Source organism: Brassica napus, chromosome C8 (genome assembly GCF_020379485.1).
Source record: "Brassica napus cultivar Da-Ae chromosome C8, Da-Ae, whole genome shotgun sequence".
Classification (NCBI taxonomy): domain Eukaryota; kingdom Viridiplantae; phylum Streptophyta; class Magnoliopsida; order Brassicales; family Brassicaceae; genus Brassica; species Brassica napus.
In genome coordinates this window covers 6,259,324-6,331,412 of record NC_063451.1, presented here as the reverse complement: position 1 = coordinate 6,331,412, position 72,089 = coordinate 6,259,324, and the positions used below count along the sequence as shown (strand labels likewise).

The following is a 72,089-nucleotide window of genomic DNA, read 5'->3' as shown; positions in this document are numbered from 1 at the left end:
ACGTCTCGAGTCGGTAGACTCCTGGTTTAACGACTTGAGCAATTTTATAAGGCCCTTCCCAGTTAGTTCCGAGCTTGCCTGCATTCAACTCCCAAGTGTTTTCGAACACTTTGCGGAGCACTATATCGCCCAGTTCGAGAGGTCGAGACTTGACCTTCTTTTTGTAGTAGCTTTCGATCTGATGCTGATAATTCTGGATGCGGAGCAGGGCTTGGTCGCGGCGCTCTTCTATAGCGTCCAGAGCGTCGAAGAGCATGTCGCTGTTGAGTTCAATGTTCTGCGGCATTCTTGACCGTCGTAGACTGGTTACGTTCACTTTGGCGGGGGCCATAGCTTCGACTCCGTGTGCCATTGAGAAAGAAGTTGATTTCGGTACTCCTCGAGGAGTTGTTCTATGTGACCAGAGAACACCGTCGAGTTCATCGGCCCAACATCTTTTTTCAAGTCGAGGCGTTTCTTCAAACCGTCGATTATGATCTTGTTGGATGCCTCGGCTTGACCGTTGCTCTGCGGGTATCGCGGACTCGCTGTGTTGAGTCGGATTCTCCATCTCTCGCAGAATTCTTGGAACTTGTTCGATATGAACTGGGAACCGTTGTCAGTAACTATTTCGTAAGGTAGGTCGTGGCGACAGATGATGTTCTTCCACACGAACCGTTGAACTTCTTTTTCTGTTATGCTAGCGAAGGCTTCCGCCTCGATCCACTTTGAGAAGTAATATGTCAAAACTAGGACGAAACGTTTCTGTCGAGAGCTCGGCATAGGGCCGATTATGTCCATTCTCCATCGCATAAAAGGGTATGGAGCAGTTATCGTTCGCAGCAACTGCGTCGGGGAGTGGATTGTCGAGGCATGTCGCTGGCATTGGTCGCATCGCTGGGCGTAAGCTTCGCAGTCTGCATTCATTGTTGGCCAGTAAAAGCCAAGGCTTTTTTACTTTTAACGCGAGTGCTCGACCTCCGGAGTGGTTTCCCGCGGCGCCTTCATGCGTTTCGACCATGACAAGGTGCGTCTCCTCGCCGTTGATGCACTTCAGAAGCACTTTGGTTGCGGTCCATCGATGGAGTTCTCCATCCAAAATGACGTAGTGGGCACTCCTTGTCTTGAGCCGTCTTGCAATCCATTTCCCGGGGGGTAAACTTCCGTCGACCAGATAGTTGATGAATTTTGTCCTCCAGTCGGTAGCTTCAATTTGTTCTGTTGTGGGGTCTTCGTCCATGGGGATGGCTTCGGTTATAGGCGCTACGATGGTCACATTGCTAGGCGGGCGCTCGATGCCTGGCTTGTCGATTTTGTGGATGGGAATGGTCAGTTCCACCTGATCGCGCAGCCTGCTGCCCAAGGCAGCGAGGGCGTCGGCGCAGACGTTCTCTACTCTGGGGACTTTGGTGAGTTCGAATAATTCGAAGTCCCTAGAGAGTGTTTGAACGACTTTAAGGTACACATCCATTCGTTCGTTACGAGCATCGTAGTCGCCGCTAAACTGACTGGTAACTAGTTGTGAGTCGCAGTATGCACTGAGGCATTTTGCTTTGACTGCCTTAGCGAGTCGTAGTCCTGCGATCAATGACTCGTATTCCGCTTCGTTGTTTGAAGCGGTGAAGCCGAAACTGAATGACTGTCTGATTAGCTCGCCTGTTGGAGACTGCAGTTGGACTCCTGCTCCTGATCCTTTGTTTGTGGACGATCCGTCGACGTGAAGTATCCAATTTTGACTTGGGAGAACTAGGTCTTGCTCTAGCTCTGGTGCGAGCTCGATCAGGAATTCAGCGAGGACTTGGGATTATGCTGCTGTTCGTTTTTGAACACAATGTCATGCTCGCTGAGCTCGATAGCCCACTTCGATAATCGTCTGGATTGGTTGGTGTTCTGCATTACTGTGCGTAGCGGTTGATTCGTCAGTACTTCGATCGTGTGCGATTGGAAGTAAGGACGCAGCTTCCTTGCTGACGTAATAACTGCAAGAGCCATTTTCTCGAGGGTGGGGTATCGCGTTTCCGGATTGGTCATCCGCTAACTCGTGTAGAAGATGGGCTTCTGCACTCCTCGATCCTCTCGGATAAGGAAACTGCTGACCGCGGTGGAGGATACTGCGATATAAAGAGAGAGTGTATCACCGGCTCCTGGTTTCGATAACACGGGAGGAGTCGTAAGATATTGTTTGAGTTGTTCGAATGCCTCCTCGCACTTCTCGTCCCAGACGAAACGTTTGTTTCCGTGCAGTAGCTCGTAGAAAGGGAGGCATTTATCTGTGGACCTGGAGATGAAGCGGTTCAGCGCCGCGATCCTCCCCATTAGTCGTTGGACCTCTCTGATATTATTTGTACTAGGGAGGTCTAGTATGGCGGTGATCTGCTTAGGATTTGCCTTGATTCCTCGCTGGGTGACGATGTATCCCAAAAATTCGCCTGAAGTGACACCGAAGGTGCATTTGGCCGGATTGAGCTTCATTCTGTATTCGTTCAGCGTTTTAAAGCACTCTTTTAGATGGTTCAAATGGTCCGTCGCGCGGAGTGATTTTACTAGCATGTCGTCGATGTAGACCTCCATCGTGTTCCCCATTTTGTCGGCGAACATTCGATTGACGAGTCTTTGGTAAGTCGCGCCGGCGTTCTTAAGACCAAACGGCATCACTTTGTAGCAGTATGTCCCTCTATCAGTGATGAACGCTGTCTTCTCCCGATCATCCGGATGCATCGTAATCTGATTGTAGCCTGAGAATGCGTCCATGAAGGTCAGGAGCTCATTTCCAGCAGTCGACTCGACTAGTCTGTTGATATGCGGAAGCGGGTAACTGTCTTTGGGGCAAGCCTTGTTTAGATCGGTAAAGTCGACGCAGACGCGCCACTTCCCATTCTTCTTCTTGACGACGACCGGGTAAGCTAACCATTCGGGGTATCGCACTTCAGTGATTGAACCAGCTGTGAGGAGTCGCTCGACTTCTTCGTTGACAGCTTTGCTTCGGTCGTGGCCGAGCTTGCGTCTCTTCTGGCGGACAGGCTTGATGGTTGGATCGTCATTCAACTCGTGGGACGTGATGGCGGGATTATTCCTTTCATATTTGATGTCGTCCAAGCGAATGTTGACGCGTTCTTCCTCAGGAAATCGATGATTGCCTGTTGCATCTCTTCGGAGAGGAAGGCGCCGACTCTGACTACTTTGCTTTCGTCGGAGTCGACTATCGCGACTTCTAGGACCTCATATTTTTGAGGTTGGATTTGCTTCGCTACTGCATTGATGCGGGGAGTCGATTGTTGCATCTTCACCGTTGCAATTAGTAGATCACGAGCAGCCTGCTGGTCTCCGTGAAGTGTCTGCACCTGGCCGTTCAGTCCTGGAAACTTCACGCACTGATGGTACGTCGAGGATACTGCCTTGACCGAATGTAACCAGGGGTCCTGAGGATCGCGTTATAAGGAGCCTTTGTTCGGATGACGGAGAACTTGACTGTGTCTGTCACACCGCATGCATAGACTGGGAGTTTGATTGTCCCGATCATCGTCTCGGAAGCTCCGTTGAATCCCGTGAGGGAGCGGGATGACGGTTTCATGTCGCGCAAGTCGAAGTAGGTGAGAAAGTGATCGAGGAATCATTCTCAGGTTTCGATGGCCATTTCTTCGAGGTTATTGCCTGCCGTCGATGGTCCTTTACTGACCGGACCGAATCGCCGCAAGAAGGTGAGCCACCCATAATTACGTTTAGGAAATTCGGCTCGACGATCTGTTTGTTTCTTAGTTGAGTCCTCAAGTCGCTAGGCGAGTCCTCGACAATGGGTTCGTGTTTGTCGTCATTTTTGGACTTCGCTTCCTCGAGCTTTCGTCCTAAGTCTGAACGTTTAGGTCGACTGAGCTTGATCCTGAGATCTTCTGATTTTGAGTTGAGCTGATCGCGAAGATCGATGACTCGGGGCCTGAGATGGGATCGAGCACTGGAGTCCTCGGCCTTTTTGGCCTTGGACTTATCAATGATTGAGCGGAGATCGTCGTTAAAGTCGTGGATGCGATCAGTTGTCTGCGACTTTCGCCTGAGCTTGTTCCTCAAGTCGTTTGATACTTCTGGTCTGACGTCCTCATTTGGTCGCTTGCTGGAGTACTCGTGCGAATCGTGGACCTGTTTGTTCTCTTCTTCATCTGAGGATGGACTTGGTCGTGCGAGCATGACTTGGACACGTCGACGATTACGAGGTTGCTCTTCTTCGACTTGTGCTTCGCCCTCGTCTTCGTCTCGCTCTTCTGGCTTGTCATCCTCTGTGCGCTTTGGCCGAGTTCCAGACTTATCTTGATTCTTCTGAGCTTTCTTTTCTTTGTTCTTTCTCCAGCTCTTGGTGTTGTTTGGCCTGGGCTTAGGAAGCTCGACGTTGGATGTTCCGTTTTCGTAGGATGAGAAGAGGGCATCGACCAGATGCCTGCAGTTCCTCGTGTTGTGCGCCTTGGACTTATGGAAGCTACACCATAGGTTTGGCTCGACCGATCCAGGACTCGAAGTCGAAGGTGCCGAAGAGAATTGCGGCCTCTCGTCGTTCTCCCAGACATTCCAACCTTTCTCGCGTACGACGACAGTCGATCCCGGGGACGGATTTTTGTCTTCGACCACATAGACGAAGCTCTTTGGCTGGTTAGGCTTGTTATTTGAGGCGTGCTGTCGAGGTTCTTGGCGTGCCTCAGGAGCTTTTGGAGCCGTCGCCGGTTTAGCGGCCGTGTTCAGTTTCTTGAGTATCGCTGCTGTGTCTTTTTCTATTCGGATGAAGTTGTTCGACCTCGCGATAGCGTCCTGGAGCGAAGTGGTGGGGTTTCTGTAGAGATCTTCGCGAAACAGGGACTTGAAGTATAGGGTATTCATCAGCGCGTCGACGGCGACGCTGTCTGGAATTTGCACCTTCGAGGCGACCGTTTTGAACTTTTCCATGAAGTCACAGAGGCTTTGGTTTGATCCTTGAGATAGATTCCAAAGGTCAGATAAGGTCGCTCCTTGTCTCGTAAACATAATGTACTGCTTGAGGAATGCAGTCGTCAGGTCATGAAAGTCGTGGATGGAGTCTCGCTCCAATCCAGTGAACCACCCGAGGGCTGGTCCTTGAAGACTTTCGACGAAAAGGCGACAATAGCCAGCGTCTCTTTCCTCTTCGGAGAAGTTAGTTCGACCCATCGCGATGTTGAAAGCAGTGATGTGGTCGGTTGGGTCTGCCTTTCCGGCGTATGTCGGAAGGCGGATTTTCTCGGCTGGTCGGTACCGAACGCCGGTGACTCGCCGGGAAAAAAGGGTTTTTAGGTTTTCGGCCAGGACGCGTTCGATCAGCGGTGCTGCCGTAGGCCCTTCGAGCATTCGGTCTTTCATGTCCAGGAACGACTGCTTAAGCTCAGCGAGTTCCCGGATGGTGACGAGGTCTACGCCACCGGGTGTTTGAACCTGGGCGGCGTTTGTGTTCGTCGTGTTTTCTACGCCGGATGTTCGGCAAGTGTCGAACAGCTGTTTTTGGACCGTCGAGGCTGGATCTCCTGAGTTTCCCGCGAAAGGAGCCAAGATGGCGGCGATGGCGGCGAGTTGTTCGTTTGTCGCCTTCTGGACGGCGTCTTGCTGTGCCATCCTCTCGAGTATGGTATCTGCGAAGGCCGCTGCAGTCGGAGCGCCTCCAGTCCTAGGTGACTCGTCATCGGACGGCGAGTCAGGTCGAGCCATGATCTTTGCTGACGCTGCTTTGTCTATCCCACGGTGGGTGCCAACTGTTTGAACCGAGACTGTCGATAAACTAGTAAAGAGAAAGGACGAGTTCTCGTCGGTGGGTCAAGACAAAGACGTTTTTTATTAGATCAATGAGTCGAAACAGTGTTACAAAAGGGGGAGAGAACAAAGGAATTAGTCCGGCGAAAGCTGGTTCGTCGGACCGTACAAGTCGGCAAAAAGTAAGATATTAAACCCTAGATCTAGCCGAAAGTGAGTGTAGTGATTTGCGGATCCCCTCCTTGTTGCCTTTTCTCTTCCTTTTATAGACACATGCTCGTTAACCTAACGTGCTCTGTCCTGACGGGTCTTCTCGAGCGGTTGGACCGAGGTGTCGGGCCGCTGACTCGAGTCATCGAGCCGACGACTTTCAGTTGGTCGCCTCTCTGATCAAAAGCAGTCTAAAGCCGAGCCGATCACCGGCTCGCAAGTCGACGAGCCGACTTTTTTCATTGTGATCATGTGTCTGGATAATTGTCTTGTGGGCCTTTTGGGAGGGCCAAGCCCATACCCAAAAATGTTGTTGGTGCAGGAGAAGAATCGTCTCTTAAGGGAATCTGTTTCTTCTCTGACAGAGCAATGTCTCATTTCTTATTAGTAAGGATTCTTTAGAGAATAGTTGTGTTTGGGGGTCTGTTTGATATCCCATGTTTATTTGATAACTCAATATAAAAAAACGCTTCTTTATTATCTTAAAAAATTTCCTCAAAACTTAAGTGCTCAATCACAATCTCTAAAACTCTTATGTTATGCAACACTCTTGCATATACTTTATATACAGATTAATGTTTCCATATTTCTTTAGGAACTAACTTTCCTAAACACATTAGGATTAGTGTAACTTCTTCTCTAAGTTAACTTCATGTAACTTCTTCTCTGTAGTAAATAAGTGAATTTCTTTATCTAAGGTTTGGCCACGAACAATGGTTTGAACAAACCACTACTTGATTGGAACCTAGTTTCCAAGAAAACTAACTTAAGAGGGTTCACTGCTAAAAAGGAGAAATGCTTGCAGAAAGCAGTAAACCAAAACCTTACCACCCTTGAACAAAAGACTTCATTTGGTCAACTGAGGCTTTTTCAACTGAGCCTTGAGGATCAACGATCACGTAGCCTTATAACACCATGCTTCAATATCTCTCACTCACTAAGCGGTTTTCTTCTAAATTCTCTAAGAAGAAAACTAAACCAACAGAAGAGAGAAAAGGTTTGTGAATGAATGACTCTCATCTTCACTACATAAGGATCCAATATATAGCCATATTACCCAGGACCTCGTAGTCTAGTGGTACTAACTCCTTGGGGAGGAGAGGTCGGATGTTCGACTCGCAGGGAGGGGGAGGCGTGTCCAGGGCCCGTAAAAAGGTACAGACAAAGGCTAGCGCCGGACCTAGGTGGTGGGCCGCAAGGTCAACACCTGGTTAAACAAAAAAAAAAAATATATATATATATATATAGCCATATTACATGAAACTTCTTTAACATGTGGCCGGCAAGGTGTCTTTACTCGATTTTCCAAAAACCATCCACCAATGGAATGAGAGGAAAACATCATCATTTCAGATATTCTTCTGACCTCAAACACATGTAGTCTAATAGATTCACTGCACCAAAAATTGTTGAATTCCTTGCTTTGCAATGTAACCTTGTCACCTTACCCGCCTTTAGGATTTTAAACCCTTCATACCAAAGACAAGCGTTGAAGTAGGCTATAGCATTTTTTTCCGTAGCTCAGTGTAGACTCCCACAAGTATAGAATGCTACTGTCTGTGGTTGCCACCTGGGAAATATTCCTAACATGTTTCTTTCTTAGGCGGCAATATCTTCCTAGGCATGTAAGTCAGTAAGTGCATGGACTCCTTACATGCACTTTGTTCTTCACTATAGCTTCAGGCTGTCAAAATAGATTCTAGAATACCTCTTGTAGCCACATAAATCGGATGTTACTTGTTGCTTCATTTCCTTTGGTCATTACTGCTCAAGTCACATTCTCTCCCCCCATTTAATTGACAGATGTATTGTTGATGTCTATAAGCTATCCTTAGAACTTTTATTTATCACTCCATCATTTTCCTAATCATTATGGTATTGTGGAAAATTGTTTTCCATGTCCCTTGATCTGAACCGTTGGATCTAGGGCGGCACGATCTTGGCCATTACCTTTTGTTAACTTTTCTTAAAATGAATTGAATTTATTTCTTAACTGAAATCATGTTCAAAACAAACCATTGTTCCTAATAAATGCTTGCACTTCTTCGTTTACTCATAGTGTCCCCAATAAGCCGGTTTGGGCCATATCAACTATAATGGAGTTCCTCAAAAAAATTCTGATTTTCACTCAACCAAACACCATCGTTTTCTTCAAATACCTTATAAAATGCTCACAGGTTGAACTATATACTGATTGGTTCAGTCTGTTCCATCTCGTCCATCGACTTGACCATCACGATTAATCTCCATTGACCATCTTTTGCTTTGCTCTACCATGCTTGATTATGCTTTTATGTATACAATTGTAAGGAAGTACCGAAAACCACAAAGAGCTGTAGTTCGATATGGTCCCCAAATATCACAGTGTACTAATTCAAAAATCTCTTTTGCATTATGAAAACTATCTGGACAACTTTGCTGAGTTTGTTTGGCTCGAAAAAAAATATCACAAGACTTAATAAAATCTTCATTGTTTCTGGACGAAGGGTGTCTGCTGCAGAGATTATGCCAGTGATCCGAGATGACAGATGTCCAAAACGACGATGCCATAAAACTGAATCTTCTAGTACAGTTGTATAAGGTGACGTTATTGACTCGATCCCTCGAAACCGGTACAATCCCTCTCCCTCTCTTTCACCTGCTCCAATCAGCATCCTCGAGGTACTGTCCTGTAAGATCATAAGTTTATCAGTAACTTGGACAACCAAATAATTATCTGTAACAAGCTGGCCAAAGGATATGAGATTAATATGGAAGCCCTCCACATAGTACACATTCTGAATGTGTAGCGTCGAAGTGAGCTTGACGGTTCCTTGTTTGGAAGCTACTACTTCTGAACCTGCAGGTAATAAGACAGAAATAGGTGCAATATTGCGAATATTCTCCATTGTCTCGAGTTGTCCTGTCATATGGTGAGTGGCTCTGGTATCTAAGATCCATATGCCCTTGTTTTCCTTAACCTTTAGATGATCATTGGTTGCTCCTTTATTGATTAGTTTCCGAACAATGCTCCATTGTTCATCAGTGATGCCGCTGAGTCCTTGGCGATCTACATCGGAGATAGTTATGTTTGCTTGAACTTTTGTTTTATTTTTAGCAACACTGGCTGAATTTGCTTTTGGTGTCACACCTTTTGCATCAGCAGATTTAGTTGATGATGGTCGATTGTTGAATCTGTTCTTTTGACCTTCCCACCACTTGGGATATCCTATGATGGTGAAGCATCCTGAAGCCTCATGTCCTGTTCGACCACAAACAGTACATTGACGGGTATGATCTTTATTGATGGGTGTTGTTGATGTAGTTGGTTTAGAAGTATTAGCTGGGTTGCGGTTTTGAGAAGCGAATCCCATTATTGGTTGTTACAGAGTTATGTTGGAGCGGATAATCTCATTCTGTGAGACGGTCTGATAAATGCTATCAAGATCAGGAAGCGGTGAGATTGAAAAAATCAGAGATCTTATGACGCCATGAGTAGTATCGTCCAAAACCCGCCAAGAAATCATGAACACAGAGAGTTTCTGTTTCTCGATCTCTCGCTGAGTTTAGATCACATTCACACTTTTCACAGCTACATTGTTTAGAAGTCATGCAATCAGCAATTCCGTCCCATATTTTTGTTAGACGACCAAAGTAGTCATCAATAGTGGAACCATCCTGTTTGCAATTTGCCAAAGCTTTCCATAGTTGTTGAAGTCGTGCCCCGCTCTTGATTGAGTAGCGCTTTTTGATTATATCCCATAGGTCCTTTGAGATTTCCCGATTCGAGATAGAGGATCTGATTTTCTGTTCGATTGTTTGTTTTATCCATCCTACGATGAAATGATTGTTTGCTGTCCAATCTTCAAGGTGGGGTGAATCGGCTGCCGGTTTAGGAAGACTGCCGTCAAGAAAGCCAAACTTCTTTCGCGAGCTTATTGCCATACGAACGTTGATGGCCCATTCATCGTAATTGGATCCGTTGAGAAGAGGTTGAGAGATGATGGCGCCTGGATTATCATTGGATGATAAATCGTAAGGCGAGATCGTTTTGTATTTGAGCTCGCTTGGAATAATCGCCATGTTTGAAGATGTATATTATGAAAGATCTCTGTTTTTGATTTGAAAAAAAAACAGAGGTTTTGAATGAATAAGTTGGTCTCCAGTTTCCGTAAGAACAACAAGGATGTTTGAAGGTTTTGAGAAGAAATCGATTTTGGATGTTTTTAGTTTTGGTTATGCTCTGATACCATGACAACTTTTAGTTTGGGATCAAAGTTAACTTGAATATTATTGAGAATGAAGCTTGGTATTTGTACCAAGAGAAGTAATTTGAAAACAGGAAAATAATAGAAACCTTATCTAAATCATATTCATATGATTCCTAATTCATATAGAAATCCTACTCAAATATTTTACCATTCGTGTTGATTTGATCCATAATGATGATCCATAGTGATGATCCTTGATGATTTCCTCTTGTTTTAAAGTATTTGTTTCACAACAAAAATAATGCCTAAAGAAAATAACTTAGAACATAATTAATAAAAATATGAAGTACTATATGATTTTCACAAGTATAAAAACTGTCTTTTCCTTTTCATTTTAAATCATTTTTATTTTACTACTTCAAATTAACAAATTTTGTATTAAACAATGCAAAATACATTAATTCCATTAGCAACTAATTGATAAAATAGTATTTTTAAAATATATATATTAATGAAGAAAAATGGTGTAAAACAATTTACAGTATAGAAATCCATATTTTAAACATAGTTTTAATATTTTGTGTAAAATTAACATAATCTTTAATATAAGCTAAAATTTTAACAGGTTAATAAAGTCTTTATCTTGGCCCCACAACCCAATTCTCTCGAGCCATTTGGTTGCTGACTCGACTAAAGACTTCTTTTGGTCAACTGAGGTTATTAAAATTGAGCCTTGCCTGATTTGGTGACTTTGAAATCTCTTCATGCTCTTCCTCGATCATTATGCGCCCTCAGGTCTGCACATGGGCTAGGTATGTTTCTAACTGACCCATTTTCAATATTCTTCGATCGCCCTCCTTATGTTTCCTCTGTTCGCAGTTTTCCCTTAGTGTTAATCCTTTTTGAAATTTTGACTTTCAGTTGAATTCTTACTCATTATCCCGAGTATTACAATATCTGAGTGTAATTTGTATATGATTCTTTTGTAGTTACTGAGTCTAACTCCCCTGTAAAATCAGATATTCATGCAGTTGCTTATGATATACACACAATACATCCATTGATGACCTGCAGAATCATGTTGGAACCTTCGAACATCATGTGGAGAAAAGTATTTTATATGGGTTATGAACTTGACATAACCAATTCCTTTCATTTAAGTAAATGTGTTGTTTACCATCTTGATCCGCCACCTTGTAGTATATTTCAGGTTTAAGACCAACTCCTTCCTTGGCAACTTAAAAATTGAGCAACGGGTGTCGAGTATCCACTCATATCTATCAGCCTCTCATACATTCACTTCATGTACCAGGAAATCAACCAAATCCCTTGAACCATCTTTGACCGAAGCTGAGAGTTACCTTTATATTGACCATTTCTTTGAGCCTTGTTTCTTTCTAACCATTTGAGAGTTATTGTATTACAATTATTCAGACTTGGAGGTTTTATAGCTTATGGGAGATACAAATCATAACTCAGTAGAGAAAAGATTTTGAACTCTCTTATTTACTCTTTTGATCTCTTAATGTAGTTATTCAAATTATAATTTATGTTTCATTGATCATGTCTGGCTAATCTGTTTGTTAGATGTCGGGTTCTTCAATAGCTAACGATGAGTTGTTAGATTGGTAGAATTGTTAGGGTAATCTTTATCCATCTAGATTGAACTTAATGCTAGTTCTAGAAACTCAAATTGTTAACTAATTTGTTATCAGGGATCATAGAAGAAACAATGACTTCTGAAAATCATTTAATAGTAGATCAGTTAAATAAGAATAAAATCATTTAACAGTAGATAAGTTAAATAAAAAACGTCTTTATCCCATTACTATAGTACATCCTAACAGAAAGTGGGAAGCACGAAATTTTAAAAATAAAAAGTAAATTATAAAAGTAAATTTTCTCTTATTTGATGAGAAGGTAAATATTTTAGTCTTTTAAAAATTCTTATATTTTTATTATTAAAATTAATTTGTTTATAATATAAGAAAATGCAATTCAAAGTTGTGTACATCATTCTCTTCTTGAACAGTTTGGAGATTGATTACGTAAAGAAAATCTTAATGAAATTTTCAATTTTAATGGTGCATTAAAAACTACAAAGTCTCCAATTATAAATTTCAGATAATACTCGGTGAAAGACAACAACAGCATTAATATTTATTTTCTAATAGGGATGCATAGATATAAGTCTATTTAAATGAATCTTCAAAATTTCTTAAAAAATTGTATATAAAATAGTGTTGTGATTTTGTTTTTTTTAGTTTTATTTTCTTGAAATAATTATCAAAATATCTCCTAGTTATTATTTATGCAACAATGTTTTTTTTTTGAAATGAATAAAAGACAATCCATGAAATGGGAGAATGATGCTCCATGCTCAATGCTCCATGCTAAGATTATTTTTGACTTCTCAATCTATCTCCCTCAAACGATCAGATCATAACTCTAAAGCAGTAAAATTTATCTCATAATCTTGGTCAACCAATTTGCGATGGCTTGGGACCCATAAGATGAGAAGACACTTATGGAGTTTGGATCTTTGTTTTCCCCAAATTAGATGGAACTGGAGAGAGCAATTGGGCATAGGCACACTTCGGGAGAATGCATACAAAGGTACAACAATTAACATGGAAAACTCTGTACACCAATTCAGCAAAGTATGGTCTCATCATAAAGAATTGTTAGGATCTTCAGCTCCGATCAACGAACAGCGACTTGATTATTCTACTCGATCTACTCTCTACTCACGCGAAAAGAAAGAGCGAAGAACACAATAGAAAAGTACACAGGAGATTAACGAGTTCAGGCCCTCCGAAGAGTAACAACCTCTACGTCTTGAGCTGATCGGATCAGCTAATTCACTATCTCTCGAATAATCCCTCTCTTGCTCACACTGAATGTATCTCACAAGAGAGAGGAGATTAACCACATAAGCCCTTTAAATATCAGGGACTAATTACACATATTAAGTTGACTAAACACGTCATAAACCATGAGCCTTAACCGCCTTAATTGAACCGGACTTCTTCCTCTTCAATCCAGCAGCTCAATTGACTACACCAGTCTCGGTTTAAGCCTAACCAGATTGATTCTCATCACCAAAGCTCTACAAAACCCCACCTTGATGATATCAATCTGAACAGACTCCTTAATATGGCAAACTTATGCACTCCCAATACCATAGCTAACACCTTAGTGCTTCGCTACTCCAATGCAACATAATGCCTTCTCAAATTTCTCAACAGGTAGAACCTTTGTCAACATATCAGCAGGGTTCTTCTCCGTTGCTATCTTAAGCACCTTCACATCACCTTGTGCTATGATATCTCGAATGAAATGCATCTTCCGGCTAATGTGTTTCGTCCTCTCATGATGAACGTTTTTCTTTGCGATATAGAGCGCACTTTGCGAATCACACCACACATCAACACTCTTCTGCTCATAACCAAACTCTTCAAGCAAACCATTTAGCCAAATGCCTTCCTTCACGGCTTCTACCAAAGCCAAATACTCAGCTTCAGTTGTGGATAACGCTACCACATCCTGCAAACCAGACTTCCAACTGATAGCACTTCTTATGTCAAGCTCAAGCAAACCTTTTAGCCAAATTCCTTCCTTCATGTGATTGATCTTCTTATGTCAAGCTCAGACGAGAAATCTGAGTCACAAAACCCTTCGACTTTAAACTCTTCTTGCTTCTTGAACACAAGCTTCAAGTCCTCTGTTTTCTTCAAGTATCTGAACACCCATTTTACTGCTAAGCAATGCTCAGAAATCGGATTGCTCATAAACCGACTGATCAAACCCACGGCATAAGCTAAGTCACATCTCGTTCCCAACATCGCATACATCACACTTCCTATCGCATTTGCATATGGCACATCTTCACCAATGGGCTCTTGCTCATCACCATCCTTGATCCCTGACAGCTTGAACTCTATTCCAATAGGAGTAGTAACCGTCTTAGCTTCACTCATGTTGAATGCTTGAAGAACTTTTCTGACATAAACTGACTGAGATAATGTAAGTACCCCACCTTCACGATCTCTCATTATATCCATACCAAGAATTCTTCTAGTAGGACCCAGATCTTTCATCTCGAATCTGCTTTCCAACAGCTTCTTAACCACCTTTATCTCTTCCATATCCTTTGAAGCTCGCAACATATCGTCAACATATAAAGCAAGTACACCTTGTACCCTACTTTTGACTTCTTGATGTATACGCAATGATCAAATTCACTCCTTATGAATCCTTGATCAACTACAAATTGATCAAAGCACTTATTCCACTTTCTTGGTGCTTGTTTAAGCCCGTACAGAGCTTTTTCGAGCTTGCACACATAGTCTTCCTTTCCCTTTTCAACATATCCCTCTGGTTGATCCATGAATATCTCTTCTTCAATAACTCCGTGCAAAAACGTAGTTTTAACATCTAACTGCTCTAACTCAAGATCTTCATGTACTGTTATCGCAAGCAACAGCCTAATCGAGACGTGCTTAACAACCGGAGAGAATACATCTTGGTAGTCAATACCTTCTCTTTGTGAATAACCTTTGGCTACCAACCTTGACTTGTCTCGTGGTTTCTCTACTCCAGGGATTTCAGGTTTCAACCTATATACCCATTTGCAACCAATCTCCATGTTTTATTGGTTTTAAGGGAAACAATTTCTTCATCCATTGCTCCGTTCCAGAGTTCTCTGTCTCTACTTCTCATTGCCTCTTGATAATCTCTCGGCTCATCCTGACTAACTTCAATAGCCGCAATCAAAGCAAAAACAGCCAAGTCATAATCACTGTTGGGGTCAAAAACGGTCACGACGGAATTAACGTTTGAATGTCGTCGAAAAATCAGCATGAACGTTTTTACGAAAAGAAATCTTCGTAAAGAAATATTTACGAAGAACCTTGCGGTAAAATCTTGTTCTAATCTCAATCGAACCGCTAAATACCGATTGTCCGGAAGCAATGGACACGTATCCAAATCGGCCACGAACAAGCTCAAGTATGGCCATTAGACCATACACAAGCCAAGCTCGGTAGCTACGTAGTGACCGAGCACGCATACGGCTTGGTCGTTACGTAGCGACCGAGCTTAAGCCAAGCTCGGTCCTACGTAGCGACCGAGCTCCAGCCAAGCTTGGTCGCTATGTAGCAACCGAGCACGTACACGGCTCGGTCGCTACGTAGCGACCGAGCTCCAGCCAAGCTTGGTCGCTACGTAGCGACCGAGCACGCACACGGTTTGGTCGCTATGTAACGACTGAGTACGCACACGGCTCGGTCACTATGAAGCGACTGAACTTTCCCAAAACGTCGATACGACACGAATACATACATTCTTGTCTACTCTTTAATGCTATCTCCCGTAGGCCATGGCTAAGCCATTCTTTGTTTCTCATCACTCGAAGTCATCAGTCAAACTTTATGATAAAAACCGCGGGAAGTTTGTTTTTATCGAAGAAACCGTAATAAACGTTTCGAGTCAAAGACGACCCAAAGAGACCTAAAACGCAACTCGAAGCCCACTTACGATTTCTTAACCGAAAACCCATAAGCCTTATGACGGGTTATGCTCGGTTCGTAAGGCAAGATAAATGTCAAGTTTCCGCGGATAAATGTGAAGTTTTCGAAGATAATCACGAAGATCGGGAAAATTGGAATATCTCCATTTTTTAGCTATGACGGCTTAAGGGCAGAAGGGAAAAGGCGCAAACCTACCTAGGAGCGAGTATATAAGGAGTCCTAGGTGAGAAGCACAAAGGACAATTCTTTCAGACTTAGAACTCTCGGCACTTAGAAACTTTGAGGCATTATTCTCGACATGCTCTGTTTCTATGACTGACACCCGATTACCATACGAACGCGCACAAGCAGTTCGATCTCTTGGTTCACTCTTGAACTACGTTCGGCTTGATCCTCGAAAGGGGTATGTAGGCAGCCTTTCATAAGGTTCAGTCCGAAATCAAAAAAAACCATTTTCGTATCTTTTCTGTCTTTTGTTATCGAGTTGCGACTCAACTAGGTTTAAGGTTTTAGGTTGCTAGAAGTAGGTAATTCGCTGACAGCTCTTGCGGCCGAAGCTTTTATAATCTTGTGTAATGATCGCAACGCTCTTACGCGGATTCGAAATAAGATCAACTCTTTCTAAACTCGCTTTATTGTGTTTACATATTTTCCGCATTTATTTGGTTAATTGTTGTTTGCTCTCGCAGAGAATCCGGGACCTCTGGGAAAGTTAGGGTTTCTTGACTTTCCTAATTTTAACAGAAATCGACAGTGCGAATTTCGGTTCCAACAGTTTGGCGCTAGGAGGAGGGGGGTACAGATTACTCTAACTCATAGCCGCAAAACACTTGATCAAAAAAATGTCTGGAAATACGAAAGAAAAAATCGCAGTTTGCAACAACGGTGGTAAGACAACTCCAGCCGCCACTGCGCATATGGCCAACGCTTACGCAAATGCCATAGTTCTTGAGAAAATCGAAAACCTTGCCGCGACTTTTCGCCACAGGAAGTGCAATGAAACGTGCTCGCGATTTCTCTTTCTAAACATAGAGGGAAACGATAAATCTTATTAAACCCCGTAAGTTTGGCTCATTACCGAACTAAAGAAATCTCAATGTGTAAGGGTTTTACCAAAACACGTTTTCCGAAAACTTTTCGGAAAAGTAAAACATCCTCTCCCCAAAACCGCAGAAAAACCCTAGGTTAATCGCGGAAAAAGGAAGCACAGCAAATCGGGTACATAACGCACCGTTGTACTTCTTCCGACTATCTTGCGGAAAAACACTAGGTTAGTCACGGAAAAAAGGAAGAACAGCAATTCGGGTACATAACTCACCGCTATACTTCTTCCGACTATCTTGGGGAAAAACCCTAGGTTCGTCTCGGAAAAAAGGAAGCACAACAAATCGGGAACATAACTCGCCGCTGTACTTCTTCTGAATATCTTTCGGAAAAACAATAGATTTATCGTAGAAAAAGGAAGCACAGTAAATCGGTTATGAAACCCCCACGGCTGTACTTCTTCCAAATAACTTTCAGAGAAACAAAGTTAATTTCTATAGAATCACTCGAAACCTAAAACGGCTGACGAATACTAAATAAAGCAAAACGGGAGATCGTATCCCCACCGCTAAAACGTTTTCTGAAGCCTAAGGTTTCGTAAGATTTCAAGTATCACTTCCATAGTAACAAATTCCGCGAGTTGTCGATGTTTGTCACATAAATATTACTTCGGAAAAAACTACTCGAAACTTCCACGGATCAATCCCACGGATATGAGAAAAACTTCTGATTAAGTTTGGTTGCAATAATTAACCTCGTCACGGCTCTCGTACAACCAAAACTTGAAAAATTCTTTACGAAACAAATCTCGTAAAATTATGCTCGACAACATCTTGCGAAATAACCTTTGCAAAAATTAAGCTCGACAACCTTTTACGAAACAACTTTCGTAAAATTAAAATCGATAACATTTTGCGGAGTACCTTTCGTAAAATTAAACTAGATATTATTTTTCGAAAAAACTTTCGTAAAACTAAAGTTGGCAACATTTGACAACCTTCGAAAATCTAACAACAATCGTAGAAATAGAATCTCGGATAAGGAAATAGATGGAGCCAAATCCGAGAAACAAAATTCGCCCATCCGCCTCTCTCCAAGGTCTCACCATCCTTCCTCTCGCGCCTCGATCTGTCGCCAAAATCTCATCACCTGGCAAGTCTTCCTGATCATCCTTGGCACTTCTTGATCATCCCTGGCTATTCTTAAAAGCTAAAAAAGTTTTCGACGAGATGCTCATTCATTTTCGTAAATCCAATGATACTAAGATCGAAACATGGATCACGAAAACCGCAAATATTGGCAGCAGCCTAAACGCGGCGAGGAAAGCAGAGAAATCCAGGAAGAATCAATATTCTTGCTATTCGAAATGGGCAGACAGACACGAAAAGAGTAAGGGCAAATGAGCAAGCAAAGCGGAGAAGAGGCTAACCCGAATCTTCGAGAGAACTAAGGTATTTCTGACTTGAAATCAGGCTTGTAATTTTCGTAGGAAATTACTAAGAAACAGAAATGCCTTTGCGACTGCCGTAGAACTTTAGGGAACTTAAAACCTAGGTGGATAGTCTAGCGAAATAAGTCTTGGGCGATTTTTCATGTCTCGGTATATTGTTCCATGAGTGTTTAAGCAGATCTTGCAAACTGATCTAAACTCTTTGAAAATCGAGAAACGATCGCCACGCATATTCAGATCACTTCCTAAAGAAAGAAAGAACTTGAGACACGAAAGTCGTCTAAAAACCGAATCGTTTCTAGCGATTTACCAAGCAGACATTTCCCAAGCCGACACTTCCCAAGCCGACCTCCAAATCACAGTCCTAGCGTCGTATTTAAATCGACCAAGACTGTCGATCATTACAATCCTCGGAAGAAGAAACGTACACAACCCTTCAAGGTATCGGTTCAACCGTTTTCTTTCGTAAAAAAAAGGGGGGGGGGAGGGAGTAGGTACATATACTATACTCGTATACTCTCAAAATTACTTCCAAACTTCAAAAACTTTTGCCTTGTCATCAAGAAAATGCTTTCTTCAAAGCAAACTCTCGCAACAATAGGCAGAAAAACATTTAGGCAATACGATGCCTCCATAAATCATTCCAAAAAAAGCAAACGACAATCTAAAATTCGTCTAAACGCTAGCAACATATCCAGACGATCACGAACATAATCTCAAAGACTATACAACATTTCTTGTCGCAATCATGCGTATAGAAAACTTGTACCAATATCAAACTGAAACTCGACGATTAGCCAAAGTCTTGAATCCCTTTCCGGCTTTATAAAGCCATTTTCGTACAAAAATTTCTACGAGAAATCTTCAAGCATCATAGCATTTCTTTCAGTTTCCGTTGAACCAAGTGAGTCACGGAAAAGCATCAAAAACATTTGTGACGAAGAAAACTCGAGAATAAATGTAGCATCGAGCACATTAGAGGGAACACTTTCTTCCCGATCGTTGGCTAACTCTACCTCTGGTTGACCAATTCGTTCCAGACATGAATGTGTCATGAGAATCCTCTCAAAAAAAAAAAAAAACTATGAAAAACGTTCTGTGACTAGATCGTAGTGAAATAAACTTCGGTAACACTCCATGAGTAACTCCAAGCAACTTTCACATAAGATCGAAATCACAGCAAAAAAGTTTCTTGTAAAACCCGCAGAAACAACGCTACTTTGACATGTGTATACATATCACCGATTTACAATCTTCGTAAAACCGGTCACCATTACTTACCCAAAAAATCCTTCGTACAATCAGATCAAGTCTTACGAAGAAACTTTCGAAAGTAAACATAACTGGTTTTACGAAGAAGTATATTTTGTTTAGCAAACACAAAGCTGTAAGATCTGACTTTGGATGATCAGTCTAAACTTTATCTCTTCGTATTACGATCTAATAGATCTCATTTTTTAGCCCTGCGACTCGCTGACTTCTGCCTTTCTTTTCCCTCAGCCACATCCGAGAAGGCAATCCCACAGCTGACTCCACACTGGTTCTGTATTAAACCTCTTAGACTTCGTCTTCCTCAGACCAAAAAAAATCAATTTTCACAAGACTCTAGGTAACATTATACAAAACATTTGTCGTCTAACTGAAACCTAGAGCGGAGAAGCATTTTCTACGACTATCGGCCATCTTAAGACGGATAACCCTGGAAAACTTGGCTCATCAATCTGGACAAGTGCTCTTTGGCCCTCGGTCAATTACACCTTCCAGTAAAAGTCTGAACCAGAACTCGGAATCCCCTTTAAGGACAATCGTAAACTAACATGATCTTCATGTTAACACGAAAGTACCATGGTCTAATCTTTGACCTACAACGTCCTTGGCTATCTGAGTGAACACATCCTTCACGCCAAGCCTTTGAGCAATCATGGCTCCATCACTTAACGCATAAACGACAATCTGCGATTTGTCTAAAAATGTCATGTGACTATTAAGAGAACAATTATCGTATAACCCATAGTCGGAAATCATATGATAAATTCTTCGTAACAAAACTCAGTCCTAACAACCAAACAGTTAACGGAAAATCTAAACTTGTCGGCAATTGACCAGGTTCAATACGCTCCACCATTAACTTTAAAGCCCATTATGTTTTACCCATAATACACGGCATGTAAGGAAAAATTCGCAACAAAGCTCCTAGAGCTATACGAAACATCCTCAAAAATGCACGAAATAGATCTCGGAAGGCCAACACTTCACAAAGCACTATGAAGAAAAACGCTTCTTCTCATGGACATATTTACGCGACCCCTCGGTCCTAATTCCTCGATCACAAATCAAACTGCTGAACATCAAAAATGGAACAACAATTTTGGCTGCGAACATCCGTAGATAAACCAAGGCGTTTCTCCAACGCAGGGTTAAGACTAAACCCTTGCAACACCGGAACACCTTCAAGCCCGCGAACATTTCAAGCACGAAACGCGGCATACGAAAGAATAACAAATCTTCAGCATCGCAAGACGTCGCAGACACCCGAAGATTCGTTCTAACAACGAAATTTTCTTCCTCGATAAAAACACCTTCTTGGAAAACCAGACAGTCATACGCACTAACATCTTCTCAAAACATATCCTTCGCGAAGACTAAAAACGGTAATTTTTACCATTAAATTTGTTGCTGATCACAACAAACTCTTAAACGTCCTAAACATACTTAGCCATCTCGTGGAGATGACTCTCGTACATCCGACACATGGATAATAGCGCTATACAAGAAATTTAAAATTTTTGGTCAGCACTTCCAGGAGGCTTAAAAATTGTCCTTGGAGAGATGCTCGGTTCCAACCATACAAGTCATATAAGCCGAAAACCTATCGCGGACTTTAAATCGGTCTGGAATCAGGATGAAACTGAAACAGGATACGTAAGTCGAATTAGTCATTACACCCTCTAAAACCAGGAGTAAACCTCGGTCTTGCCCTAAACCCAGCACACTGGTCTCTAACATCTCCAGGCATGATATCCAAAAGTGATAACGAGATCTTAAATCATGTCCCTTCGTCAATATTCTAGCTCTCTCGAATTTTTTTGAAAAATCAAATTCTTCGAACAATGCCATCTAGAACGAGCAGCGAATACGATGATCCAACAAAAGAGTTAGATACGAGATGACAACTCGTATTCTTCCCTCTACATTCGCAAGAATACAAACTTGCTCTTCGAAAAAAATAGTCTTCAATTCATTTAAAGTCCGCAAAGCGGCAGAGATTCGAAGCCACATGGCTCAGTCTTGAAAACGTAAATACGGCCACACTCGGCCAAAGAAAACAGCCTTCAAGGCTAATCTCGAGGCGGACAAAGGTCCGCTACAAAATGCCATCAACGGCAGCATAACCGGACCGTAAAAGGTCTCACTGGAAAACAGGTCATAAGAATCTTAACTCCAAGACGAACTACGAATGGCTTGATCCCTTTTGACAAGGGTACGTAGGAAGCTTTCATAGGGAGCAGCCCCAATCTTACCAAATTACACTCTTTTAGAGTGAACGTACAACTTTCAACTGACATTTTCAACCATTAATTCCGCCTAACATGCCTAACTTGTCTTATCACTCGCTAGAACCTCACATCTACGATCCACAGTTCTAACGGGCTGGAGGGCTAACTGTTGGGATCAAAAACGGTCACGACGGAGTTAACGTTTGAATGTGGTCGAAAAATCAGCATGAACGTTTTTACGAAAAGTAATCTTCGTAAATAAATATTTACGAAGAATCTTGCGGTAAAATCTTGTTCTTATCTCAATCGAACCGCTAAATACCGATTGACCGGAAGCAACGGACACGTATCCAAATTGGCCACGGACATGCTCAAGTATGGCCATCGGACCATGCACAAGCCAAGCTCGGTCGCTACGTAGCGACCGAGCACGCACACGGCTCGGTCGCTACGTAGCGACCGAGCACGCACACATATCGGTCGCTACGTAGCGACCGAGCACGCACACGGCTTGGTCGCTACGTAGCGACCGAGCTCAAGCCAAGCTCGGTCGCTACGTAGCGGCCGAGCACGCACATGGCTAGGTCGCTACGTAGCGACCGAGCACGCACACGGCTCGGTCGCTACATAGCGATCGAGCTCAAGCCAAGCTCGGTTGCTACGTAGCGACCGAACTTTCCCAAAACGTTGATACAACATGAATCCATGCATTCTCGTCTACTCTTTAATGCTATCTCCCGTAGGCCATGGCTAAACCATTCTTTGTTTCTCATCACTCGAAGTCATCAGTCAAACTTTATGATAAAAACCGTGGGAAGTTTGTTTTTATCGAAGAAACTGTAATAAACGTTTCGAGTCAAAGACGGCCCAAAGATACCTAAACGCAACTCGAAGTCCACTTACGATTTCTTAACCGAAAACCCATAAGCCTTATAATGGTTTATGCTCGGTTCGTAAGGCAAGATAAATGTCAAGTTTTCTCGGATAAATGTGAAGTTTCCGAAGATAATCACGAAGATCGGGAAAATTGGAATATCTCCATTTTTGAGCAATGACGGGTTAAGGGCAGAAGGGGAAATGCGAAAACTGACCTAGGAGCGAGTATATAAGAAGTCCTAGGCGAGAGGCACAAAGGAAAATTCTTTAAGACTTAGAACTCTCAGCACTTAGAAACTTTGAGGCATTATTCTCGACATGCTCTGTTTCAATGACTGGCACCCGATTACCAGACGAACGCTCACAAGCAGTTCGATCTCTTGGTTCACTCTTGAACTATGTTCGGCTTGATCCTCGAAAGGGGTACGTAGGCAGCCTTTCATAAGGTTCAGTCCAAAATCAATCAAAACCATTTTCGTATCTTTTATGTCTTCTGTTATCGAGCTGCGACTCAACTAGGTTTAAGGTTTTAGGTTGCTAGAACTAGGTAATTCGCTGACAGCCCTTGCGGACGAAGATTTTATAATCTCTTGTAATGATCGCAACGCTCTTACGTGGATTCGAAATAAGATCAAATCTTTCAAAGCTCGCTTTATTGTCTTTACATATTTTCCGCATTTATTTGGTTACTTTTCGTTGGCTCTCGCAGAGAATCTGGGACCTCTGGAAAAGTTAGGGTTTCTTGACTTTCCTAATTTTAACGGAAATCGACAGTGTGAATTTCGGTTCCCACAATCACCATACTTCACCGGAGGTATTATTTCTCTTCTTGGCCTGTCTCTGGCTATGTTATAACCTTCATGTGCTTCTGTAGTTGTACTACCACTGTCACCTTCTTCACTCTCCGAGTCGACATCTTCAACTTCAGCCTTTGAAGTTACAACTGCTTTTGTAACTTTCCCTATGGCTTTGTCAACCTCGGTATCAAGACTCACAGAGCTCGTTGTTTCTTACCTCTAGCCACGTCTTCTTTGCTGAGACGTTTCACTTCATCTTTAAACACTTTGTCCTCAGTGAATATTACATTTCTACTTATCACACACTTCTCTTCTTCTAGGAGCCACACTTTATACCCTTTTACTCCGACAGGGTAACTTAAAAACACTCCTTTTACTGATCTCGGCTTTAATTTTCCTTGATCGTTACGCACATAGACGATTGAACCAAACCTCTTCATGTGTTTATAACTCGGCTTCTTCCCTAGCCACAGCTCCTCTGGAATGTTACCGTCAATGGCTGATGAGGGACTCATGTTTATCAGATAAACAGCTATAGAGATAGCTTCAGCCCAAAACCTTCAAGCCCTGACTCATCCAGTAGACATCTCACTTTCTCCATTACGGTTCGGTTCATGCGCTCTGCAACACCATTTTGCTGAGGTGTGTAGGCATATTGATATCTTGAATATTCACATTGTTTTATCCATTTATTCATGTGCATTTTCATCATATAGATTAGGATTTAGCCATGTCTAGGTTGCATTTTGCATACATATGTCTCTATTAGGTATTGGAGTACCACATGGAGTTCCTGGAGACATTTGGGTACATTTGGAACTCAAGGGAGGTGATTAGAGTAATCTTTGGACGAGCACTGCCTGGAGCGACTTCCCGGAGCGACTACATGAAGTCGTTGTGACACACATCCTGGAGCGACCTGGCCAGAGCGACGTAAAGAGGTCGCTCGCGTTTCTATCGCGAGACACCCCTCCCAGAGCGACCTGGACAGAGCGACATGAATAGGTCGCTCGCGTTTCTATCGCGAGACACCCCTCCCAGAGCGACTTGCCAGAGCGACGCTCCGAGGTCGCTCGCGTTTCCATGGCGAGACGACACAAAACGAAACCCGGAGCGACCTCTCAGAGCGACCCACTGAGGTCGCTCCCGAAGCCGGGTCGACATGCCGAGGTCGCTCCGCGTCTATTTGCCTGTCGAACTCATGTTTTTCTAACGACCTTTTGTTCATTTCATTATGCACGTTTTTACTTTTCAAAACTTATGTTTTAAATACCTTTTTGTAGCCACCAAGAAAGGATCTCTTTTCTAGAGAACAACTAGTAAAACCTCTTTTGATTCAGATTTGATTGCTTTCATCTTGTGTTCTTGTTGATTTCTTATCTATTTCTCTACATCATTAATCTGAAATCCAATATGGGTTTAAGAGAAATCATAGAGATTAGTGAGTAATCACTTTTTGAATTCATGGGTTAGGGAGATCAAGGGTGATTAGGTTAGTTCTAGGATGTTTTAGTATAGATCATTCTTGTTCCTTGCTAGTAGAGTATTCATAATGCATCTTCTGAGTTGGCCACTCAAAAGTTGATCGATAGGCATTTCCCACCCACAAGGTGTTTGATGAAATGCCTGAGACAACTCTCCTAAGCTTTTAACGTACTTTACCAAAGATATTTGTTGTTAAAGGTGTTAAGATAGCCAATAGACTTGTTAGTAATGATTGCTTTCATATTATTCAACCAAAGACATTTGATGTTTGAGATATATTAGTAAATGAACATTCATCTAGACATAGAGTTTGTTTAAGATTGTGTCTAAGCTTAAGGTTGATAGTTTGATTGATCGTTTGCCATCCTTAGTTCGATACTTGATCACCCAAGGTCTAATCCCTATGCCCATGAGTTCTCTTTTCCCTTAAATAGAAAGTATCATTCTGTAATTGCTTTCTAGTATTAGTAGTAGTTTAAAACCCATCTAAATCGTTGGTTGCACTTAGATTAAGTGAGTACTTGCATTCTCGGTGCTTTGATATCCCTCAGAACTGGTTCGACAATCACTATACTACAACATTTGTCTTAGGAGCCTTGAAAACTCCTAACATCAAATTGGCGCCGTTGCCAAATTCTGAGCAGATTTAAACATTGAGATTTATTCACTTGCTTGCGACTAAGTCATTTTAATTTTGTTTTGTTACTGATTCTTCTTCTTCACCTACCTTTCACTTTCAGGTGTATGAACTTGAGGAGCAGGGGTCCATCAAACCTAGTTCCAATAGTAGCAGACATCAGAGCTTTCGAGAGGGAGTGTGCTAGAGCTAGAAGAGAAGAAGAACAACAAGCCCACTTGCAGAGATTGGATATTGATATGGCAGATCGACCGCAAGGGGCAGAACACCAACCGCGGGCAGCTCGACCCATTGGTACTTATGACCGGCCCAACATTCATGGTCATAGACTGGGAATCCGAGCACCGGCCGTGGCAGCCAACAACTTTGAGATCAAATCAGGACTCCTCAACGTGATCGAGAACAACAAGTATCATGGCTTGGCTCCAGAGGACCCATTTGATCACTTGGATAGGTTCGACAGCTACTGTGGGTTGTCAAAAACCAATGGTGTGTCTGAGGATGCCTTGAAGCTGAAGTTATTCCCTTTCTCTTTGGGGGATAAGGCACGTCAGTGGGAGAAGTCTCTACCTAGCAACTCTAACACTACTTGGGATGAGTGCAAGAGAGCATTCTTGGAGAAATTCTTCTCATCCTCAAGAACTGCTAAGCTGCAAAATGAGATCTCCAGTTTCCAACAGAAGAACTTGGAAGGATTCAGTGAAGCCTGGGAGAGATTCAAGGGCTACCACGCTCAATGCCCACACCATGGTTTCTCTAAGGAGAGCTTGCTGAGCACATTCTACCGTGGTGCTCTTCCTAAGTACAGGGCCAGACTGGATATAGCTAGCAATGGGTTCTTCTTGGGGAGAACTGAGGAAGATGCAGAGGAGCTGGTTGACAACATGGTAAAGAGTGATTCAGTCTACAGTGGAGACCACGACAGAGGCAGTCGAACAGATGATAAGCAGACGAGGAAGGAGTTGAAAGCTCTATAGGATAAGATAGACATCCTCCTTGCTGATAAAGCCACACAAGAGCAGCTGCACTTTGTTGGTAACCAAAGCCAAGAGACACCACCTGTTGTCCATGAGGTTGAGGGTTTGGAAGGTCAGGAAGAGTTGTGTTTCATCAACAACAATGGTAGCTGGTACAAAAAAGAGCCAAACTTTCAGTACAACAACTACCAACAGAAATCCTATCCCAACAACCAACACAATGGTTATCCGCCTAGAAACAACCAGCAAAGCAGCTATCAGCCTCAGAAAAACCCCTCGTCTGGCTCCTCTGCTCCTCAAGAGAGCAGCACTGATACCTTACTGAAACAAATCTTGGAGTCTCAGACTAGAAGTGAGAAGCATGTTGGTTATGAGTTGAGGAACCTTCATTCCAAGATTGATGGGAGCTACAATGAGCTCAACAACAAGTTCTCACATCTTGCTTCTACAGTCAAGAATTTAGAGAATCAGTTTGCTTCCATGAACACTCACCAGAATCGCCAGCAAGGATCTCTACCTGGAAAATCTGACCAAAACCCCAAGGAGGCCAAAGCTATCACCCTTAGGAGTGGTAAGCAGTTACCTCCTACAACCCTTACCAGGGATGCTGAGAAACTAGGTGAGGAGGTGGCCATCAACTTAGATGATGAAGTGGTGATTGTTGATGAGAAAATCAATGATGAAATCTTGGAGAAGATTGTGGAAGCTAAAGGTAAAGGAAAGGTTGGGGAAGAAAAGAAAACAGTGAAAGATGGTGAAGTTGTTGCTCCAGCAAGTGAGAATTCTTTTGTTCCTCCTCCCTATGAACCCAAACTTCCATTCCCTGGTAGATTCAAGAGGCAGCTGCTAGAGAAGTACAAAGCTCTGTTTGAGAAGCAAATGAGTGAAGCTCAGGTTGCAATGCCCATCATCGATGCTTTCATGTTGATTCCTCAATACAACAAGTTCCTGAAAGATGTTGTAGCTGCAAAGAAGAAGGAAATGGAAAGCATGATGATTCTTACCCATGAGTGCAGTGCCATCATCCAGAGGCTTGATGTTCCAGAGAAGTTAGAGGATCCAGGATGCTTCACACTACCTTGTGCTCTTGGACCTATGGTATTTGAGAAATGTCTCTGTGATTTGGGAGCTAGTGTCAGCGTGATGCCTTTGTCTGTTGCAAAGAAGCTTGGATTCACTCAGTACAAGAAGTGTAGACTCTCTTTGGTGTTAGCTGATCGTTCAGTGAAGTACCCTGTGGGCATCTTAGAGGACCTCCCTGTGAAGATTGGAAGGTATGAGATACCTACAGATTTTGTGGTGCTTGAGATGGGCGAGAAGGCTTAAGACCCATTGATTCTTGGAAGGTCATTCTTAGCTACAGCAGGAGCAATTGCTAAGGTGAAAGAGGGCACAATTGATCTCCATTTGGGTAAAGGGCATGTTCTCCACTTTGACATCAAGGGGAAAATGAAGAAACCAACTGTGTTCGGTCAAGCCTTATACATTGAAGAGATGGGCACTCCTGCTAATGAGCACCTTGAAGAGTTACCACCTGAGGACGACGAGAAGGGAGCATCTCCCTCTACTCATTCCCCATAGAAGGTAACCCACTACTTTCCCTTGTATATATCATTTCGTCTTTGCATATTAGTTTTCTCTTTTTGGGTATCTCTCTCTCTCTCCTTGACAACACAGAGACTGTGTCATTTAAGTTTGGGGGAGGTACCAAGTATTTGATCACGTTTGCTTTGATGATTTTGAGTCTCATGCACTGCATTATACATATATATTTGCATTAAAAAAAATCATTTAGTTTGCATCATTTGCATTTCTAGGAGAGTCTAGAGCATATAGGTTGCATTTACTTGCATTGGGAGCAATGATTTGAAATGCCTTGTAAAGAACATTACTTTGCACCTGAGTAGCTTATGCACCTCTCAAAAAGACTTGTATGCTTCGAGCCTTGAAAACTCTTCCTGAAACTTGTTTATTGCTGAAACTCAGTCTTTGAAGCCAACTACAACCTTATTTGAACTGAACGAACTTAATGCATCTTGCTCATGGTCTCTTGTGTACTGAATCATGGATATACACACTTGAGTTGTCACATCCTTTATGCCAATCTTTTTTGACAAACTCTAGTGGTACACCATTCCCAAAATCCCTTCCTCCTTTTAAGCTTTCATTATTTGATGAGTGAGGCCTTTTTCGGAAAGCCTTACATGTGCATAATGTTGAGAGTATCGGGAACGACAATGCTTGGTCTTCATTCTTGCTAAATTAGGCACTCTATTGTCTAGCTATAGGTGGGGTGAGTGTGGTGACTATGGTTTGGAAGCATGAAAAGTTTGAAGGAAAAGAATAGACTCTTTGTGTTTAAATGGATAATCTTATTGGAATTAATTGATAAACGTCTAGCTCGAGTTTATGAAAAGTCTTGGCCCCCGAAAAAAAAAAAAAAAAAAAAAGAGAAAAAGAAAGAAAAGGGGGCTAGCAAAGTTGTTTGGAGCTAAGATTTGTTTAGAAATTGATAAAATCCTTTAAAGATTTCAAAGAAAAAGAGTTTTATGTGCAAAGTATTCTTGGGATCTTTTGGTGAGAGATGAGAGTTGGGTTTGACATTGGGAAATGAATGTGTATCATATATGTTTGGGAAAAGGGTAGAACATGGAGATTGAGCATTGTATGCATGAGTTGATCCCTTTCTTAGATATATTATGTGCAATGTCAAGGCTACTTGTCTTGAGAGTATACCACCTTAAATATCATATATCTTGAACTCCTTGACCCACTTGAATAAAAGCCTTCCCTTACTCAACCAAATGATTTGGACCAATTGACCATTTGCAAGAATTCACTTGATGCTATGCTTAATGAACTTGAGAGTTGGCTGATTGGCATGTGTGAATGCATGATGATGAGTGTAGGGATGAAAAGAGTTGAGATAGGCCTAGAGAAGCTAGAGTATAATAAGAGAGGATGTACTAATGCTGAATTTAAATGTTGATTTGAGTGCTTTGTGTGTTTTTTTTTTGCTATGAGCTCCCACCTTCAAACCTCTCTCCCTATGAGTTCTAGAAAGTTCACTTGAGGACAAGTAAAAGAATAAGTTTGGGGGAGTTGATATCTTTCATATTCACATTGTTTTATCCATTTATTCATGTGCATTTTCATCATATAGATTAGGATTTAGCCATATCTAGGTTGCATTTTGCATACATATGTCTCTATTAGGTATTGGAGTACCACATGGAGTTCCTGGAGACATTTGGGTACATTTGGAGCTCAAGGGAGGTGATTAGAGTGATCTTTGGACGAGCACTGCCTGGAGCGACTTCCCGGAGCGACTACATGAAGTCGTTGTGACACACATCCTGGAGCGACCTGGCCAGAGCAACGTAGAGAGGTCGCTCGTGTTTCTATCGCGAGACACCCCTCCCAGAGAGACCTGGACAGAGCGACATGAAGAGGTCGCTCGCGTTTCTATCGCGAGACACCCCTCCCAGAGCGACTTGCCAGAGCGACGCTCCGAGGTCGCTCGCGTTTCCATGGCGAGACGACACAAAACGAAACCCGGAGCGACCTCTCAGAGCGACCCACTGAGGTCGCTCCCGAAGCCGGAGCGACTTGTCAGAGCGACATGCCGAGGTCGCTCCGCGTCTATTTGCATGTCGAACTCATGTTTTTCTAAGGGCCTTTTGGTCATTTCATTATGCACGTTTTTACTTTTCAAAACCTATGTTTTAAATACCTTTTTTGTAGCCACCAAGAAAGGATCTCTTTTCTAGAGAACAACTAGTAAAACCTCTTTTGATTCAGATTTGATTGCTTTCATCTTGTGTTCTTGTTGATTTCTTATCTATTTCTCTACATGATTAATCTGAAATCCAATATGGGTTTAAGAGGAATCATGGAGATTAGTGAGTAATCACTTTTTGAATTCATAGGTTAGGGAGATCAAGGGTGATTAGGTTAGTTCTAGGATAATTTAGTGTAGATCATTCTTGTTCCTTGCTAGTAGAGTATTCATAATGCATCTTCTGAGTTGGCCACTCAAAAGTTGATCGATAGGCATTTCCCACCCACAAGGTGTTTGATGAAATGCCTGAGACAACTCTCCTAAGCTTTTAACATACTTTACCAAAGACATTTGTTGTTAAAGGTGTTAAGATAGCCAATAGACTTGTTAGTAATGATTGCTTTCATATTATTCAACCAAAGACATTTGATGTTTGAGATATGTTAGTAAATGAACGTTCATCTAGACATAGAGTTTGCTTAAGATTGTGTCTAAGCTTAAGGTTGATAGTTTGATTGATCGTTTGCCATCCTTAGTTCGATACTTAATCACCCAAGGTCTAATCCCTTTGCCCATGAGTTCTCTTTTCCCTTAAATAGAAAGTATCATTCTGTAATTGATTTCTAGTATTAGTAGTAGTTTAAAACCCATCTAAATCATTGGTTGCACTTAGATTAAGTGAGTACTTGCATTCTCGGTGCTTTGATATCCCTCAGAACTGGTTCGACAATCACTATACTACAACATTTGTCTTAGGAGCCTTGAAAACTCCTAACATCACATATGTCATGTGTCTCTCAATCCCTTGCTTCCTGCAGAAGCCATCAAACTCAGCATTGCAGAACTCAAGCACATTACCAGTCCTCAAGCACATCACTTTCTTACTAATCTGATTCTCAACAAGTTTCTTCCATTCGTAGAACTTCTCAAAAGCTTCACTTTTTAATGATAGGAAATACACCCACACCTTCCGTGTAAAGTCATATATGATGGAGAGAAAATATTGCCTCCTCGAAATACTCAAAATACTCGAAGTAACATTCTGTGATCCCCACAGATCGGCATGAATGTACTTGAGAGCCTCTCATGAATTGTGCTTTCCAATGTTAAATCTTAACCTTTTATGCTTCCCCATTACACAATTTTCGCAGAAACTCAGATCACTGATCCTCCTCTTGTCAAGTATTCCCTTTTTCACAAGAATCTGCAAGTTCTTCATACTCATATGTCCCAAACGTTTGTGCCATAGCGCGGTCTCATCGTTTGATTTCTTTGACAGAGCACTGTTACTTTCACCTGCAACCACAGTCTCACCATCCAACAAATACAAAGTTCTAGACCGAGTTCCTTGTAATGCTAACTTTCCATCTTTGTAAAACCGAGTTTTACCTCAACCACCAGCATGATCAAAGCCTAGTCTATCCAAGGTTCCAGTTGAGAGTAGATTCCATTTGAGTTTAGGAACGTACCTGACATTGTTTAAGACTTTTATTGTCCCTCCATAAGCTTTGATCTTGACTGATCCAACTCCTTGCACATCAACTGTGAAGTCGTCTCCAAGCTTTACTTGTTCTGAGCTTACTTCTTCAAAAGTATCGAACCAGTCGCGTCTCGAGGTCATGTGATATGAGCACCCTGACTCGATAACCCATTTTTCTTGGTGCCACGAATCAGAGACCATTAGAGCATCAATCACCACAGCTGCTTCTGCACTTTCGCCCCCTTCTAACTTCTTCTTCCGTGCAAAACAGTCTGCTTTCTTGTGAACTTCCTTCTTGCAGTACCAACAAGTAATCCTTGAACCCGAACCTGATCTTGATCTGCCTTTCCACTTCTTGTTGCCCGACTCTATCTTTTCAGATCTTCCTCTTGCTACCAATGCATCACCACCCTTTGTCGTATCACTGAGGTCCTGTTTTTCTTTCAACTCTACTTCTTTTGACTTTGCAGCATTCATGACGCTTTCAATGGTCAATGAATCTCTCCCATACTTCAACCGTTCAACGTCTCCTTGAGTGAGTTGTACTGTGATGGCAAAGAGTTCAGTAGAAAGATCGCTTGAACCTCTTCTGTTACGTCTACCTTCAAGCTACTCAATCCAGATACAAGCTTCAAGAAATAGTCAATGTTCTGATCCACTGACTTCGATTCCACCATTCTAAACGTGTAGAACTTGTGTTGCATGTGGATTTGATTAGGAAGAGTCTTTTGATTGTATAACCTCTCAAGACCCGTCCAGATCGATGCGGTGGTTGTACAATCATCGAGCTTTCGTAGAACATGATCTCCGAGATTCAAGATCAACATGTTCATCGCCTTCTCAGCTCGCTCAAGTCGTTTGACTTCGTCTTCCTTCAATCTTTCTTGATACGCATCTGGATCTTCTTTTTCTTTATCGGCTTCGGATCTGGGATCGAATCTTCAAGAGCATCCTTCAATCCTAAGATCGATAGGTGAGCTAACATCCTTTTCTTCCACATCGAGAAATCACCTTTTCCATCAAAGATCGCAACCTCGATCTTCGTCATCGAATCACTCATCGAGCTTCAACGCGGCTCTGATACCACTTTGTTAGGATCTTCAGCTCCGATCAACGAACAATGACTTAATTATTCTACTCGATCTACTCTCTACTCACGCAAAAAGAAAGAGCGAAGAACACAAAAGAAAAGTACACAGGAGATTAACGAGTTCAGGCCCTCTGAAGAGTAACAACCTTACGTCTCGAGCTGATCGAAACAGCTAATTCACTATCTCTCGAATAATCCCTCTCTTGCTCACACTGAATGTAGCTCACAAGAGAGAGGGGATTAACCACATAAGGTCTTTATATATCAGGGACTAATTACACATATTAAGTTGACTAAACATGTCATAAACCATGAGCCTTAACCGCCTTAATTGAACCGGACTTCTTCCTCTTCAATCCAGCAGCTCAATTGACTATACCAGTCTCGGTTTAAGCCTAACCAGATTGATTCTCATCACCAAAGCTCTACAAGAATAAACCTTTGTGTGTCCTTCTACAATGAAGGCAATTACTTTGAATTTACCAATTACTGTACGAACCTTAAGCGTATACAATATGAAGACTACAAGAATCTGACATAACTGAATCCTGATATTTTGATGAATTGAATTGCAAAAATTAAGGTAATTCTCTCTTTCATGTCGTTTGTGTAAACAAGATCCTGATCTTATCTCCCTTTGCTTGTGAAAATTTTGAATTTTGATGATGAAAAAGTTTGCCTTTGGATCTGTTTATCCGTAGGCTGAGAATAAAACTCTAGAAAGTGAATTATCCAGTGCTAAGAGCATAAACTGCTCCAGGTATTGTTTTCTTTAAGTAACCATGCACAAGTTATGTTCTTAGAAACAATTTATTGCCAAAGTAACCCAATACTTGAAGCAATTTGTGTTCTTGCTACTCTCTAAGAAGGGTACAAACTTGTTCTTAGCACTAGCAAGTTCACTTTTTAAAGGTTTCTTCTCATCCAGTGGAAGAAAATAATCAAAAGAAAAATTATTTTCACAATCAAAAAGCATTTTTTCATAATCAATGGGCGGCTACAAGGCCAAGAAAGCAAGATAAGAAGCAGGCTTATACAAACGACATGAGAGAGAGAGAGAGAGAGAGAGAGAGAGAGAGAGAGAGAGAGAGAGAGAGAGAGAGAGAGAGAGAGAGAGAGAGAGAGAGAGAGAGAGAGAGAGAGAGAGAGAGAGAGAGAGAGAGAGAGAGAGAGTTGCATGCACTCAATTCATCAAAAGATTGATGATTGAGTAGGCTTCAAATATTTCAGATTCCTTATGAACTCCATATTTTCGACACTTAGTTCTTGGAGTGGTAAATGGACATTACTCGCCACTGCTACGGACACCCTTCCCTTCATTCTAGAAGACACAAGAAGATTTCTTCTTTATGTGCATCCTCATTTTCTGAATTGGTGAAGATTTTTTCCCAATTAATTCATTGTATCTTTATAGGCATTCTCCTCAATTGTGCATATGTCAAATCACCTCAGCTTACCATTTCCATATTATATGGGTAGAGAGCCAAGAGCCAAAATCCATAAATGTCTGGTCATCTTATATGTTCCACGCCGTTGCCAATTGATCGACCATGAGTATGTGATGATTTTTTCTACTTTAGGCTTATGACTAGGATAATATATGCGCCTTGCGCAGGATGAGTTAATATAATTAAAATTATAAACATATAGTATTGACAAATTAAATATTAATATCTGATATATAATCATCTAAGACTTGCGCTACAGGATGAGTTTATATAATTAAAATTAAAAAATCATAGTATTGACAAATTAAATCTGATCAGATTTTTTTTATGTATACAATTATGTTTTCTTTATATAATCATCTATAGTTCTGGGACCATTTGTAATCGTAGTTGTAGACTAAAACCTATTTTGAATTTATCATGGACAAAAAAGATTTCTTCTTTATGAGCATCCTCATTTTCTGAATTGATGCAGATCTTTTCCCAATTAATTCATTATATCTTTATAGACATTCTCATCAATTATGCCTATGTTAAATCACCTCAGCTTACTATTTCCATTTCCATATTATATGAGAAGAGCCAAGAGCCAAAATCTATAAGTGTATGGCCTTCTTATATGTTTCACGCCGTGGTCAATTGAGTATGTGATGAATTTTTCTACTTTAGGCTTATGATTTGATCGGCTAAGAGGGAGAGAGAAAAAAAGTCTATAAGTCTATAATGAGATTAACATGGAAACATTTTTTATTAATTATAAAAAGCTAATTGTTGCCCAATTAGCAGCCATTTTAACATTTTTTTGCCATCGCCATTTTAACATTTAACTACAACCACACACTACTATATATATACAATTCATTAAATATATATTTTTTATTTTGAATAGTATTTTTAAAATAGACATAGAAATATGCCATTACAAGAAACACACATGCTTAACGAGAAAATTTAACGAGGAAAAACAATACTCGTAAATTTACGTCGATTTTACGAGGAACTTACGTGGAAAACTAAAGTCATCATTATTTCCTCGTAACGTAACGACAAAAGTGTTTCGTCGTAAAGTGGATGTAATTTGACGAGTATTTTACGAGGAAAAACTATTTCCTCGTAAATACGACGTAAACTTTGCGTGTTATTTACGAGGAAATAGTTTACGTGTATTTAGCGAGGAAATTTTGAATCCACCAACTTTGTAGGTGTTACACGTTTTTTTTTTGCCACCTAATTAATTTTCGTCGTAAATTCATAGGAAAATTACAACTACCAGATTCGAAATTTCCTATAAATATGGATGTTTGAACATCATTTTAAACACACCAACAACAAAAAACGTGAAAGAAAAAAAATGGCTGGCTCTGGGACTATTTACGAGTTGCGGAAGTGGATGTATATGCATAGAGATGCTAACGGGAGAGTGACGAAAGAATACCTTGCGGGTCTGGAGACATTTATGCATCAAGCAGATTCAACACCGCTCGCCCAAGAAACTGGTAAGATGTTCTGTCCTTGTCGGAAATGCAACAATTCAAAACTAGCAAACCGTGAATATGTTTGGAAGCATTTAATAAATAGAGGTTTCACGCCAAATTACTATATCTGGTTTCAACATGGAGAAGGTTTTAATTATGATCAGAATGAAGCTAGTAGTAGTAATAGCAATTTTCAGGAAAAAGAACCGGTTGATCATTATTTGCATAATGAACATAGTTACCATCAGGAGGAGATGGTAGATTATGATAGGGTTCATGATATGGTAGCTGATGCATTCGTATCTCATGATGAAGATGAAGAACCTAATATAGATGCAAAAAGTTTTACGAAATGTTAAACGCGGCGAATCAACCACTTTACAGTGGTTTTAGAGAAGGTCTCTCTAAATTGTCGTTAGCTGCTAGAATGATGAATATTAAAACTGATCACAATCTACCTGAAAGTTGCATGAACGAATGGGCGGACTTGTTTAAAGAGTATTTGCCGGAAGACAATGTGTCTGCTGATTCTTATTATGAGATTCAGAAACTGGTTTATAGTCTTGGGTTGCCTTCGGAGATGATAGATGTTTGCATCGACAACTGCATGGTCTATTGGGGAGATGATGAGAAGCTAGAAGAATGTCGATTCTGCAAGAAGCCACGATTCAAGCCGCAAGGACGGGGACGTAATAGGGTACCGTACAAAAGGATGTGGTACCTACCAATTATAGACAGATTGAAAAGATTGTATCAATCAGAGCAGACTGCTGGAAAGATGAGATGGCATGCCGAGCATACTCAGACGGATGGTGAGATGACTCATCCATCAGATGCAAGAGCATGGAAACATTTCAACAAAGTACATCTGGATTTCGCTAGCAATATCCGGAATGTGTATCTCGGACTATGCACATATGGATTTAGTCAGTTCAGAATGTCAGGGAGACAATATTCATTGTGGTCAGTCTTTCTTACACCATACAACCTGCCACCGGAGATGTGCATGCAACGGGAGTTGCTATTCTTGACCATATTAATACCTGGTCCGAACCATCCAAAAAGGTCCCTGGATGTTTTCCTACAACCACTGATAAAAGAGTTGAAGGATTTGTGGTCAATAGGGGTGAGGACGTATGACTGTTCAACGAAGAAGAATTTTACGATGCGAGCGATGCTTTTGTGGACCATAAGTGATTTTCCTGCCTATGGGATGTTGTCTGGATGGACTACACATGGGAGATTAGCTTGTCCATATTGTAATGGAACGACAGATGCGTTTCAACTGAAGAATGGTAGGAAAACAAGTTGGTTTGATTGTCACCGTCGATTTCTTTCCATTGGCCATCCTTACCGAAGAAAAAAGAATTTGTTTAGGCACAAAAGGGTTGTGAGAGACACTCCTCCTCCATATCTAACTTGAGAACAAATTGAAGCGCAAATCGACTACTACGGAGCTAACGAAACAGTTCGTTGGGGTGGTAATTGGCATGTCCCTCGTAATATGCCTGATTCTTACGGTGTTCATCAAAACTGGCACAAGAAGAGTATATTTTGGGAGTTGCCATATTGGAAGATCTTCTTCTGCGCCACAACCTCGATGTGATGCATATAGAGAAGAATTTCTTTGAGAACATCATGAATACAATATTGAATGTCCCAGGGAAGACAAAAGACAACATAAAATTGAGGTTGGACTTGCCGGATATTTGCTCAAGAAGCGAGTTACATATTAAAAGCAATGGACAAGTTCCCGTTCCGATATTCAGATTATCTTCAGAAAAAAAGTCGGTGTTGTTCAACTGGGTGGCATCAGAAGTGAAGTTCCCTGATGGGTATGTTTCGAATCTCTCTAGATGTGTTGAAAATGGTCAAAAGTTCTCTGGGATGAAGAGTCATGATTGTCATATCTTTATGCAACGACTACTGCCCTTTGCATTTGCGGAGCTACTTCCAACAAACGTACATGAAGCACTTGCAGGTACGTAGTGTATTATATCACAATAATTTACAAAATAATATATGACTAACAATGTGTTTAATTGTTTTTGGAATATAAAAGGCATTGGAGCATTTTTCAGGGATCTGAGCACACGCACTCTTAAAGAAGAAGTTTTGGAACAGCTTCAGGAGAACATTTCCATCTAATTGTGCAACTTGGAGAAGATATTTCCTCCTGGATTTTTTGATGTCATGGAGCATCTAGCTGTCCACCTCCCATATGAGGCATTGCTTCGTGGACCTGTACATTACGGATGGATGTATCAGTATGAGCGAGCCATGAAATATTTGAAGGGAAAAGCAAAGAACCTCGCCAAAGTTGAAGGTTCTATAATTGCTGGAAGTTTGACGGAAGAAGTTTCTCACTTCACATCGTACTACTTTGCGTCAAAAGTACGTACCCGGAGAAGAGCTCCAAGAAGATATGATGATGGTGGTGTTGCGCCAACATATGTAGTTGCTGGTGTTCCAGACATCTTTAGCCAGATTGGGCGACTCGGTGGGAAGTAGTACGATGTGAAGTGAGAAACAAGACGCTCATAGTGCACACACCTATATTCTACTCAATTGCGAAGATCCATTGATGCGTTATTTTGAAAGGTAACATATATTGACACTTCGAAACACATATAAGTATAATTAATTGTATAATTGCGAGAGATTCATTCCTATAAAATGTGATTTTACAGCCTATTTGCTTCTCAAGTCGAAGAAACATTTCTTGGTATATCCACAAGTGACGTAGACAAAAAGAAAGATCAACACTTCATTAAGTGGTTGCGTAATCAGGTATTAACTCAAACTCTTTTTTTATACATGATCTGTATTTCATTAACATTCTCTTTATTTTTGCAGGTTGATTATGACGACGACGATGCAGATTATCCTAAGTGGTTACACGAAGTAATTCAATCTCCACTTGTAAAGGTCACCACATCACAGATGTATTTCACACGAGGCTATACATTTCATACATATGAGTATGGTAGACAGCGGGCGACCAGTAACTATGGAATATGTGTGAAAGGGGAAACAGATTTCTACAGGATCTTGACGGAGATTATTAAAGTCGAATTTCCAGGGATACTGAAGCTGAAATGCGTCCTCTTCAAATGTGAATGGTTCGACCCCGTCGTCAACAGAGGTGTTCGGTCTAACAAATTCGGTGTAGTTGATGTCAACGGTGGACGAAGGTACAACAAATTCGAGCCTTTCATCTTAGCTTCACAAGCATACCAAGTTAGCTTCCTTCCATACCCTCGGATGAGAGATTCAGGTATAAATTGGTTAGCAGTGATCAAAGTTACACCTCAAGGACGAATCATCAGTGGAGAAGAACCACCATTGCAAGAAGAACAGATAAATGAAGTCGAGGAACCTGAACAAGAAATTGATGACATCCTTCTCATTGATCCGCATAATCACGAGTACGAAGATCTTACCGATGATGCCACAGACGAAGCTGTTGAAGACGAGTTTAATGAAAATGATGATGTTTCTAGTGATGACGAGAATGTCGATGTATCCGATTGATGTATTTGTTTTATGAATAAGATGAGGAGTTTGTTTTATGAATAAGATAATGTGGGGTTTGTTTTATGAATAAAGTAATGTGGGAGTTTGTTTTATGAATAAGCAAATGTGGGAATTGTGGTTTGGAATGGAAATAAAGATGGGGTTTGGAATATATGAAGTAGAAAATAAGGAATATGGGGTTTGGGGTTTGGGGTTTCGGATTCTAGGGATTTAAACATAAGACTCGTTAATTCCACGTAAGCACAAATTGTCGTTAAAGACTCGTAAGCCAACGAGGAAATAACGACGAAATATTAAAATAAAGAACGCAGGCTCGTTAATTCCACGTAAGCACAAATCGTCGTAAAGACCACGTATAAGAAATCGTTGTAAATTCCACGAAAGCAGAAATCGTCGTAAATACCTCGTAAGCCAACGAGGAAATAACGACGAAATTTAAAAATAAAGATGGAGTTTGGAATATATGAAAATATGGAATGTGGAGTTAAGGGTTTGGGGTTTGGGGTTTGGGGTTTGGGGTTTGGGGTTTCAGGTTTGGGGTTTGGGGTTTGGAATATGGGGTTTGGGGTTTGGGATTTCGGGTTTGGGGTTTAGAGGTTTCGGGGTTTGAGGTTTGGGGTTTGGGGTTTGGGGTTTCAGGTTTGGGGTTTGGGGTTTGGGGTTTGGGGTTTGGAGGTTTCGGATTTTAGGGATTTAAACATAATACTTGTTAATTCCACGTAAGCAGAAATCGTCGTAAACACCACGTAAAAGGATTTAAACAAAACACTCGTTAATTCCACGTAAGCAGAAATCATCGTAATGACCACGTTGGATGAAATCGTCGTACATACCACGTAAAAAGATTTAAACAGAAGTAAAAACCTCGTACTGTAAAAACTAGAAAAAAAGGAAAAGGATAAAAATACCAGAATAACATGTGTCAATACTTCCAGCAATTATAATACGTAAGTCTCGCCCACATGAATTCTAATATCTTATCCTTCTCCTATTATTTTCAAATATTTATAATTTGAATAGGATTTTGCTGAGGAATGTGATTTCAGATAGTGTGTGATTTGGGAGTTTGTGTGTGGTTTGAGAATGAGAGTTGTGGGTATATTTATAGGAAAGCAAGCCTCGTTAATTCCACGTAAGCAGAAATCGTCGTAAACACCTCGTATACAAAAACACGGGCCTTTGTGATTCCTCGAAATTTCCTCGTACAAAAAAACACGGGCCTTTGTAACTGCACGCTATTTCGTCGTAAACTTACGAGGAATTTGCAACGATATGTAATCTTATATATACCCCCGAGCGCTCACTCTTTCTTTCCTCTCTACTTCCTCTCTACTTCCTCTCCATTTCGTAGCAATGGTAAGCCTCTCTAATTCCTCTCTAATTTGGTTAGTTTAGGATAAATTAGGTGGTTAGTATAGGGAATTTAGATAGGTTTGCGGATTTTATGTTATTTAGTGTTGATTAGGTGGATAATGTTGGGAAATATATTGTTGATGTTAATTTTAAAAATTTAATTTTTTTCCGAGGTTCGAAAAGGAAGACTTACTGCCCATTACAGAGAGATCTTCGGTGAGCCGGGTAGTCGTTTAGACCCGGCCTCTTCTTCAGCTCCCGGTTCTTCGGGTCAGGAGACTGTCCCCGAGACTCAGTACACTCAGAGAGTCTCTGGGTCTACTTCTTTTAGTGCACCATCGGCTCCTCATGTGCCTTCCCCGATGGCTCATCCGACGATGCCTCCTCCTGTGCCTCCTCCAATGGCACCTCCGATGGCCGCCGATATTCATCCCGATTTGATGGTGCCTCCGAGTGCTCCTTACTCGCAGTACACTGTAGAGGACATTCTCCGTCTGCCAGGCAAAGAAGGTTTACCAGTCATCGACCCCGACCGACCGGACGGAACTTTGTGGTATGTTGCATTAATTTTTTTTTTAATTCGTTTAAAATTTTTTTAAAACATTAAAAAATATTTTATATTTTAAATTTGTATTTTCCAGGTGGGGGGTTGACAACTGTCTTGCATCGGACGTAACCGACACGATCAAAGGTTACTTCTCCATGGCACATCCAAACTGGAGTAAGACGCTTCACTACGTCAGAAAGACGTGGTTCAAAATTTACGCTGTAAGCTTCTATTAATTAATTATATATACTTTAATTTTTTAATGATTTATATATTTACTTTCTAAAAAACTAATTGTTAATTTATTTTTTCCAACAGCAAAAATATAATTGGGCCTTGGGGATCACTGAGAGGGCGAGGAAGAAGTTTAACTCGAAGGCGAAAGTTCGCTTGTTGGACACGGTCTCCAACTGGAAGGGTGACTGGATCGTAAAGGGGTATGAGCGTGGCAAACCCGCTGAGCTCACCACGGATGTGTGGGATGGCCTCATCCGTTATTGGCGTCTTCCTGATTCCATTAGAATCGCCCAGTCTTGCTCTAACTCCCGTAACACGGTCGATGAGCACGGAAACGGGCCGATGCTTCACACTACGGGCCAAAAACCCCACGCCGGTGTCCGTTTGGAAATGGTAATTAAATATTTTATTAAATAAATTTTTTAATATATATATTTTATTCTAACTTTCTTAAATGTTTTTTAGGCCAAAGAGACGGGACATCTCCCGTCTCTTATGGAACTTTACGAGAGGACCCACAAGAACAAGGCGGACGTATTTGTAGATGGCAAGTCCGAGCAAATCTACAACGACGTGATTGCTCGGGTTGAAGACCGCCAGACTCAGCTGACCCAGCAGTCTACCGACGGATTACCCGTCACCTTATCCACACTTGAAGTGGATAAGATTTACGAGGAGGTAAATTTTCAAAAAAATTAATTTTTTATTATTCATTTAATATAACTTTAAATTTTTACTAACAATATTTATATTTAGTTTTTAAGGTTGTCCCTAAAAAAAAGGGACGGACGTTGGGATTGGTTCCGTCAACGATGTTCCGAGAGCGACATCGTCTTATGGTCAGCGACGGGATGATGAAGTCACTGAGCTGCGTAGAGAGTCCGCTCAGCTGCGTAACGAGTTGGCCGCGACAAAATCTCGTATGGGTGGAGTCGAGGGCTTCTTGGACGTTATAGCGGCCACAAATCCGGAATGGGAGTCCATGTTGAGGAACATGCGACAACAAGATCCCATTCGAGGCGAGTCATCCGACGTACATAACGAGGCGGATGTTACGAGGAGTGATGAATTCTACCAGGCGATGAACGACCCTTAGTTTTTTTTTTCCGGCTGTTGTATTATAAATTCAAAACTTATTTATATATAAAATATTTTCATATTGATTTATTTTTATTTTGAATTTTAATTTTATTAATAAATTAAATAATTTTAATTATTTTAAATTATATTTTTAAATTCTGTAAAATAATAAAAACGAAGTAAATTCGTAGCTAATGTACGACCTATTTACGTGGAAACCTTACGAGGAAATGACGAGAAATAATAAACGAGTATTTTACGAGAAAACATTTACGAGGAAATAACGAAGAAAGATAAACGAGTATTTTACGAGGAAATCCTTTCGTGGTCGTTACGTGTATTTTGCGAGGAAACACTTTCAAGGTATTTACGTGTAGTTTACGAGAAACTCGTTTCAAGGTATTTACGAGGAAATATAGCGACCTCCTTACGTGGAATATTGACGTGGTCTTTACGACGAAATGATCTACTTCGTCTTTACGACGAAATATATTCCTAGCTAAATTACGACGAATTAGCGAGGAAATATGTGTTACGACAGCTGAGTAACGAGCAAACGTGGTTCCACGCTAATTCGTCGTAAAGCCTGTTTTACGACGAACTCACGAGGAAAACCGCCCTCATTAAAATTATGTTTTCTTGTGCATCCTAATCACAAAAATAATATTAAAAGCTATTTTAAATTAGCATACATATTGAAACATTTAAGATAATCATAGATCTGATATGCATGAGTACATAAAATCATAATTTTTCGATGAAAATATAAATTTGAAAAACATACTAACAAAAATTATTTAAAGAATTTTTAAATAATTATACTCAATATTTTATTTTTAAAATTCAAAAATGACCTAAAATGATTTCTAACTCTACAATTCTGGAAAATTTGCCAAAAATAACCTAAAATGATTTTAAATATAAAAATATATCTCATTTTAATCAAATGCAAAATTAATTTAAAATGGTAGAAAAAATAGGCGCTAATAAGGTTTCGTAAGGTGTTTGGATACCCAAATCATCAAAAACGATAATGAAACTACAACTATCTCTTTGCGACCAAAGAAAAAACATATAATCTCATTTAACTCTAGGATTCGATAATATGGATTGTGCTGCTTTTCCGGACAGTATACGACCAGCAACAAGTTCCCGACGCAGTTTACGCTTACTACATTTAATATAGTGAAAAACACTACTGTAAAGACATCTCAGTTTTAGAATCGGAATATTTTGCTTAAGTAATGCCCGGTCTCGTCATGGTTCGACTTTTGTCACAATCAATCTTTATGTGAAGGACGTAAACTATTGATTATGTAAAATACATTTTTATACGCTTACTTGCATAATAGCCATAAACCATGAGAGCTTTAACGTAATGCTTTTGATTGGTCGGTCACGTCAAGATCTAATTAAATCTTCAAAAACAACCAAACATCCAGACTCAATTGCTTCCTTATTCAATTGAGCCCGTTCTAGCTATGATATGCTTTTACTGTTCAACATATTCTAAAACCTTTAATGTGATTATAAATCAGAGATATTGTTTTTCTATTTTAAGGATACGAACAAAATAAATTAAACAAATAGCCGAAAGATTTTTGGAAAACATCGTACCGAGTCTCAATGCAAACTAACTGTTAACATTGAAAGTATTAACTTTTAAGCTACTTATCTATCCAAACTCAATAAATTGAGAAATTACTAACGAACAAGAACAAAAAAAGGGCTCAGAAGTGCTTGAAATGTAATCACGAGATTGAAAAATCTCACTCATGTGATAAAAGGTCATTTTTTCTTCGTCATCGCCACAATTTTTGTTTCCTTTGAGAAAATCAAAATCAAAGAAGGGTTGAAATCATAGAAACAAAAGACAGAGCAAATTTACGATTTATAAAACAGAACGCAATGTAAAACGAAAACTAACATCTGCAAGCTTAAACACCATTTTTGGTTGGCTTTAAGACTTAAAGACTCCTATCGTCTTAAATATATAGCAAACCCAGAAACTAGGGCAAATCGCAAATGTACTAAGCTTAAAAGACACAATTACCCCTAATGGTTTCATAGTATATCAAAACTACCCTTTATATCGTCGGCGTCCCCACAAAAACCCAACGATCACTTTCTCCAACAAAAGAAAAAAAAAACAAAAAAAAAACTTGGAGCACCTAAAAACTATCTCGACAAATTCTACACGAAATCTTGATAGATTGATCACAAGACATGATTTTTATCACTGTTGCGAACACAAAGCTCACTATGCTCCCTCATCACCACCATCTTAGTGACGTAGCAAACAAAAACAGAGTATCCAAATCTGTCAACAAGATTGCAAACTCGTGGACTCACAAAACCCCAAGAAAGTAAAGCTCCTATCCTTATTGACAATCTTGCTTTTGTTATTTTAAGAATTATAACGAAATGTTCTCTGCTCTTTTGCTGGTGTGAATGTTTTGATCTCTACGATCAATTGGTTCAATTCAAGAAAGCTTTGGTTATGGCAGAAAAGCATTGTCAACTAGAAACTATCTTTAATTGATAGAAACCAAGACTTCCCAGACACAGTTATTTTATTATACTCTGATACATACCACTGCAAAGCTAAGGGATTGTGTGATTGGTATAGCGCAGGAAACTTTTTGTGGACCTGGTGCTAATAGTAGAACAGAGGTTTTTGTTTGGCTGTTTGTGTTGTTTGTCTGCTTCTTGTATATATTTCTTGTGAGAGGTGAGTCTCTATATTTCTATCTCCACATTGTCAACTTCCCTCCAAAGAAAGCTTATCTTTTTCTTGGATTAGCCACAAGAGATGGCTCTGGAGTCTGCTTTCTCCGCGAGTTTCTGCTCCTTCCCTTTCCCAAAAGCAATCACCATTGAGAGAGAAACCTTATCCTTTCGCCGAATCATTACCTCGGGAGCCAAGGGAATTGCAGGTGAGGGTGAAGTTCAAAACTTAAGGATAAGCACTGATGTCAAAAGGGTTTTCAAGAAAGAGAAAGCTGAGACCCAAGCTCTCAATAGTGGCAGAGTAACATCAAGAAGACTTTCAGGATCAGTACTGGAAGATAAGCAGGAGATCTCAGGACAGAAGAAAGCTATTTTAGATAGAAGCAAGGCCGTAGTGAAGCTGAAATCCTTAGGAAAAGAAGTGAGAGAGGCAGGCTATGTACCAGAGACAAAGTATGTTCTTCATGATATTGATGAAGAAGCTAAAGAGAGAGCATTGATGCATCACAGTGAACGGTTAGCTATTGCGTTTGGGCTTATAAACACGCCTCCTGGGACGACGATAAGAGTGATGAAGAATTTGAGGATATGCGGAGATTGCCACAACTTCATTAAGGTGTTGTCGAGTATTGAAGGTAGAGAGTTCATTGTAAGAGATAACAAGAGGTTTCATCATTTTAGAGATGGTAGTTGCTCTTGTGGAGATTATTGGTAGAAATTTTTTGTTATAAAACATTTTCAAACTGAACAATCAAATCAACGTAATTTTACAAAACATGTCAAAATATTTTTGATACCAAGATTTTTCTAGTTAAATATAAACCGAAAATGAGTGCACCGTTCGCCGTCTGTGGGGTTCTAACCCACGGCCACGGGATTAAAAGTCACGCGCTCTACCGCTGAGCTAAGACGGCTTGTAAGGGATAACAAGAGGTTTCATCATTTTAGAGATGGTAGTTGCTCTTGTGGAGATTATTGGTAGAAATATTTTGTAATAAAAGATAATAACATTTTCAAACTGAACAACCAAATCAACGTAATTTCACAAAACATCTCAAAATATTTGATTCCAAGAGCCGAACGAGAATGAATACATTTTGATACCAAGATTTTTCAGTTAAATATAAACCGAAAATGAGTGCAAAGCTCCCCGTCTGTGGGGATCGAACCCACAGCCGCGAGATTAAAAGTCACGCGCTCTACCACTGACCTAAGACGGCTTGTAAGGGATAACAAGAGGTTTCATCATTTTAGAGATGGTAGTTGATCTCGTGGAGATTATTGGTCGAAATATATATATATATATATATATTTGCTTCATTCTCATGAAGCCACATAGGATGCCAGCTAGATAAGTCGATGTCTCTAATCGCGACACGTGTAACGTGTGAACAAAACTCATCGTTTCATTAAGACGCGAATCGTGATGTTTCGCCCTCTAACCCTAGCTCTGCCCGATCGAAGAATTTGAGATCGTCTCCTCTCTTCGTGCGGCGGCGACACGAGACGTCTGAGCTTCCTCACGCTATCTGAAACGGCGAGCTGTGAATTCGTGTTTAATCCCATTAAACCCATCCCCATGATGTCATCTTCAATGCGTCGTTTAGATCTGAGAGTCGGTTTGTGTTGGGTATAAATATACTTGAGTATTTCTCTTCTCTACAACCAAGGTCCATCAGATGATCACCACTACAGCTCAAGCCATGCCGCCATAGCCGCAGAATCCTCTCAACCCCATCTTAACCTCTTGGTCTCTGCCTCTTCAGTCGCCACTACAACCGTCGTGACCGCGAGAAATATTAATACCGCATCATTTGACCTTTCTTCGGTTTACACTGCAGCAGGGGCTCCAATCAACTCTTTTATCACCGCCGGTATATCCTTCTTCGCATCTCCTTGGTCTTAAGATTGAAATCAAATGTTATATTTTTAAAATGTTTGTTATTACTCTTATAATTATCAGTTTGTTATTACTCTTATATTATCAGAGCATTACGAGTACCAAAAATTATTATTTCGCGGGCTTTGTTGTTGTCGGAGAATATGGTAACTTTCGTACCTAGCTAGGGTTTGTGAGAGTACTGATTAACATGCATATTGTTGCTTTTTTGGAGATGGCGAATAGAGTAGAAGCATCAACGGACATCTGGAGGAGAAGAGCTCATTCAAGGCATTTGATTTCACTCTATAGATCCACAGGTGCAAGACCCTCTTGGGGCGATGATAGTGAAAGAGATGATGAATCAAACGGTAACACTTTTGATTGGTCAGAGAAGAGAAGCAGTTTGCAGCTGAAGAGAGCTCAAGATAGAAAGATCATAATCCCTAAACGGTAACACTTTTGAAATCCCAGTCTACTTTTTTGATTTTTAGTTTTCTTGAACATTGGGAGCTACTAAAGGAGATTATTTAACAAGTAGTGAAAAAGAAAGCTCCTTTGATTATGGTATATACTCTCTGGGTGAAATGTTTTTTTTGGATTGTGGATAATGGAGTTATTTTTTGTAATATTCTAGGCTCTGTTGTTGTGGCACAAAGCTCAGCCGGTGTTTCATCTGTTAGATCTGTTCCCTGAACAAGCGTTTAAAGAAACCAGATGTTGTTCCAGCAAGGCAAACCACCAGTATTTCATCACCAGATGATTCTGATGACGACGATCTTGATGGAGACACATAAACAGCTGATAATGGAGATCCTACCGATGTTAAGCGTGCTAGGAGGTACAATTCTTGAGAACTTTTGTATCTTCGATCTTCTTTTTTTTTTCTGATAACCACTCCATATATAGAGATACATCCAACTTGTAAGTCTTACGGGGAAATGTTTGTGGCAGGGAGTTTCTACTTTCTTTAAAGAGAAAGTAACAACTGAAATCTAGAAGAAGAATGTTTCAGTTAGTTTTATGTTACTCTTAGAAAAATCTTTTTTAAAGTGAAAAGATGGTCGTTAAGTCTAAAGCTGAGTCCAATTTATAAATTCTTTGGAATATTTCGAAATTGGTTGGTTAGGATGCTCTCAAACCGAGAATCAGCTAGGCACTCCAGGAGAAGAAAGCAAGAACAAATTAATGAATCAGAATCATATGCATCTACATTTCTCGATATCTTTCTTGCTATTCAGCAGCGTTCCATTGGTTTATAGGAAATGTTTTCATGTTTGCTAGGTAAACCAATTAAGAGCTGAGCATTCTACTTTACTTGGTCGGCTTGGTGACATGAATCAGAAGTATGATGCAGCTGCTGTCGACAACAGAATTCTAAGAGCTGACATCGAAACTCGAGAACAAAAGTACATATTGCTGCGACTCATAAGTGTTTCAAAGATTTTACAACACCCAACAATATGATTCTCTATCTAATGTTTTAACTAAGTTTTATTGCATTGATACAATTTTGTGCATGTTAAGATGGCAGAAGAAACAGTGAAAAGAGTGACAGGAGTGAACCCTTTGCAGTGGGCAAGACCAAACATGGGCATGCCAATGAACAACACACCGAGAATCCCAAGTACTACTGGTACCGGTTTATCACCAAACAGAGAGTAGAGGTGAACCGTGAAGGCTTGCATAATCAATTTGCTACTAATCCGAAGAACATGTACGAAACCATTGGAATCACAAGCATTAACCACAAGATTGAGTCGTCGACTTTGTGATTTTTGAAACTCTTATCTTGCTCTTATTTTTTTATTTACTGTGCGAATCCACAATGGTGTTATCTGTAAGGGTGATGATGATGATATACCCATTTATATATGTTTGGAAATAATTGGATGAATGTTAACTTTGCCTACTTGCCTGGTAGTCAAAAGCGGTAAAGTTTCTAACGTAACCAACATTGAAAATGTCAACACAAAAACAGAGTTGTACACATTTATACCAGCCTAAAAAAAAAATACAAAACAAAAATGGCAGTGGCAGAGTTCAACAGGTTACCTAACCAGGACAAATGTGACATCATAATAGAGAGCGAGAAAGTGAATGGATGCACCAAATGAGAAAATATGAGAAACAAAGTTCATATGTCGACCAAATATTGTATCCACTCTTTTATTAGTTCTTTACCTTAGATTTTGACCCCTATCATTTATTATAGTTTAAAAATTGTATTCACTCGTTATGTCAAATGGTCAATTTATCCCCCACACGATGCTCTCTTTCTCATATCAATTTAGATGGAAAATTAATTTATCTACGAGGTTTTTTCTGATAATAATACAATTATTTTATTTTAAATTTTGGTAGATTATAAAACAATTAATTCCTCCATATTTTTGAGGAAACACTATCCATTTGACTTATTATATGTAAACAACTATTAATTTTAAGACATTAGTTTCAGATTTGGTGTTAATTAATAACTATTTTAAGAGATAGTAATACATAAAAGATTAAAAAAGTTTCTACGAAAATAAGACCACAACAAAAAAACAATAGATAATAAAAAATAAAAAATAATTGTTAGGAAAAATATAATAAAAACAGAAATAAAAAAATAAATATAAAAACAAAAATGAATATTTTTTATATAAAAGAGTTATGTTAAGTGATACCACTCAAATTACCCTAAGGAGTTAATTACTCTCTCAAATAAGAGGTTCAGTTGCAGTATTTAGGGATCGAATCCACAAGGAGCTAGGGTACCTATTAAATCTAGTCAAATTATTAATTTTAAGTGTTTGTTGTTTTATGGTTTAAAAGTAAATAGCAATCCTAATTGAGCAAGTCTATTGCTCGACTAACAAGATGATTGGGGGTGTAACTTATTGGAAGATATTGGATGCAGGGTTTCTATTCAGGTGTTGGAGATTATAATCCTATGGATGCCTAACAGTTGCATGCATGATATATTAGAGCTCAGCTCCTTAATCAAAGTGATCAACGATGACAATGTTTCACTGGTTAACTAACTAGATCTTGGATCTCAATTGTCGTCTTTTGATCACAAGAAAATGTCGATCGATGATCCTATAGGGATATCGATCGATACACCTTTCGCAATATCGATCGATTGTCAGAAGACAATATCGATCGATGCTTCTAGCTAAGCTCTAGGCGCAGGTTGATAATGCTCACTAGTCTCCTAGATCAGTGGTTAGCATCTCTCTAGTAGTCCTAGCATGACAGATTAGATTCAGGACATGATGGTCAAGGATGCTTGATTCATGCTAATTCCTAGGTTCATGTTCTAGTTAGCAAGGCTAAAAAAAACATTAATGAACAATCAATCAGTGAATATCACAACTTAGAAAATCTATAGTTGGGGCTAATCCCTCTTACCTATTTGAACCCTGAATCTAACAAGTGAACTACTCAGACATAGCTAAGCAATTCATGACACAAAATATAGATAAAAACTGCATAGAATAGAATAGATGAATCAATGGAGTTCCAATCACAAATCTCTCTATGATTTTTTCTCCTAAAACTCTCTGCTGAAAATAAGAATACAATGGTGGCCAAAAGCTCTCTTGCCTCCTAACACTTAGGCAAGTATATAACTATTAGGTTAAAAACTCGCCAGGGGTAATCTTGTAATTTGGTGAAGCCTTGGGTTTAAAGTTGGCTGGAACCAAGTCGCGCATCTCGCGTCTCGACATCGATCGATGGTACATGATGTACATCGATCGATCATAATCTTCAATTGTCGAGGCTTGTCTTTTGTATCGATCGACGACACTAGATGTGGATAAAATGATTGCTTCTTCTTCGTATCGACCTCTAATGGTCAGCTCGGATGAATTTTTTTTTAAGCTCCTAAATTCTCCATAATAATCACTTTACTACAAGATACTCCTGAACCTGAAAACATACCTAATAGGATAGAATATATAATATATAGATAGTAAAACACTTATATACCATGGATGAAAATGGGTCAAATCCATGGTATATCAACTCTCCCAGACTTACCCTTTTTCTTGTCCTCAAGCAAAACAAACAGGCAGTCTCTCTGAAAGAGGTTTGAAAACAGCAGGGACTTATAGATTTAAAACACAGAAATCATCACCTCTATATTTTCGCAAACCACATCTAAAAAGTCCTAATCACAAAAACACATTATGCATTATCCTGGCTTAGCAACCAAATTCAACTAGTCTACAACTCAGCAAATCCTGTCAGACATTCCCCTCTACTAACTTCATTTCTTAGCATAAATATAAAAGTGAATGCTTTACCTTGGGAGTATCGAACACATGATGCAAGGATTTTCAGACAAGTATCTGGAACTGCAGGTAAAAGTTAGTTCCTAAATTCTCTCTCTCTAATTTCTCTCTTGAGTCAAACTCTGCTTATATTGCAAGATCAGTGACCAAGATTGGACAGGCTTCCATGAATCAAGACTTAATGGTGGTTGCCACCAAGCCCTGTTCACTTCTTTTTGACCTATATCCAAAAATTCTTTGTGAAGCGAGCCTTGAAGATTGCCGCCTCCAAGTCCCGTTCGAATTCTTTTATTGGAATCTTTATGAATCAAGCCTTAACGGTTTTAGCCACCAAGTCTTGTTCAGATTCCTCCTAACTAAATCCTAAGTCCTAGTTAAGTAATAAATTTCAGATTTTTTTTTTTTTATTAACTTACTACTCTAGGGTCGAAATAGAGAGAGTAAATGTGATAAATGAATCTACACAAGGCGTTACCTTCCAGACTTGTCTGAAGAATCCGATCCCATGTATACCAAGCCCCAAGACAAGTGATTATGTCAGGTTTAGTATTGGAGGTCAGCTTTGGTTCCTTCAAACAATCAAGGCAAGTGTGTATAGTTGACAGGTTGATCCACTTTAGCATCTTTAGTACTATCTGCAATCAGTAAATCTAGAATGGTGCTAAAGAGTGGTTAGACATTCAAGTATAAATCAATAATAAGATCATAGTCCCTTTCACATAGCTAAGCATAATTTATTAAAAATCTTTTTATAAGAATCAGAATAAATTATATCAGTAAACCTCCCTCCAAACTTAAATTACACTGTCCCAGTGTAACACAGTCGGAGTTATGGTGGAAACTAAATCATAAGTACTCAATGTAACAAGTTAGGAAGATAAACCTGACCGGAGTGGAAATCTATCGATGTGCATCGGTATGCATCGATCGTCGTATGTGATTGTAGGTCGATCGATGTCGACGTCTCGTCCACGGTCGATATGGTGATCATCCTACTTGGGTCTTGCAATAAATCTGAAAGAATGAAAACGAAAGTAAATACTAGTAACTAAGAAAACCAAATAAAATTACCTAATAGTGGGTTGCCTCCCACTCAGCGTTTTGTTATAGTCATTTAGCTTGACTCTGGAGGTGTGTGGCTAGTTGGTGGAAAGACAGCTACTTGTTGGGAAACAAGCATCCACCTCATTTATGCACATTCTGGACCAAGCTGCAATGAAACTTCTTGTGGCCTCATCATTTCTGGTCCATCTCTCATCCATCTTATGTATTGCATTTGAGATGTTCTGTAGCCTTTCTTGGGTGTTTTCAATGCTGAACTGATGCCATCCTATCTTGTCGTAGGCGTATGCTGATAGCTCGTTCAGTTCCTCATGCATTGACTCCATTTTGTTTTGTATCAGCTGCTCGGCGTCTAGTGTAAACGTGGTATCGATCGATGCGACCAAGTGTTTATCGGTCGATGCTGGTGCCTTACTGTCGATCGATTTGGAGCGTTCTCTTTCGATCGATGCTGATATCTGGTGTTGAGATGCGAATTGCCTCTGAATGGCTTTGACTTCCTTCTGTAACGTAACCACTCTGCATGGCTATCCAGTCCACTGAGTCTGACGTCGAATGGAAAGTAGATGTCATCACACCACTTCTCAAACCAGTCCTCCATGGTGTCTATAGCTGTGTAAAGCTTTGATGTGATCTGATCAACTTATGCTGCTGTGTAGGGAAGATGTTCTGTAGGTTTCTTGACATCGAGCGATGCCCTGCGGAACCTATCGGTCGATGTTGAACATTCTTCCTCAAAATCATGTAGATCATTAAGTGTGCCAATGTCCCTCTGGACATTCATCATCTGTGTAGACAAGGTGTCCAAGTATCGCATGATAGGTGAGGTGAAACAGTCGTGAATATCCTCGTATGTTTGTAACCTATCTTCCATGGCTGCGAACTTGCTGTCGATCGATGTGATGGTGCAGATATCGATCGATGTGGCTGGTTGTTGGTCCTTCTTGTGAATGGTGTCCAAATCTTGCTATAGGAGATCAATTCTCGTGCTTAACCAGTCCACGTTGTTGTTGAGAGGGTTGTATACGTCGTTAATCTCCATGTTGATGTATGCGATCCCCCATTCATCCTTCTTCTCTACCAAACTTTACGGTTTTGCAGGAATCTGGGATGCCTGTGGCTTGACGTCGATTAATGTTGCTTTGTTGGCGTCGATCGATGGTGATGTCGTAGCTTCTTTCTCAAGAATGTGCTGCATACTCTCAACCTCTGTCCTCATCTCTGTCAAACTTCTGAAAATCTCATTGTAACCTCTGTCCAAAGGTTGATAAGTGTCATCTACCAATGTCTTGAGTTCATCTCCTAGTTTTTCCTGAGCTCCACAAATACCAATCACCATCTCATTAATCTCATCCTTGGTGTAGATCTTTGGTGCCAGTTTTGTAGGTGTGAAAGAAGTGGCATGTTCTGGAAGACATATGTGACTCTCCTCAAATAGGGATGCTCTCTCCATAATTTTTCTGATGTTGTCCTTGGTAACAGGGATCATCTCACCAGCTACGCTCCTTGCATATCCAGACTCATCTCTGTAGACACCATATTCGTCCTTCTGTTCCCATCTGAACTTTCTGGCTCCATAGATGTCATAAGCGCGACGTCCACATTCGTAACGTCTATCGATCGATGGTGAAGGTGCCTCGTTGAACAATGTAAGAGCATCCTTGTCGATCGATGTTTGGCCTACTGGTTGGCACGATTGGTGTGAACCAATTTCTGTTGTGTCGGCCCTTGGATGTTCGTCTGGAACAGCTGGGATGTTGTCTTGAATGCTGCGTTGCTGCATAAACAAGTTGTCTGGTCCATTGCCCAACTGAAGAATATCTGCTATGTCCTCTCTGGATACTTGTAGAATTCTCCCATCCATAGCTCTTGCATGGCCATCTGGATCCCTGAAAATACCAAATTCATCATGAGTTAGAAAACCGTAGTCAATACTCATATTCTTCTTAGTAAATAAAGAAAGTTTAGGTTTAGAATGAGAATCGATCGAATGCTCTTCCTTGATGTTCCTTCTGATTTGTTTGTGGGAGCATTCATCTTTTCTGCTATGGTGTCGTGAGAAGTAATCTGGGGTGCAAAACTCCTTATATAGGTATTGGTAAACCTACTTGGAATTGGAATATTCACTTTTTCCTTTTTAAAGGTGGCGGCTTTAATATCGATCGATGTACCTGGTGTGGTATCGATCGATGCATAAGATCCTTTTGCCGGATGAGGGTGGGTATCGACCGATGCTGAGTAGACTCTGTCGATCGATGGTGGAGACGTGTTGTTGAAGGAATGGCTTGAATATCTTTCATCATGCATAGCAATCTCTATAGCTCTTTCCTTCTAGTAATCCTCATCATACTCCTCAGTAGGATCATCATTGGATGAAGGAATTACAGTCTCTACTGCAAAACTTTCAAGGAATCTACTGTCTGCCCAACTGCCTATTGAATAGTCATCACATCATTTTTTGTTGGGTTGTTGAAAGGCAAAGTCTGGATAAAACTGATCTGGTAATGTGAAGTGGTCTACCGGTTGATTCCTGTCGAGCGACGTGTGATAGTGTTCATCGGTCGTTGTGGGACCGAAATTCGCACTGTCGTTTACGTTTAAATAAGGAAACTAGGAAAACCCTAATTTCCCAGAGGTCTCGGATATCTGCTAATACCACACGCCAAGCAATCAGAACACAATAATGACAATGATAAAGTATAAGAAATCAAAAAGAGAGCAAAGTAGATCTTATTCCGAATTCGCGTTTGAGCGTTACAACAAGGTAAGAGCCTAGGCTACGAGAGCTGTCGGCGAGATTCCTAGTTCTAAACCCTAAGACGGCAATAACCTAGTTGAGTCGCAGCTCGAATAACAAAAACGAAAAATATGCCTAAATCGCTCTAAATGCTAAGTTCTCTCTGAAAAAGTCCTCCTCATGCCTGTCGCCTAGGACTCCTTATATACTGGCTCCTAGGTCGGTTTACGCTTTTCCTCTTCTGCCCTTAAGCCGCCATAGCATAAAAATAGAGATATTCTATTTTTTTCGATCTTCGTAATTATCTACAAAATTTCGTATTTATCGGCGGAAACTTGACTTTTATTTTTCCTTGTGAACCAAGCGTAAACCATCATCCGCCTTACGGGCTGTTGGTTAAGAAATCGTAAGTTGGGCCTCGAGTCATGTCTTAGGTCCCTTTGGGCCGTCTTCTGACTCAAAGCGTTTATTACGGCTTCTTTCGATAAAGAACGGAACTTTCCGCGGTTTTTACGGTAAAGTTTGATCGATAACTTAGAATGGCAGGGAACGTGAAATGGGTTCGCTACGGTCTTCGGGAGATAGCATCGAAGGGTTGACGAGAATGCATGGACTAATGTCGTATCGACTTCTCGGAAGAGCTATGCTACGTAGCGACCGAACTTCGGCTCGAGCTCGGTCGCTACGTAGCGACCGAGCTTCGGCTCGAGCTCGGTCGCTACGTAGCGACCGAGCTTCGGCTCGAGCTTGGTCGCTACGTAGCGACCGAGCAGAATGGACGCTCGGTCTCTACGTAGCAAACGGCGCAAACGCGTTCGGTCTACTGCTCGTTTCGCTGCGTACGACCCTTTTCGAGCTCTTGTCCGATGACTCGTTTCCTTCGCAAAGATTTTCGTAAGGAAGAATCTATTTCGAAAAAGTATTTGTCAAAGAAGGTTTTTCGTTTTCTTTCTCTTCGGGGATTTGGACGTTAACTTACTTCGCCGCAACCGTTTTCGACCCTAACAGTTAGCCCCCAGCTCGTTGGGATCGTGGATTTCTAGTGAGATCCCAATGCGCGGTATGGCGATTCGGACGAGATTGGTGTATTTTTGGCGAAGTTTCGTGTCCAAAATTCCGCAAGTAAATAGTAATTTCTTCATGCCTATAAGAAGGGAGGTAATTTCTTCACAATCTTTACTACTCATTCTCCTATAGAGAGGTTTCTTGAAAATTCTTCTTTCTTCTTTCTCTTTCTCTCCATCATTCCTTCTTGATAAAAAAGAAAAACACGAGATGTCGAGTAAGAAGAGGATTTGGAAGAAAGGGTTCTTGCCCGCAAACGTTTCTGAGAGCTTCGTGTGTCCAAAGATGGAATTCGTTGTCCTCATTCTAGACCCGGCCGAGAAAGAGGCATGGTGGGTGGCGTGCTTACGTTCGATCTGTAGCGGTCACGCCTCCCAAAGAAAAATCGTTCTCCGTCCCGTGTGTCATGAACCATCGCCCGATGGAGGTAGGTGCACACCAAGTAGGAGTACTAGTGAATTCCTCGAGGTCATGCGGGTCGTTCTACCATATTTCGGACGCTGTTGGAATTCAGGATTCCTCTCAAAGAGCGCGCTAGTAGGTGAGGGATAATTGCTCAGACGCAAATTGTGTGCGATGGGGTTTGGGTGGTTATCTGCAGAGCTGGTGCCTCCCTCAGCGTGTTGCATTCCGCCTATACCCTTGGTTTTCGCTCTTCTCCAAGTGCGCGTTTTCTAAGTTTTCTCCTTAGTCCTCTTCTCCCCACTGTCGGCTTCCTTCGCGTCTCTCTCTTAGGCTTTGTTCCTTTCCCGGGGCATTCCTTCCCCATCTGTCCGGTTCTAGGCTCCTATTTTCCGCCTTGCGTCTTTCGGTCCCCAACCCTACGGCCCGGCTGCATTCTCCGTTCCTTGTTTTTGTTATATGCATCGTTCTTTCCTCAGCTTTGTCGCCGCATTTTGTCTCTCTTAGCTTTTGGTGTAGATCTCTCGGTGCTCGTTGCCCCATGGTACGCTGTACGTTTACGCTAAATCGTTCTCTGCTATTTGTTGTTCTCCTTGGGGCTGCTTCCGATAGTTTTTGCTTCCCCGCCTCCATCCGTTGCCTTTCCTTGGTGCCTACTTCTCTCTGCTCGTTCTTTCTCTGTCCTTCTCGTTTTGGATCCCACTGCCCCGCTTTCGGGCCGCCTGAGTCTCCTTCTCCGATTCCTCCTCCTTTCCTGCTGCTATGCTTTTGCCTTTTTTTTCGTTTCGTTTGGTCTTTTCGATCTGAGTGTCCTCGGGATCCTTGTTGCGCTCTTGAATGTCTTTATTCATCCCTAGTCTCTTGTCGTCTTCGGTTCCTTGTCTTTTAGCCGCATTCCGGATGAGATTGCCCTCTCTACTCCCTCTCAAGGAATCTACTGTCTGCCCTCCGTTTGACGGTCTGCATCTTTTTCCTCGATTTTTGCTTCTGGGATGTCCCGGATCCCCTCTGGGCTCACATGGCCCTGCCCTGCGATACTTTCGTGGTCTGTTATTTTGCACCGTGTCGTCTCATGCTTTCGGCTAAATAAGAAACTAGGAAATCTAATTCCGAGGCCTTCTAGCTTCCTCCGTTTCCGATCCCTCGTTCGCTCTCGTTGTTGATCGTATCCCTCAGTGTTTTCAAAGTCTAGCGATTAGCTATTCCTGCGGTTTGATTGTACTCCGATCCTTCGAGCTGTCCTTCGTATTCTCCTTGACTCCCTTATCTTGTATGCCTTGGCGGCCTGTCAGTCCCTATGGCTAACCGTACCTCGCTTTCGTCCTCTCTCTGTCTCGCCGCTGTTCTCTGCCTCTCCTTTCTATGCTCCTCGTTCTCCCTCTTCTCTACTCTTTATTCTCTCAGCCATTGTCGCCCGCCCTGTGCTCCTAGCTCCATTTATTCGTCAAGTTTCTCACTATCGCGTCCGCGACTTTTATTCGTGAGTCTACGCGTAAACCCTCACCTCCTTCGGGCTGTTGTTAAGCTATCCCCCCTGCCTCGAGTCTTGTCGTATCTGCCTTTATCGCTTCTCGATCAAAGAGTTCTTACTTTCTTTTATAATTTGAACGGCACCGCTTATTCCTTCGCCTTCTTTGTCGGTGCTATCTGTGACGTTCCCGATCCGCTTCGTTCTTTGCGTAATGGCCACGATCTGGACTCTTCGCATCTATGCCCGAACGGCTGCACTTTTTATCTTCTTTCTTCTCGAGCCTTAGCTATGCGTGCGATCCCTTCTCGCCTCTTCCTCGCTCGCTTTCCTCGTGCTCCGACGAGTTACGTCGTACGCCCGTACCCAGCTCTACACATGGCTTCTCTACCTGCTAGCCTGGCTTTTCGAGCGAGCGGCCTGGCGCTCTGCCGGCGGACTCGCGTTTCTTCCAAACGCTCTATCTACTGTTCCCCTTCTTTTTCTCGCTCTTCTCCTCCGGTACCTACTTCATCGCCCGTTTCGACCTCCTTTCGCCTCTCCCTCCCTTGCGCCGTTACCCCTTCCTAATTCGTGGCGACTTGATCCTCTTCGCCTGTAAATTTCGGACGAGATTGGTGTATTTTGGCGAAGTTCGTGTCCAAAAATCCGCAAGTAAATAGTAATTTCTCATGCCTATAGAAGGGAGGTAATTTCTTCACAATCTTTACTACTCATTCTCATAGAGAGGTTTCTTGAAAAATCTTCTTTCTCTTTCTCTTTCTCTCCTCATTTCTTCTATAAAAAAAGAAACACGAGATGTCGAGTAAGAAGAGGAGTTGGAAGAAAGGGTTCTTGCCCGCAAACGTTTCTGAAGAGCTTCGTGTGCCAAAGATGGAATTCGTTCCTCATTCGGTAGACCCGGCCGAGAAAGAGGCATGGTGGGTGGCGTGTTACGGTTCGATCACGCCTCCCAAAGAAAAATCGTTCCCGGTCATGAACCATCGCCCGATGGAGGTAGGTGCACCAAGTAGGAGTACTAGTGAATTCCTCGAGGTCATGCGGTCGTTCTACCATATTTCGGACGCGGTGGAATTCAGGATTCCTCGTCAAGGAGGGCGCGCTAGTAGTCCCCCGGAGGGTTACTTTACTTGTTATGAAGCATTCGTAGTGCGCTGCCGTTTGTGGTTCCCGATTCCCAAAATTATCGTCCGTGTGTTGGATCGTTTCGGGGTGGCGATAAGCCAACTGAATCCTCTTGGCATACAACACCTCATTGGAGTCCTGATCCTGAGTTACGAGCATGGTCTCTCCCTTACCGTCGATCACTTCGAAGCGCTTCTTCGGTTACAGATCATCAAGGATACAGACACGTACAGGCTGGTTCCTCGGAACTTCATGTCAGTGGTCAAGGGGTTTACTTCTAACTTCAACTCGTGGAAGAAGTTTTTCTTCTTCGTTCGTGTAGACGCCGCGTCCGTTGAGGAGAGTTGTATCCCATTATTCCGGAGGTTGCCGAACGATCGTCCCTTCATCAATCCTCTTGCTCTGTTTCCTGAGGACATTATTGCGGTGAGGGATCTGCTCAGGAACGGTCCTTTTTTCTGAACTTTCTTTACGCCGAAGAGAGTTCGAAAGGCGCTGAGGTTTGTGCATCCTAATCCTGCGTTGGGCGGAGAAACAAGGAGTGATTCCGAGCCTGATGACCAAGGTCCCAACGCTTCTCCCACGATTGAGACGGGGCTGAATTCTTCGAAGGGGAAAGATATTGACCTCGGTGACCTGGAGATTTCGGTGGACGATTGCATGCTTCCAGGATGGGATCCGGACCTTGCTTTCGGCGATGGAAGCGGTACGAGCGAGGTCCCTATTCCAGACTTCGATGATTTCTTAGCTGGTCTTCCATCGGGCTTTGATGCTCCTCCGGCCACGAACGAGTCGGGGAGGCCGAAAGTCATCGCGGAAGGATCTCGCATCATCAACGGGGTATATGCTTTAAGAATTTTGACGATCGTTATTATATTTTTTTTTTTGCCTATAACGTGTCAATCGTTTTTACAGGGCTTGAACTTGCTTGGATCGGCCATTGAGGCGAGCCATAGAGAGGCCATGATCTATCGCTTTAAAGCAGAGAAGGCGGAAAAGGATCTTGCTCGCATGCGAGACGAGATGTTGGCGCGAGATGCTCAACTCGCTCGTGATCATGCCAGGGCTGTTCATAGGGCGGAACGGAAGGGCAAGAGGGAAATTGTCGAGGTGATGAAGACTCGCGCCTCTCAATTCCAGGTTGAGTACGGGAACCTCAAGGAAGATTTCAACTCGCTGGGCGACTTCCGTGAGTGTAGCCACTCAGTCGGGAGCCTTTGGAAGACGCGGGCGGATGACTATGTTTTTGAGAGGGAGATGGAGTTAATGAATGGTGGCATGAAGGATCATGCTCACGCTGAGACGCTCATTTCTCCGTTCGATGGGAAGATTCAGGGATTCAGGGATCCCATCCCGGTTTCTCCTGATACCGTAGAAGCCATGACTGATTTTGCCGATGACGATGAGGAAGTGAACTATCCCGCGGATGCATTCAGAGCTTCCTTGTTCGGGAATTTCAACTTTGATCTGCGAGTGTTTGACGGGAAGAAGTTTTTCCCTTATCTAGTATTTTGCGGCCAAGTGTGGCCTTTGTTCATATATGTCCGGCCGAGTGTGGCCTTCGAACTTTGTATGGGCCTGTCTTGGCCGTTTTTATTTTTATCGGTACTGGCAGTTGGTGGCTTTGAACCCCTACCGCTATGCGGTTTATATAATGGATGTTTGTTTGAGTTACTTTGTTTCGAGTGGGCTTGAAGTAAACATGAGTTGTCTTCTCATATTTAACTTCGTTGAGACGTTCAATCTGTTAGTTTGTTCGTGAGTTTTTTCGTAGAAATCATTTATTCTTACGGAATTTTCGGAAACGTCAAGATATGAACGGAGAGACATGTTTTAGGATCTTGTATCGTTTAGATATCATGTCTTGCGATGTCTGAGACCAATACGATGGGCTTAGGGTAAGACCTTGGTTTACTCTCGGTTTTAAGGTTTGTGCGGTGACTAGCCGGCTATCGATTTTCCTGTTGCGATTTCTACCTGATTCGTACCGATTTAAAGTCCGCGATAGGTTCTCGGCTTATATGACTTGTATGGCATGAATCGAGCATCTTTCCAGAGATAATTTTTAAGCCAACTGGAAGTGCTAGACCAAAATTTCGGATTTTTTTTGTAGCGCGCTTTTGTCCTTGTGTTGGACGTTCGAAGATTAAAAGAGTGATCAAGTTGCGTTTGTTTAAGACAGCTGATGTGATCATCGGGGCCAATCGACGAACGAAGTGTAATTTTTTTGTGGTCGCGTTCTGACAATTTGTTCGTATTGTCTCGACTTTTAACTTGGCGATGTTTCGCAGTTATTTCGAAGACTATACGTATATTTTCAGTGCTGAAGAGGGATTGTTTTGCGATTTTGGGCCATACGAGCCTGTTGACAAGAGTATTAACGTTTGTAGATTTTCTAAGCGTGTTCTGAGACTTTTGCGTTAATTGAAGTGCAAGTGTCTTAAAAAGGAGCGACACATATTGTAGTAAAAAATTTTGAATTCTCTAAAAAACTCGATTACAATAACGCATCTTTTCCTATGTGGGAGTACGAGTATACGCACCCACTCCCCCCTTTTTAGAGAGGGGGATAGCTGAACTCGTCTTTTGACGAGCTGTCTACGTACCTCTTTCGAGGATCAAGCCATCTCGTAGTTCTATTTTATGCCGCGAGCGTTTTTACTCGGCGATTATCGCCGTGCTGACCGCCTTGATCGTGATGACCGTGGCCGGGTCGGCGTTCTCTTCCGGACGTTCCGGTTGAGTCGTAGTGGCGGTTTCGGACTCGTGCTGAGTTTCGACACCCGAAGCGTTTGCGTCAGCAGACGATGTTAAATCATCTTTTCATGAAACGTTTTTGGTCGAAGATTTATCTATCTTCGTGCGTTTGCGATTTGCCGCTGCAGAGGTCGTCATCTGCCTTAACTTGTGCTCCGCGAGGAAGCACAGTCGTGACTGTTTCTGACATCTCCAGATAGCTGCGACTCCATTTGGGGTCGGGAATTTGACACCCAAGTGGTACGTCGATGGAACGCCTTGCATAGCGTTGAGCCATGGGGTTCCCATGATCACGTTGTAGATGGCAGGATGATCGACTACCGCGAATTCGACAATTTTTGTGATCTCCTTGGCCATGACTGGTAGCTGAATCGACCCGAGGGTCATCGATACTTCGCCTGAAAAGCCTGTGAGCGGTTTCGGCATTGGAGTTACTTCTCCAAGTTTGATGCTCATTCGATTGAGAGTGTCGCGGAAGATTACATTGACCGTGCTTCCCGTGTCAATGAGTACTCTTCCGACTTCCATATCTCGTATGACGAGGTCTATGACGAGCGGATCGCAGTGAGGTTGATCGATCCCGCCGGCTTCCTCCTTCGTGAAGGTGATTGAGAAATTCTGATCATCTCGGGTAGGCGACCATGTAGGCCAGTTTGCGCTCGACTCCGCCTTCCGCTGGTAAGCCTTTATGGCCGAAACCGTATCGTTGCAGAATTACGATCCTCCGATGATCATGTTGACTCTGCGACGATTGTTATCGTTCCCCTTGTCGTCTGGCCTCCTTCCGCGTTTATCCCCAGATTAATTTCTTTAAGGAGATCTCTCCGCGGGAGGATTTCTGTCCTGCTTCGAGGGGCGATCGGTTTCCAGGATAAGATCTTTCACGCTGGTCACTTCCGAGAGCTCTCCAGCTAGTAGCTTCGCGGCCAGCCTTGCTCCCAAGACTTTGCAGTTAGTCGTGGAGTGTCCTCGGGACTGGTGAAACTCGCAGAAGGTATTTTCATCATATCCTTGATTGCGAGTCCACATATTACCCGTGGTTCGGCCCTGGTCCGAGCCGATCGCGTAATTGTGCGCTCCTTGGAGATCTTCCCCCTCGTGACAGACGTACTTGTCGTTACGAGGATTCTTCTTCTTCGTTTTTGGATCTACATCTTTCGAGGATGGTCTCGCCGACTTATGTTTTTGCGATACGACTTTTGTTTCTTTCTCGATCATGATGTAGTCCGTCGTCCGCGGTTTGTCGAGGGATATCCACTTTCTGAATTTCGACTTGTACTAGAGCGCCTTTCTGAGCGCATCGATGGCCACCTTGTCGCTTATCCCGCTGACCCTGGAAATTACCAACTTGAATCGGCTGATGAACTCGCGGAGGGGTTCGTCTTCCCTCTGGGACAGACTCCAGAGATCGACATCGGAAGTTTCTCTATCTATGAACATAGAGTATTGCTTGAGAAATTCCGATGCGACCTGTCGGAAACTTTCGATTGATTTCGCTTAAGGTGTGCGAACCATTCGAGGGCTGCTTCTTCTAAATTTTTGACGAACAGGCGGCAATAGCCAGCGTCTCTTTCGCCATCCTTCAGCCTCGCTCTTCCCATCGTGATGTGGAAAGCCTGAAGGTGCGCTCTCGGATCGGTCGTACCATCATACTTTGGTACTTTGATTTTTCCTGGATCGGATACCCTCATATCTGAGAAGCGAGTGGTGAAAGGAGTCTTCTGAGCCCCTTCCAGCAGCCTGTCGATCTCGGGGGCCGCGCTAGTAGCGTGATGGATTTGGGATTTTACGGCTCTTACTTCTGCCGCAGTCTTGGTGATATAGTCGCGAAGATCGCGGATATCCGACGTTTCGCCAGTAGATTTCCGTGCTTGTCGGCGTTTACTGCGAGTGAGCTCGGTTTGCTTTTCAGCCAGCTCTTCTTGTTCATTCCAATAGAGGATTTCCTCCTCTTCTGTCATTGGTTTGTCGAACGGAGAGCTTTCCCAAGCGAATCGGCTTCTGGTCCTCCTTGGATGTCTGTCGACGTCCTCATCAGTATCGTTGGAGACATCGCTAGGATCCAGGTCGACTTGCTCGACTCCGTTGTCCTCCGAAGCCTTCGCGGGAGGCGGAGGGCTTTCAGGGTTTCCCTTTTCGATTGGAGATATCTCACTAGGGTTTTGGCCCGAAGGTCGTTCCTGCGCGGCTCCAGGCCTGTCGAGTGGGGTTGCGAAGTCGAGTCTTTTCTCGCGGACTTTGGTGGTTCCGCGGGGGCGGATTGCTCGAGTCCTTGCAGTTAAAGTTTCAACTTGTTTGGTCAAGGTGCTCACGAGCTTATCCTGTTCTTCCGACCTTTTTTCGTAGGTGGCAAACATCTTTTTAAACTCCTCGAGCGCCGCGGCGTTGGCTGGTGCGTTGGTCGCGGATACGTCCGCTGTGGGAGTGTGGAGATCAGTGCCACTGCTTCTGTTAAGAGGAGTTTGCACGTTATCCGCGTCGTCAGTTGACATGTCTGGTTGAGCGTGATGTGGTTGAGAGTTAGATTTATCCGTACCCCCCCCCCTCCTTCTAGCGCCAAACTGTGGGAACCGAAATTCGCACTGTCGATTTACGTTTAAATAAGGAAACTAGGAAAACCCTAATTTCCCAGAGGTCCCGGATATCTGATAATACCACACGCCAAGCAATCAGAACACAATAATGACAATGATAAAGTATAAGAAATCAAAAAGAGAGCAAAGTAGATCTTATTTCGAATTCGCGTTTGAGCGTTACAACAAGGTAAGAGCCTGGGCTATGAGAGTTGTCTGCGAGATTCCTAGTTCTAAACCCTAAGACAGCAATAACCTAGTTGAGTCGCAGCTCGAATAACAAAAACGGAAATATGCCTAATTCGCTCTAAGTGCTAAGTTCTCTCTGACAAAGTCCTCCTCATGCCTCTCGCCTAGGACTCCTTATATACTGGCTCTTAGGTCAGTTTACGCTTTTCCTCTTCTGCCCTTAAGCCGCCATAGCATAAAAATGGAGATATTCCATTTTTTCCGATCTTCTTAATTATCTTCAAAATTTCGTATTTATCTGCGGAAACTTGACTTTTATTTTTCCTTGTGAACCAAGCGTAAACCGTCATGCAGCTTACGGACTGTTGGTTAAGAAATCGTAAGTTGGGCCTCGAGTCATGTCTTAGGTCCCTTTGGGCCGTCTCCTGACTCGAAGCGTTTATTACGGCTTCTTTCGATAAAGAACGAACTTTCTGCGGTTTTACGGTAAAGTTTGATCGATAACTTAGAATGGCAGGGAACGTGAAATGGGTTCGCTACGGTTTTCGGGAGATAGCATCGATGGGTAGACGAGAATGCATGGACTAATATCGTATCGACGTTTCAGAAGAGCTCGGTCGCTACGTAGCGACCGAACTTCGGCTTGAGCTCGGTCGCTACGTAGCGACCGAGCGGAACACGCGTTTGGTCGCTGCGTAGTGACCCTTTTCGAGCTCTTGTCCGATGACTCGCGTTTCCTCTGCAAAGCTTTTCGTAAGGAAGAATCTATTTCGAAAAAGTATTTGTCGAAGAAGGTTTTTCGTTTTCTTCTTCGGAGATTTGGACGTTAACTTCGTCGCAACCGTTTTCGACCCCAACAGTCGTCGGTGACTCATTGGAATTGATTGATGATGTAGTGTGAGTGTCGATCGATTATGAGTACTCTGTTTCATACTCTGCTCCACAATGGCATGCTGCAATGTAGCCAAGATCATTTCCAAGCTCCACGAGGTTGACATGTTGTCTCACAACTCGAACTAGGTCATAGTGGACGTCTAGATTTATCAGTGTCAGACACAATATGTTCGTGTTCATGTCACATACAGCTCCTACTGTAGCCAGGAAAGCTCTTCCAAGCAGAAGTGAAGAGTTCCAGTTAAGCTTGATGTCCAGGACATGAAAATCTACTGGGACAAGGGCATTACCAATATGTACCTCAAGGTCTCTTATGATGCCTCCTGAGCTTCTTTCTGAAAGGTCCACGAAGGTGAAAGATTCTGATGAAGGCTCTATTTTCAGACCCAGCTGGTCTGCAATAACCTTAGGTAGTATGTTGACTGATGCTCCTGTATCACAAAGTGCATGGGGAAATTCAATACCCTTCACCACACACGGTATTGCGAACTTCCCAGGATCACTTTTCTTCTTCAATGTGATCCTTAGTTTCATCCTTTCCCTGACATGATGAAACATTCTCCTAATGTCCTCCTCAGTCTCCGTAGTCTCTCTGAAGAACATCCAAAACCGGTGTGTGTAATAAACTTCATCAAAAGTTTTCTCCACTGGGATTCTGAGAACTTTCTTAGTGAAACCATCCATCTCCTTCTCATTAGCTTCCCTCTTAAGGCTCTTAGGAATCTTCTCCTTTCTTTTCCTTAACTTTCTACCTTCAGTTGCCTCATCAACTTTCATAGGTTCTAGTGTAGTGTCTGAAGGGTTGGTTGTAGGTTCTGGTGGGTTTGCTAAAGGTTTAGGTGGTGGTCTGAGTGCGTTAATTCAGTCACTATCAATAGATGTTAATCGCACTCGATAGGTGAGAGGTGCCCGTCGATCGATGGGAGGTGAGGGGGGTCGATCGATATCAGTCTCTCTCTGTCGGTCGACTGCTGGCTCATGCCGTCGATCGATTTTGACGTAGAAAGGGGAGGGTGGGTGAGGATGTTTTTCTGCAAATTCCTCATGAGTCATGATCCGAACTGCACTACACTCCGCAGTCGATTTAGCAGATGACGTCGATCGATGGTTAGAGTAATCCATCGATCGATCTTCGTCATGGTCTGTCGAGCGAAGTGCATCCATTGACATCGGTCGACACCAAAGTGATCCGCCGAAACTCATGGAGCTTTCAACTTCGAAGTCTCCTTCTCCAAGCTTCTCATGATTCACCACTTGCCAGAAATCATCATCTATGATGGCATTTACGTGGTGTTTTGCTTTCTCAACTTCTGCCTCTCTAGCCAAGGCTTCTTGCCTCTTTACAGTGTCTTTAGTCTGAACCACTTGCATTTTAAGCTTCCTCACCTAAGTCCCTAAGGTCTCAATTCTCGTGTTCAGACTGTTGTAGGCGGAATCTATCTTCCCGTTGAAGTCCACAGTGAGTTGTTGCTGTCCTTCCAGAACTCTGTCAAGCATTGCTTCAATCTTGCTTTCCTGAGTCTGTGGTTGTGGATTCTGGTAAAATGAGTTTCCATAGCCTCTGATGTTGTTGCTGAAAGGTTTCTGGAACTATGAATTGTGGTTACGACTCTGACCATTGCAATAGAAGTTTATGTTTCCACCATGGTTTCCAGACCTCTGAAATCCAGTACCTCCAATGTAGTTCACATCTTCTTCTCCTTCCATGTCTACAGCTACTTCACCTTCAGCTGAGCAGACCTGCTTCCTAAGAAGCTCATGAACCACAACTAACTTTGCTCTAACTTTGTCCATCTGCTCTTTCCCTAGGGATGCAACAGACTTCTTCCTCTCAAAGTCAGTGTTCTTGGTGCTGCTGCCACTACATGAAATGTGGGTATTAATAGTTGGCGTTAAACGTTATTAGTTCGTTTTAATAGCGTTCCCTAAAACGCTCTGACAGCGCCCGTTATCGTAGGTCTGGCCCTTTTGATAGCAGATCTGTTGTATGCTATAGTTAAATAAACAACGATAGCGTTAAAATCTATGCAATTGTTAATAACGTGATACAAATGTTATTAAAATTTATTAATTTGATTTTAATGACGTATTACTTTTGTTAATTATTTTCATTATCAAAAAATAAAAAATTATGAAAAATATAAATTAAATTAAATTTTATATATTGAAATTGTTTACATATTTATGAATGTGATATTAAACTAAACCAAACTAAACCAAATTTTTAACTAAACCTAAAATTTCTAAACCTAAAATTCATCTCCTATCTTCTAGTGCTCTATCTTTTAGTGCCGCCACCACTACCACCGCTAGCTTCCTCTGCCATCTCCACTACACAGCTTCTTCAGATCCGACGCATCTCCGCCCCATCCATCACAGCAAGCTCGTCCCATCCACCTCTGTCTTCAATCCTATTGCACGGACTCATAAAGGGAAAATGACGTTACCTGATGCAAATTTATGGAAACTCTGAGAATGTCAAAAACTTTAAATCCCAACTAACCCATCAGAATGAAAAGTACATACAAAGCCCTTAACCATTTTTACTTGAAGAAACACACACAAATAAGAGAGATCAGATGCTAAACGCAAGTCTTTCAATTTCTCCAGCAAAGAACCAAAAAGAGCAAGTAGCAGCATCATGCGAGCAAGTAGCAGCATCATGCGAGCAAGTGTGATCAGTATCACAATGAGTGCGATAAATTTCAAGAATATTAGCCCCTTTATCAACCTGACCGAAACAGTCTGAGACACAAACAAATAGCAACAAAAATTGAAACCTTGGTCTCTAACTAAAATTGAAAAAAGTAGAGCACTTTTCAAAGATCAAGCTGAGTCTCTTACGAGCGTGTAGCGAACAAACACATGAAAATTACAGAATGATGAAAACAAATCAGACAAGGTAAAACAATACCTTGCAAACGTAGGAGATAGTTTGGCATACTCATTCCTCTTGGACTTCTGCAACACACATAATTAAAGAAACGAACTTTAACTTCGAATCAAACCATATAAGAACAAAAAAAAACACAGAGAGAATGAGAGACAGAGAAGTGATCAATGGTGGTTATGACGAGCGTGACTGTGGTGGTGGCGACTCCGGTGAAGACGGATCTGAGAAGCGATGGTGGTGGTGACGAGCGATGGGGGATGGGAGAGATGGCGATGGTAGTGGTGGTAACGAACGATGGTGCTATGGTGACGAGCGACTGTCGCTTCTTCTCCTTTCTCTACGAACTTTGTCTCTTCTCTCTCTCTTGCTTCCCTGGCTTGTAGATCTCAGAAAAAAAAAGAATAAATAACAATTAATCTCAAGCGTTGATTCAATATTATCCAATGGTGCAGACGGTGATCCATGCCATAAACAACAACGACCAACAGAAAAGAAGGGTGAGGATATATACAAAAGTGATTTTGGGCATTTGATTCAAATTAATCAATGGTTCAAAAAAACATAATACAAATTGTCTTTTTATTTATTTATAGCTATTATAAAAATTATCTAAGATTTAAATACTTTGATATCATAACTTAATATTTGAAATCTAAATTTTGTATTTGAAATTTTAATTAATTTACTGAATTATAATTTATTTAAAATTGAGATTTAATACTTTATGATATATATTAACATGAGATATGTGGTTTAGGGGTTAGGGTTAAGATTTAGGATTAAGTATGTGATTTGAGTTTTAGAATATACTTGGAATTTAAATTTTAAGTTTCTATTATAAGTTTGTAAAGATTGGATTTATGATTTTGTATGTAGAGTTTAAGTTTGGGGTGTAGGGTAAGTATAGATTTAAGATTTAGTGTTTGAGGTTTAGAATTTGAATTTAAGATTAGATTTTTAAAATGATTAAATTTTGACATTAGGTTTAAGATTGGACTGAAGTTTCGAAGTTTATGTTTAGGGTATAAAAAAACGTATTTAGGGTTTAGGGTGACAATATTTAATAATTTTTTTTTGAAAATATTAAAATTTGAATAAAACTTAAAATTTGAGATTAAAATAATAAAATATGTGAGTTTTAGAGGTTGTTTTAAAGCTTAGGGTTTAGGGTTTTAGAGTTTAGGATTTTTGGAGGGTTAGATAAATCAAATTATCATCAACTTTATAAACATAAAAGATAATATATATATACACGTTTCAAATATGTTTTACATGTTTTAGGTGTCTTATTCATCTTAGTATATAAATGATAACATATATAACAGACTCATGTTTTAAATTATTGAAGTTTTTAAATAATTTTTAAACATGTGGTAAATATGTTTTAGACAAGTTTTCTAAAACTAGTTTAAAGCAAGACGTTTTAAACAACCAACATCAAACATTCAAATTTTAAATTACATTTTAGACTTCAAAACAATAAAATCTTGCTGTCTCCCTTTTCTATCAATTTTTTTCTTCTCTTCAGCTGTTTTTTTTAATCTTAAACCTTGAATTCGTGGACATGGAACAAGTGGATGACCACTGGACATTCACCTGAAAGTCAAAGCCGATGATATTGAAATTTAGAGACATGATTCCAGAGTTCGTAAGTATTGGGTCAAAACATCCAACATCATCTACTAAGTAACTGAGAATGAGAATCCTTTTCAAGAGAATGACTATTTCCACAAAGAGATTAAGTTAAAGACATGAACGTTATAGCCTATAACATGTCCCAGCAATGGTAACAGGTGTGCTTACCATAGAACTCACTGATAGTTGTTTTCCTTTCGTTCGTGGTATGTTTAGGTTGTTCCATCAGAATGAACCTGTACAAGCAAGGTGACAAACAAGCTCTAAGAAAAAGAACTACAACTTTAAGATAAAATAGAAATACAAAGGATTAAAGAAAGATTAATCCACCCGAAGCAAAATTGTTATGAACCAGTCTCATTTGAAGCCGCACATTGTTCTTCACCATTGGAATTACCTCTGCCCTGAAAAGATAAGCTCAAGGTATCATCGCAAATTCAGCCAACACAAACATCTGCAGTAACAAAAACATACATCACAGACCCTAAATTTAGCAACCCTGAGCTTAAAAAGCCGGTAATTTGCTGAAATCAGAATATGAAGTCAACAACAGCCTTCAGAAACTTTCCAATTGAGAATGCTACAATCTTCAAAAGTCAATCAGACTATCTATGAAAGGACCCAACTTTAGTCGATGATAATAATTCTGTAAACCCATCACTCGCCGCGTTCAATACGGAACGAGATTGCACGAGATTTTGATAATAATTCTCCTCAGACAAACTCTGTTTTGCTTTGAGTAAACACACATGCTCCACTTCTTTCCTATAAGCAGTTGGTTGATACATAATAAAGTCATAAACTTTCTCAAGACACATACATAAGCATTCACAAAAGGAACCGAAACTGTAAAAGAAACGTTGTCTGAATCGACTTGGAACTGGCGAGAGAGAGAGAGAGAGTCCAGGGATTCGCCTGTTCTTCACTATCTCATCATTGTGTTTCCAACTTTTAGTAAAACAAACGAACAGAAATTGGAGCTTCTTGCTCAAGCTATCATGGAGAAAACTAAGATCGCATGACAGAGAGAAGAAGACAAAATAAGGAAACTTTTCTGTTAACCTTTATGTGTGACCAAATGGTCACGTATATACACTTGATGCTACTCAGCTAACCGGGACAGACCGGATGTAATATATACATTTAACTAAACCAATAAATAATGATAAACCAAAATAAACCAAAATTCCCCCTCAAGATGGAGCATATAAGTTGATGAACTCCATCTTGCTTAATAGGTGACGGAAGGGACCAGGGTAAAGAGGTTTAGTTAAGATGTCAGCTAGCTGATTCTCCGAGCGGACGTGTAGAGTCTTGATCATACCTGACTTAACCCGCTCACGAACAACATGACAATCACGTTCAACGTGTTTGGTTCTTTCATGAAACACGGCGTTATTGGCAATGTGAATGGCAGCGGTGTTATCGCAGAACAGGGGAGCTGGACCTGGATTGTCGACCCAAAGATCTTGCAGAAGGTTCCGAAACCAAATCATTTCTTTGACAGCTTCAGCCATGGCCCTATATTCCGATTCCGCAGAAGAACAAGAAACAGTGTCTTGTTTGTTTGACTTCCAAGCAACTAGAGCTGGACCAACGAACATACAAAGGCCTGAGACACTTCGACGAGTGTCGGGACAAGTTCCCCAATCCGCATCCGCAAAAGCAGAGAGCTTCATATCAGAAGTAGAAGAGTAGAAAAGACCTTGTCCAACGGTACCTTTTAAGTAATGTAGGACCTTATAAGCTGCGTGAAGATGTGGTGCGCGAGGAGAAGCAGTGAATTGACATAACTTATGAACGGCGAAAGTGATGTCAGGTCGAGTGAATGTCAAGTAGAGAAGTTTCCCTACAAGGCGACGATACTGCACTGCGTTTTCCAAGAGATCACCATCCTCCGTTGAAAGTTTTATACTGGGATCCATGGGTATGGAGACAGGTTTGCACCCGAGTA

General features: G+C 41.5%; 1 protein-coding gene, 1 long non-coding RNA gene and 3 other non-coding genes across 12 annotated transcripts; 1 reads left to right on the top strand and 4 right to left on the bottom strand.

Annotated features, from left to right (window-relative positions):
- Window positions 1-26,082: 26,082 nt before the first annotated feature.
- LOC125592115 lies at window positions 26,083-26,189 on the bottom strand. Its single transcript, XR_007327965.1, has one exon. It is a non-coding gene; the product is annotated as a small nucleolar RNA R71 (small nucleolar RNA).
- Window positions 26,190-44,440: 18,251 nt separating this feature from the next.
- Window positions 44,441-45,947, top strand: LOC106397325 (pentatricopeptide repeat-containing protein DWY1, chloroplastic). Of its 4 annotated transcripts, none has more exons than XM_048765959.1 (3): window positions 44,444-44,806; window positions 45,075-45,171; window positions 45,244-45,947. In XM_048765959.1, the coding sequence occupies exon 3, from the start codon at window positions 45,253-45,255 to the stop codon at window positions 45,883-45,885; it is 633 nt and encodes a 210-aa protein (XP_048621916.1). In that variant the 5' UTR covers window positions 44,444-44,806; window positions 45,075-45,171; window positions 45,244-45,252; the 3' UTR covers window positions 45,886-45,947. The 4 variants fall into 4 exon arrangements, with proteins under 4 accessions (XP_022558540.1, XP_048621916.1, XP_013693366.1 ...); XM_013837912.3 differs by having other exon boundaries at window positions 45,070-45,171; XM_022702819.2 differs by lacking the exon at window positions 45,075-45,171 and having other exon boundaries at window positions 44,441-44,806.
- A 65-nt stretch (window positions 45,948-46,012) lies between these two features.
- On the bottom strand, window positions 46,013-46,084 carry TRNAK-UUU. Its single transcript has one exon. It is a non-coding gene; the product is annotated as a tRNA-Lys (tRNA).
- Window positions 46,085-46,314: 230 nt separating this feature from the next.
- On the bottom strand, window positions 46,315-46,390 carry TRNAK-UUU. Its single transcript has one exon. It is a non-coding gene; the product is annotated as a tRNA-Lys (tRNA).
- Window positions 46,391-67,748: 21,358 nt separating this feature from the next.
- LOC106397895 lies at window positions 67,749-71,079 on the bottom strand. 5 transcript variants are annotated; one of them, XR_007327494.1, is made up of 5 exons: window positions 70,466-71,077; window positions 70,304-70,371; window positions 68,522-70,096; window positions 68,146-68,352; window positions 67,749-68,054 (listed from the first exon to the last, which is right to left on the bottom strand). It is a non-coding gene; the product is annotated as an uncharacterized LOC106397895 (long non-coding RNA). The 5 variants fall into 5 exon arrangements; XR_007327497.1 differs by lacking the exon at window positions 68,146-68,352 and having other exon boundaries at window positions 70,466-70,539; window positions 70,610-71,077; XR_001279900.3 differs by lacking the exon at window positions 68,146-68,352 and having other exon boundaries at window positions 70,466-70,539; window positions 70,619-71,077.
- Between the last annotated feature and the right edge of the window lie 1,010 nt (window positions 71,080-72,089).

Coding starts and splice junctions, on each gene's coding strand:
- LOC106397325 (XM_022702819.2), top strand. CDS start 45,253: ATGGCTCTGGAGTCTGCTTTCTCCGCGAGTTTCTGCTCCTTCCCTTTC.